This window comes from Triticum urartu, chromosome 6 (assembly GCF_003073215.2).
Source record: "Triticum urartu cultivar G1812 chromosome 6, Tu2.1, whole genome shotgun sequence".
NCBI lineage: Eukaryota > Viridiplantae > Streptophyta > Magnoliopsida > Poales > Poaceae > Triticum > Triticum urartu.
The window spans coordinates 72,409,587-72,473,761 of NC_053027.1; the positions used below are offsets into that span (position 1 = coordinate 72,409,587).

Here is a 64,175-nt window from a genome sequence, read left to right on the forward strand (position 1 = left end):
TATCACCACAATCGAGATCCAACAAACCATTTTCATTGGGTGTATGACCATAGAAGGTTTTATTCTTGTAAACAGAATAACAATTTATTCTCTTACTTAAATGAATAATCGTATTGCAATAAACATGATCAAATCATATTCATGCTCAACGCAAACACCAAATAACACTTATTTAGGTTCAACACTAATCCCGAAAGTATAGAGAGTGTGCGATGATGATCATATCAATCTTGGAACCACTTCCAACACACATCGTCACTTCACCCTTAACTAGTCTCTGTTCATTCTGCAACTCCCGTTTCGAGTTACTACTCTTAGCAACTGAACCAGTATCAAATACCGAGGGGTTGCTACGAACACTAGTAAAATACACATCAATAATCTGTATATCAAATATACCTTTGTTCACTTTGCCATCCTTCTTATCCGCCAAATACTTGGGGCAGTTCCGCTTCAAGTGACCAGTCCCTTTGCAGTAGAAGCACTTAGTCTTAGGTTTAGGACCAGACTTGGGCTTCTTCACTTGAGTAGCAACTTGCTTGACGTTCTTCTTGAAGTTCCCTTTCTTTCCCTTTGCCCTTTTCTTGAAACTAGTGGTCTTGTTAATCATCAACACTTGATGCTCTTTCTTGATTTCTACCTTCATCGATTTCATCATCATGAAAAGCTCGGGAATCGTTTTCATCATCCCTTGCATACTATAGTTCATCACGAAGTTCTACTAACTTGGTGATGGTGACTAGAGAATTCTGTCAATCACTATTTTATCTGGAAGATTAACTCCCACTTGATTCAAGCGATTGTAGTACCCAGACAATCTGAACACATGCTCACTGCTTGAGCTATTCTCCTCCATCTTTTAGCTATAGAACTTGTTGGAGACTTCATATCTCTCAACTCGGGTATTTACTTGAAATATTAACTTCAACTCCTGAAACATCCATATGATCCATGACGTTCAAAACGTCTTTGAAGTCCTGATTCTAAGCTGTTAAGCATGGTGCACTAAACTATCAAGTAGTCATCATATTGAGCTAGCCAAACGTTCATGACGTCTGCATCTGCTCCTGCAATAGGTCTGTCACCTAGCGGTGCATTAAGGACATAATTCTTCTGTGCAGCAATGAGGATAAACCTCAGATTACGGATCCAATCCGCATCATTGCTACTAACATCTTTCAACTTAGTTTTCTCTAGGAACACATATAAAACATAGGGAAGCAATAACGCAAGCTATTGATCTACAACATAGATATGCAAATACTATCAGGACTACGTTCATGATACATTAAAGTTCAATTAATCATATTACTTAAGAACTCCCACTTAGAAAGACATCCCTCTCATCTTCTAAGTGATCACGTGATCCAGATCAACTAAACCATAACCGATCATCACATGAAATGGAGTAGTTTTCAACGGTGAACATCACTATGTTGATCATATCTACTATATGATTCACGCTCGACCTTTCGGTCTCAGTGTTCCGAGGCCATATCTGCATATGCTAGGCTCGTCAAGTTTAACCTGAGTATTCTGCGTGTGCAAAGCTGGCTGGCACCCGTTGTAGATGGACGTAGAGCTTATCACATCCGATCATCACGTGGTGTCTAGGCACGACGAACTTTGGCAACGGTGCATACTCAGGGAGAACACTTTTATCTTGAAATTTAGTGAGAGATCATCTTATAATGCTACCGTCAATCAAAGCAAAATAAGATGCATAAAAGATAAACATCATATGCAATCATAATATGTGACATGATGTGGCCATGAATGGCCATCATCATCTTGCGCCTTTGATCTCCATCTCCAAAGCTATGTCATGATCTCTATCGTCACGGCATGACACCATGATCTCCATCATCTTGATCTCTATCAATGTGTCGTCACATGGTCGTCTCGCCAACTATTGCTCTTGCAACTATTGCTATCGCATAGCGATAAAGTAAAGCATATTTGGCGCTTGCATCTTATGCAATAAAGAGACAACCATAAGGCTTCTGCCAGTTGCCGATAACTTCAACAAAACATGATCATCTCATACAACAACTTATATCTCATCACGTCTTGACCATATCACATCACAACATGCCCTGCAAAAACAAGTTAGACGTCCTCTACTTTGTTGTTGCAAGTTTTACGTGGCTGCTATAGCAAGAACCGTTCTTACCTACGATAGTTTGTCAAGTTGGTGTTGTTTTAACCTTCGCAAGGACCGGGCGTAGCCACACTCGGTTCAACTAAAGTTGGAGAAACTGACACCCGCCAGCCACCTGTGTGCAAAGCACGTCGGTAGAACCAGGTAGAACCAGTCTCGCGTAAGCGTACGCGTAATGTCGGTCCGGGCCGCTTCATCCAACAATACCGCCGAACCAAAGTATGACATGCTGGTAAGCAGTATGACTTATATCGCCCACAACTCACTTGTGTTCTACTCGTGCATATGACATCTACGCATAAAACCAGGCTCTGATGCCACTGTTGTGGAACGTAGTAATTTCAAAAAATTTCCTACGCACACGCAAGATCATGGTGATGCATAGCAACGAGAGGGGAGAGTGTTGTCTACGTACCCTTGTAGACCGAAAGCGAAAGCGTTAGCACAACGCGGTTGATGTAGTCGCACGTCTTCACGATCCGACCGATCCAAGTACCGAACGCACGGCACCTCCGAGTTCAGCACACGTTCAGCTCGATGACGTCCCGTGAACTCCGATCCAGCAGAGCTTCACGGGAGAGTTCCGTTAGCACGACGGCGTGGTGACGGTGATGATGTTGCTACCAACGCAGGGCTTCGCCTAAGCACCGCTACGATATGACCGAGGTGAAATATGGTGGAGGGGGGCACCGCACACGGCTGGGAAAGATCAACTGATCAACTTGTGTGTCTAGAGGTGCCCCCTGCCCCCGTATATAAAGGAGTGGAGGAGGGGGAGGGCCGGCCCTCTCTATGGCGTGCCCTAGGGGAGTCCTACTCCCAACGGGAGTAGGATTCCCCCTTTCCTAGTAGAATTAGGAGCCCTTCCAAGTAGTAGGAGTAGGAGGGAAGGAAAGGGAAGGGAAAAGGAGAAGGAAGGAAGGGGGCGCCCTCCTCCCTAGTCCAATTCGTACCAGCCCATGGGGAGGGGTGCGGCCACCCTTTGAGGCCTTTCTCTCCTTTCCCGTATGGCCCATTAAGGCCCAATACGAATTCCCGTAACTCCCCGGTACTCCCGAAAATACCCGAATCACTCAGAACCTTTCCGATGTCCGAATATAGTCGTCCAATATATCGATCTTTATGTCTCGACCATTTCGAGACTCCTCGTCATGTCCCCGATCTCATCCGGGACTCCGAACTCCTTCGGTACATCAAAACACATAAACTCATAATACAATCGTCACTGAAACTTTAAGCGTGCGGACCCTACGGGTTCGAGAACTATGTAGAAATGACCGAGACATGTCTCCGGTCAATAACCAATAGCGGAACCTGGATGCTCATATTGGCTCCCACATAGTCTACGAAGATCTTTATCGGTCAAACCGCATAACAACATACGTTGTTCCCTTTGTCATCGGTATGTTACTTGCCCGAGATTCGATCATCGGTATCTCAATACCTAGTTCAATCTCGTTACCGGCAAGTCTCTTTACTCGTTCCATAATACATCATCCCGCAACTAACTCATTAGTTGCAATGCTTGCAAGGCTTAAGTGATGTGCATTACCGAGAGGGTCCAGAGATACCTCTCCGACAATCGGAGTGACAAATCCTAATCTCGAAATACGCCAACCCAACAAGTACCTTCGGAGACACCTGTAGAGCACCTTTATAATCAGCAAGTTACGTTGTGACGTTTGGTAGCACACAAAGTGTTCCTCTAGTAAACGGGAGTTGCATAATCTCATAGTCATAGGAACATGTATAAGTCATGAAGAAAGCAATAGCAACAAACTAAACGATCAAGTGCTATGCTAACAGAATGGGTCAAGTCAATCACATCATTCTCCTAATGATGTGATCCCGTTAATCAAATGACAACTCATGTCTATGGTTAGGAAACATAACCATCTTTGATCAACGAGCTAGTCAAGTAGAGGCATACTAGTGACATCTGTTTGTCTATGTATTCACACATGTATTATGTTTCCGGTTAATACAATTCTAGCATGAATAATAAACATTTATCATGATATAAGGAAATAAATAATAACTTTATTATTGCCTCTAGGGCATATTTCCCTCAACTTTAGTACCGGTTCGTGGCACGAACCGGTGCTAAAGGTTCGCCACAAACCGGTACTAATGATGTCCGCCCGCCTAGCCATTGGAACCGGCACTAATGGACACATTAGTGCCGGCTCAAATTCAAACCGGCACTAATGTGCTTCACATTTGACCCTTTTTCTACTAGTGATTGTGTGTCCGGCTTTCAGCAACATTGGTTGGCTTGGCAAAAAAAAGTGTTGCAACATCGTGCTTCTGACTTGTCATGTCAATTATCTGTCTTGTAGAAGCACCAGTCGGTCTTGCAATGCCGCGCGGTTTTGTAGCACGAAGGTTAGTTTTTTGTCATAGGAAAAAACCAACTACAATGGGGGCTGCAACGTCAAGCACAACGGTTGCAACACCGCCGCCCTTTGATCGTATCGCGGTTTTATAACACAACTATCCGACTTTGCAACAAAATACATTAGCACCCAAATTTGTAGTGTTGAGTATCTGGCATGTAGCATCACAGTCGTCGCTCACGGCATGGCTCACAACACCAGTGACGGTGCCGTAGCACCCGCTCGTGGCACCGGCCATGACCCCCACCAGATGGCTCGCAACACCACTAACGCTGTCGTAGCAACCGCAAGTGCAGTCGTGCACCGGCCATGGCCCTGCCGCATGCATCGCAAAGCTTGCTTCTAGCATGTCTCGCCACACAGTGGCACTGTCATACCATGGTGACACAACATGGCAACATCGATTCTCAACACCGGCGATGCTCCAACGACACAGTGTCGCTTCCTGCCCGAAGCATGGCTCCTCGCAACGTCGATTTGCAGCACTAGTGACACTCCCACAACATGGCGGCATGCCTCGGAACGTCGACTCGCAGCACCAGCGGTGCGCCTCATAATGTCGACTGGCAGCACCGTAGCACGAGGAAGCGCCTCACAATGTCGAGTCACGACACCGAAGACGCTCCCATGACACTGTCGCACTCCTGCAACATGATGATGTGCCTCACAACATAGACTTGCAGCACCAATGACGCTCCCACAGCACGGCAACACGCCTCACAACATCAATTCATAGCACCGACGACACTCTCGTAGCACGGTGGTGTGCCACCGCAACATCGACCGACAACACCAACGACGCTTCCACTTCATGACGAGGCATCGACTTCCCTCGTATCACCGGCTTGTCGTACGCCTTGCATCACAATGGTGGACCCTATAACACGGTGTCCCTCACAGCACCACTAGCAATATAGCGGTGTCACGGCAACAATGATGTAATGAAAATTAGTTATAAAAGTAGGGAAATACCATGCAGCAACAACGGTGCCAATTTTCACGCAATGATAATGAGTGAGAAGCTCCTAGCCTAGACATATTCTCGCAAAAAATAGAAGCAGTTTCTAGCTAGATATATTTTCAACAACAACGTCCTATCACGTGAAGTCAAGGCCAGCATATTTTAATCACAATACTGACGCAATTGCTCATACATACGCGCATACACTCATCTCTATGAACGCACACACTATTTCTATGAGTACATTCGAGAGCCTGGGCCGGCATATCATTTTAAGATTTACGAAGTCAATGTAGGCCTCGTCGTCGACGGAAACGTCTCCTCCCACTGAAAACGCATCGGCGAAAATTCTGAAATAAATCCAGAAATAATGCGAGCACCAGGATTTGAACCCTGATGGACTGGGATACCACTGTCCCTCTAACCATCCAACCATAGGTTGCAAGCTCAAGTTTGTGCAAAGTATAGACAAGGTGATCATCTACTACCCCTATAAAAGCACGAGAGGGCGGACAACCAAAACATCTACACCATTCAGAGCATCGAATCCTACGCTCCAAGTTGCTCCAATGTTTAGCAGCAAACCATGTTTTAGCCGCGCTTAATTAATTACCCACGCTGCCACTCGACCCACGCCGTCACAAAAAATAGAAACAACGACCCACGCGCACACGCTCGCACGTTCCTCACCCCACCCTTCTCGCTCCCGATCCCATCTCCCCACCGGCCTCAACTTGGCTATGGCGACGGGGAGACGAGGATCAACAACTCCTCTCCATTGCCTTCTCCACCGCCGCCCGCCACACGCCTCCCCGCGTCCCTCCTTCATCCCCGTCCCCGATTGGGCCGCCGCCACCACCGCACCATCAGGGGACGCCAGGGGAGTGCAACCACCGCGCCGCCAGGGTACGCCGCGTGTACCGGCCGGCAATGCGTGAGCCGCCGCGGGTACCGCGCCGATCGCTGCTTCTGACGATGCGGGAGCCGCCCCATCCGGTGAGGACGAGGGGCGCCGTCACCGTTGATCCTCACTTCCTCAGGGCGCATGCTGCATCTGAAGCCTCCCTAATGCGCTCCTCCACTCCGTTTCTAACACGTAGTTCGTACCTGGCTCGCCGCTGCCATGCGCCGCTGAGCTCTGGAGCAGCCGCTGTCGAAGCCCATCGCCAGCCGTCCTTGGGTGGGCCGGCACCGAAACTCGGCTCCCAGTGGCATCCCCGCTCGAGGTCCTTAATCGATGTGGTTGCTGGTGATTCCAGGCTGCCGTGTGTGTGTGTGTGTGTGTGTGTGTGTGTGTGTGTGTGTGTGTGTGTGTGTGTGTGTGTGTGTGTATTTGGTGATCTTGTTACACTTTGGGAGGTAAACAAATTAGCTTTAGATGAAATTGGGTGCCGCTGAGTAGCAAAAAACTGCTATTTAGGAAATATTTGGGGCGCTTCTAATTGGTTACAACAGCAAGGTCCAGATCGAGTGTGATGCTAAGCTTACCCTTGTGCGATCTATCAATATTTTTCTATAGATAGATGATTCCTATATTTGTAATCTCAATAGACTTTGCCAAATGTTAGTATGGTTCATTTATGTTAGTTCATCCCGTAATTGCTAAGGTGAAGGGATTACGATTTACAAAATGACATTTTTGCCAAGCATCTAGGAGAGAATCAGCTTGTATGAACTTTTTTGCATGCACTTCTGGAGAAAATATTAGTTAGCAAGTGCGGGTAGATATGATGTCATAGGCCTCTCCTGCTAAGCAAAGTCTTCTGAATAGAGAAAATGATAGTGCGATTAGTAATGAATGGTATAATGTTCCTAAATTGGCATGATAGTGTGTTTAAATTTTCTTTACTTGATCATGTTACCTATGGGCGGTTTCCATATTTTGAAATAGGTTCCTGATTTCCTCACTTCTCCTGAGATGAAGTCTATTGATGATGTGCCAATGTGAAGGTACCACTGTGCTTTTCAATGCAATGTGGAGATAAAACTTCTAGCCAATGTGAATTCAATATTATATTTATTTTCTTAAAACTACAGTGGTATCCATGTTAGTACAGAACTACAGACCATTTTATCTTTCCCTTTTGTACCGTTATTTCTTTTATACTTTACGGCTACTTCAATATTCAAGATTTGCTTCCGGTCTTCTTTGGATTTAGGTGGATATTTATTCACATGCCTAAATATCTTCCATTTGGTTATGTATTTTTTTATCGCACAGAACAAAATGGTAACTATTCTTTTACCCAAGAAGAAATTGGATTTACCCAAGTTTTTGCAAGCTTGATGCGCACTTATACAAAAGTTGAATTAAAATGTTGAGTAGTGTTTGCCACCCCCTACTGTAGGTGGTCAACTTATATGGAAGCTCATCTATTTAGCATGTTTTTGTTTTAACTGTATACAAACTGCATGTTTACAAAGACTGTGGAACAATTCTGGTAAGTTCCTCGCGAGTCATTTAAAATCTTATGGTCTTGCATTATATAGATCAGTGAACCAAAATATACCATTGTTCCATTAATGAACCAAAGAAATACAGGTAGTGTGTCTGCCTGTACGGGCACCTAAACCATATTGATCACTATATCTCAGTACCTCTATGGTTTGTCTGTTCAGTTAGATGGACTTGCTATCAGATGAGAATACAATTACCATGTGTATTTTGTTATTCGGGAAGTATGTTTGAGATTTCATTTTTATCCCAGCATTGGATTGAAGTTGCGGATCAGGAAGCATTTTTTATCCCAGCAGTGGATCGAGTACTTCTAAACACAGTTAAAGAGTAAGGTATGTATATATTTGCCAGTTTAATTCCGTATTCCACATTGTATGATCTCAAGTTTCGGACATTCTTATATGATTCACTATTCTATGTTGTAGTGTTGGCACGAAGAATCATTATAGGAATATAATGAATATCGTGTCTTACTATCAAGATGAATAACAATCAACTCAGATAGTGTTTGATTATGTTTCTCCTAAAGCTACCTGCTCAACATCTGAACGACTCTAACTGCTGAGTACAAGTCCAGCTATAAGGATCAAAAACACCGTATGGAATTCCGAAAGGTCTTTTCCTAGACCGCGAGACCCTGTTTGGAACATGATAATTTTGTGAATCAACAACTACATTGTTTCCTATGAATTTCAGCAACTACATTGTTTCCAGTGAAATTCAGCAACGACTACATTTTTTCCTATCATCCAGGCATACAGAGGCTTTGATTTTTTCAAGTATAGTTCAGATTTTCAGGGAGCACTTCAACCCAGACATAAACAAAGCAAAGAACTTGATTACAAGGTACAATCGTAACTACCAATGCCGAGCTATTTTTGAATTTGACTAACACAAAGGGTGCAATATGTAGTTTTAGGGTGCTCCTATGCTTGGATAATGCAAGATGATATCCCCCTCCCCCCCCTGTTAATTTGTATTTCTGTTGCTGCATGATGATATTATCTAAGTGATGAAAAGTGATTTCTGTATGTGAATGAGGGAAGGGAGGTTTCGCATCACAAAGCAAAAAAAATTACCCTATCACGATCCAGTGTTTGCATTTTACTTGCACATGCTCTAGGAATATACACAGTATGCATCACAGGCTTAATTATAGTGCTCATGTTCTCAATGGTATCCCCTATAAGCGTATGATATTAAATAGGTTTCTATTGATTCATCAACAGAGAAATTTATGTCAATTGATTTAATGTTGATATAAGCTTTATGCAAGTTTGTTTTTTCGAGAGTACACAATCGGTACTATTGCTTCTTTATGCAAGTATGCGATTTCTGAAGTAGTGGGTCCTACCAGGTTTCAAACTCGCAGAGCATATTGAAGGTGGTATAAATCATTGCAGAGTGAATTACATGTAGCTATATGTGGATTTGAATTGAGCGAAGCTTTGCATATTCAAAATTCTAAGTCAAATGAGACTTGCATCGCACGTGCAAACTTATTAGTGCGTCATTAAAGAACAGAGATCCGACGGTGCCGCGAGCGGTTTGCGCGTGCTTAAATTCAGTTTGAAACGTTTTTCCAAATTAGTAGTAAAAGGTATGGCAGTCCGGTTCGGTCCCGCGCCAGTTCGGCGCCCAGGCCGTAGCACCAATATATGGAGACCATGAGCTACGTACGAGCGATAAGTTGAATCGACTCTCGGCATCACGGTATCGATCGCGTGCTAGCTGCTCATCTGTTTTGCACGTACGCCAACCCGGCGACGGCGTACGAACTTGACTCCTCACGATGGCAACGACGGCGCGCTTGATCCTGCTCGCCGTCGCCGTGTCGTTGATGCTGCAGCTCGCCTCCGTGTCGGCGGCGCCACCGTCGGGATCCCGCGGCGGCGTTACGCTGCGCGTGGATGGTAGACAGGTGCGCATATATATAAGTATATGGCTAGCTAGTTGCTTGTCGTTGGTGCAAGTCCATGGATCGAATTCGTCGTCGGTTCCGACAGCTAGCTGTGTTGTCTGCATAGTTCGTTTCTTTTCAAACTACCTGGATGTTGACTATATAGACGGCTTTTTTGGGCCATAAAATCACATGCAATCAAGCGTTTTAAGCTGCATGTACATATATACGTATGACTCCGTACTTAATAGTAACTTGGATACTTACGTGTGCAATGCATGCAGGTGGTGGTGGACAACGGGTTGGTGCAGGTGTCGCTGTCGAGGCCCGGGGGCCACATCACCGGCGTCCGCTACGGCGGGGAAGGGACCAACCTGCTGCACTCCAGCAGGAGCAGAAACACTGGCGGGTTAGTACATGCTTCACGCTTGCTTGCGTGTTAATTAATTTGTTTTGGTAATTAGAAACAAGACCTGTATATATGATTTGTAATAAACTTGCAGGTACTGGGATATGGTGTGGGACATCCCCGGCTCCGATCAACGAGACTTGCTCAATTCGTACGTGATCGCGAATTAACTTAATCGCATTGTCTTAGAAATATATGAAGTGCAAATACTAAGCTAGAATCGCTGTATTGTGTACGTACGTAGGCTGGATGGCTCGGAGTTCAGGGTGGTAACGCAGAGCGACGACCAGGTGGAGCTGTCGTTCCGGAGCACGTACAGCCCGGAACGTCGGAACGCCGTCCGGCTCAACGTCGACAAGAGGCTGGTGATGCTCAAGGGCAGCTCCGGGTTCTACAGCTACGCCATCCTGGAGCACGGCGCGGACACGCCGGCCATCGACATCACCCAGGCCCGGCTCGCCTTCAAGCTCAACACGGACAGGTTCAACTACATGGCCATCTCGGACGACGTACAGCGGTACATGCCGCGGGCGGCCGACCGAGACTCGTCCCGCAGCTCCCCGCTGGCGTACAAGGAGGCCGTGCTGCTGGTCGACCCGGCGGAGCCGCAGTTCAAGGGGGAGGTGGACGACAAGTACCTGTACACGCTGGACACCAAGGACAACCGGGTGCACGGGTGGGTCAGCACTAGCAATGGCCAGCCGAGCCACGTCGGCTTCTGGCTCGTCACCCCGAGCAGCGAGTTCAAGAGTGGCGGGCCGCTCAAGCGAGACCTCACCTCGCATGTCGGCCCGACGTGCATCAGCATGTTCCATGGGAGGCACTACGTCGGGAACGACATTGTGGCGCGCATCGGGGACGGCGAGCAGTGGAAGAAGGTCATGGGCCCCGTGTTCGTCTACCTCAACTCAAACTCGGAGAAGGGAGACCCGCGGGCGCTCTGGGAGGACGCCAAGGCGACGGCCCAGGCCGAGGCGGCCAAGTGGCCCTACAGCTTCCCGGAGTCGCCGGACTTCCACAAGGCCGGCGAGAGAGGCTCCGTCACCGGCCGATTGCTCGTAAGGGACAAGTACGTGAGCAGGGAGAATATGCCTGCTCGGGCAGCTTACGTCGGCCTGGCCGCGCCCGGGCAGCCTGGCTCGTGGGCGACGGAGAGCAAGGGCTACCAGTTCTGGACAACGGCGTCGAACACTTCCGGCGAGTTCACCATTGGCAACGTCCGGGCAGGGGAGTACAATCTCTACGCGTGGGTTCCCGGGGTTCTCGGCGATTACATGAACACCACCCGCGTCACCGTAACACCCGGTTAGTACTACTAGCTAGTGTTTCAGAGTCTGCTTCGATTCAACACCAACTCTGTACTGTTTTGTTGACGATCTGGTTTGAAACAGGTGGTGCAATCAACCTCGGCGATCTTGTGTACGAGGCCCCGAGATCAGGGCCGACGCTGTGGGAGATCGGCGTCCCTGACCGGAGCGCGAAGGAGATGTTCGTCCCCGACCCCGACGCGAAGTACCTCAACAAGCTCTTCCAGAACAAAGACAGGTACAGGCAGTACGGGCTGTGGGAGAGGTACGCCCAACTGTACCCGACGGACGATCTCGTCTACACCGTCGGCGAAAGCCATCACTCCAAGGACTGGTACTTCGCACATGTCACAAGGTAAGACACACATATGGATCCATTTCCGCTTTAGTCCAAGCCAAAACGGCATAGGTACTGATCGGCGTTAATCTGTCGTGCAGAAAGGCCGGCGACGACATCGTGCCGACGACGCGGCAGATCCGGTTCCGCATGGGCCGCGTCGTGCCCGGCGGCACCTACACCTTGCGCGTGGCCCTTGCGGCCGCTCACGCGGCGAGGCTGCAGGTCCAGGTGAACGGGGGGACGAGGCGTGGTGGCGGCATCTTCGGCACGCCGGCGTTCGGCGACGGCAACGCGATCGCGAGGCACGGCGACCACAGCACGCAGTGGAGCTTCGAGTTCCCGATCAGCGGGAGACTGCTCCGGGAAGGCGACAACATCATCCACATCACGCAGACGAGGGCGAACAGCATATTCTTAGGGGTCATGTACGACTACATTCGGTTTGAAGGACCTCCCGGTTCTTCCTAGAACATAGTTTTTCTTTTTCTTTTTGAGTGATCTACTAGAACAGAGTTGCTTGTTGCTTGTTGAGATGTTCTGGAAGACTAAGTTGAACATGAATATTTGTATATAGATAATTTCCTTTTTCAAATTGTTAATGGGTGCCATTGTGCCACGATCCCATGGCCCCACAATCGACCAGCCTATCTTCCACACCCCTAAGGAAAAAAAAACGCTGCGGGAGGAACCCATTGGGCCGGCTCAGTCACGCCTAGGACACGAAACTCCTTGAGGCGAGACGGAAGATAGCGGCGCAGTATGCTGCTATATATAGCACTGGCATTGGTGTCTATGTTTTGTCAAGCCAAAATCGATCGAAAGGCTCGGAGCTATGACCAAGTGGACATGGTGTCACTGTATCATGCCTCGTCTAGGAAGACGTTGCCGTACCGTGGGAGTCCAGCCTTATGGTAAGTCGCCGCTCGTCGACTTTCTATGAGTTGTCCCAGTTCAATTCAGACGCCGAGTCCCTTGTGGTGACGACGATGTCGACGAATCATGAAACGAAGTCAATGAGCTTTGGTCTGATCGACTGCTAACACACTATGCATCGCATGGGACAGTGAAAGCACTGGAATCAAATGGACTTGCGTGCGGCGGGCGAGAGATAGCGTGGGAGACCGACTTGCGTGCAGGAGGATGAAAGGGAGTGGTGGGGGCAGTGTATCGACGGAGTTTCCTCCTTTCTTTCTCTTGACTAGGCTAATATACGCGGCAGACAAGTGGACCGACGAGGAGTCCTGCTTTTCTTCTCTCCCCAATCGCGAACTACTGCAGAAACAGTACATCAGCTGACGTGGCACGCGCGAGGAAGCCTCCTTGATGTGTATCTTATTGTTTTGGATAGCACTCGCGTCGTCCCCTTAAAAAAACATTAGCGTCAGCGTCATTTTTGGTCAAGCCAAAATCGATCGAAAGGCTTGGAGCTATGACAAAGCGGTGTGTCGTGCCTTGCGTAGGAAGACGTACCGTGGGAGTCCAGCCTTATGGTCAAGTCGCCGCTCGTTGACTTTCTACTGGTTGGCCCAGTTCAGTTCAGACGCCAGGTCCCTTGTGGCGACGGTGATGTTGACGATCCACGAAACGAAGTTGGTGAGCTTTGGCCTGATCGACTGCTAACACACGCATCGCATGGGGCAGTGAAAGCACTGCAACCAAATGCACACCTATTTCTTGGCCTCGATCAGAGTTTCCGCTCCAACTAACGGGGTCACCAGCCACCTCGCCCAACACGCGCCAGCCTACATGCAGAGTAGGGCATACTCACGCTCACGACGTTGTTCTGCCCCGCGGGCGTCGACGTACGTGGCATTTTCGCAACCATGCACTAGCCTCCACTGCATTATTGTCTCCGCGTCTTTCCAAAGGCGACCACTTCGTCAACAGTGGGCAGCGGTCGAACCAAGACGACGACTGACTCGGCGACCCCGACCCAGGGCCGGCCCATAGCTATACTGGGCCCAGGGGCAAGTCAAGAATAAGAGGCCCTTCTTCACACACGAAGGCTCAAACAAATTGTAGTACTTCATGTACATAACATAGATTAATGATCTTTGGACTCTAAAACTAGCAGTACAACTATTGACCGACTAAGAGCACTGTATGATAATAGTAATGAAACAATTAATATAGCACCCACAAAAGATCAATTTCCTAACTGTTACAATGGGGGCATCATTTTTCCCCAGAAAAAAATAACCTTGTCAAAACTGGTTGTTACTTTTTTTTAAAGTATTGTGTTACCATGAGATATATAAAGCTGGAGACCTTTTACAGTACATCAGGTGAATATAAGCCATCCATTTTTTGTGCTTGGACGGCCCAGATGAGGCGATACTACAGCCGAATTTTGGTAGTATATATTTTGTGGCCGGGGCATTTTTGACATATCACCGTTCATCAAAACCGCAGGGTTGGACAGAGCAGAAATTTCACCGATTCATTCCACATCCCTTCCCCGCACCGCAACGCATCCTCTCCACCGCTGGCCATTTCTCGACGCTGCACGCTCGCCATCGACAACGGCTATCGCGGACGACGATAGAAGGAGATGACGAAGTCGAGCCATCATTGTTCGCTGTCACTGCCATACGCGCTGCGTGAGGTTTTGCCTTCCGCCGTCGGCCGGATCAACCTGTACTGCACCGTCGCCCTCTCCTGTCCTAGCCGGCTGTTGTCCTTGGCGAATGGCCCTGCCGTTTGGTGCTCCGTTCGAACTTTCGGGATGTTGAGCGGGTCGCCGAGGGAGATGAAAGGCAAGCCGTCGCTCCGGCCGCATGGCCCTCTGTGCTTGCAGCTGCTTGTTGCCGGATGTGCCATGTATGTGGAGGTCGTCAATTGAGGGATCATCACGCTAGCCTACAACATCACGAAGAGGAGCAGCAGGACCAGTCTGCCCTTCACCTACTAAGACGGCATTTACCTCCTCTAGACGTACATGTACTTCACCAAGTCTGAGACCAAGTCCGTGAACGCCCTGCAGATGAAGCTCAACGCCGAGTCGCCGACGGCGCGTGGCGGCTGCATTGTTGAAGATCTAGGGATGTTGACCCAAGGCTGTGGGACGGAGCGGCCGGCCGTGTGCGACCAAGGAGACAGCCAGCCAGGCGACTGGGGTGGCTGCGTACAGTGAGGAATAATAGACAAACTAGAATGAGATTGGATCAAATTGTGACTAATTATATTATTTTCTTATAAGGTGTGATTAATTACATTATTAATCATTACAGTTAACATTAAGAAAGGATAAATCCCTAACTATAAAAGATAAATCTATCCTAATAGTCAATTACCAAAATGTCCTACGGTAAAAAAATCTGGGATTAATACTGACCATTAGATCAGTCATATACTACACGTTATTTTTGGTAGTATGATGCACCGTAAAAACTCTAACCTGACATTTGTTTCTGGATTCTCTCCATTCTGCCATGTTCTTCAATAAGAACGAATAACTCATTTCTTCCAAACTATCCTACATAAGGCATAGTAAAGCAAGCTGAGTATTTCATGTTTATACCAATACCATGACGATCAGAACTTAACATGATACTAGCAGAAAAATACTTTCTTGAAGACACGTAACTAAACAAGCTGCATTAAAATATTTAATACAGATAACAAAAGCACGTGGAAACGGATTGATGTGGATGTACTACGTAGCTAGCTTGATCGGCAGGCCACATCAGTCAACACGAACAAGAAGATGATACCAAGAAGTGAATAAAATTGCTCCCTTATCCTAAGGTCCAGAGCAAGAGCAAAAGAAGATCCATGCGGATGTGGTCGGCGTGCTATGTGGAATCTTTGAATTGAGGAACGAGATTACAGGAAATAAGAACACGTACCATCTCGGTCTCTTCAACATCTAGTTGATGGGGAGTGAGCAGAACGTTGAGAAGGAAGGAGAATCGGCCGGGGAATGGATTCACGCCTTATGTATCCATTAATAGCTAGATGAGACCTTGGAATCGAAGAGGAGTTTGAGGGGTGGCGCTGTGTTAGGAATTCGCGATTTGAGGAAGCAGAGGAGTCCAGGAGTAAATAGAGGAGAACGATGGTCCTGGGTGCAATGCAAACGGCAGACTCTGATTAGCCATCGATCCCTTCGTGCGGCTGGAGAGTTGGGCCTTTTTCCCTGCTGTTTATCAATTACTGAAGGAACATTACCTGGGCTGGGGCCCCTGCCTGCTCGGGGCTCAGGGCGGGTGCCTCGTTTACCCGGGCTATGGGCCGGGCCTGCCCCGACCGTGGACGGGCTGGTGAACTGGACTATATCCAACAGAACCATGCAGATGCAGGGCCGATGTGCAGTGCGCACACCACTACTGTCTGCCCAGCGCCCACCAACCACCCAGCATGCATCCTCCTGCAAAGGTGCTGCTCGCCACCTCACCGCATGCGCTAGCGGAGCAGCCACCGGCGGTAGCCGCCTGCACGCCCCAGGAGCGGGCCGCGCTACTGGCCTTCAAGCAAGGCATTAGCATCAGCAGCGACGCTGCTGGCCTCCTCGCCTCATGGTGCGAAGACGATTGCTGCCGGTGGAGGGGCATCCGGTGCAGCAACCGGACCGGCCATGTCGTCGCGCTCAACCTTCGAGGCCAGGGACTGGCCGGCGAGATAAGCCCTTCCTTGCTCTCCCTGCCGCACCTGGAGCATCTTGATCTCAGCTCCAAGCGTCTCGTGGGCCCGGCTGGTAGTATTCCCGAATTTCTGGGTTCCATGGGAAACCTGAGATACCTCAACCTATCTGGAGCGCCGTATTTTGGGGAAGCGTCGTTTTCTGGCCAAGTGCCCCCCCCTTGGCAACCTCTCCAAGCTGCAACATCTTGACCTCTCAAGCAATAAAAAAGTGTCCTCCAACGATCTTTCATGGTTAACACGTCTGCCATTCCTAAGGTTTCTCAGCCCGAATTTCGTAGACCTGAGTATGGCGGCTGATTGGGATCATGCGGTGAACACCCTTCGTTTGAGGTCCCTTCATCTTGAAGGTTGTTCACTAACAAGTGCCAACCAATCGCTCCCACACTCAAACCTTATTACAACTCTTGAGGTGCTCGACCTTGCTGTCAACAAGTTTGACCAACCAGTTGCATCTTGTTGGTTCTGGAACCTAACAAGACTCAAGCGGCTCTACCTTGAAGGTAACAACGGCGCCCTGTATGGTCCGCTTCCTGATGCATTGGAGGGTATGGTACGCTTGCAAGAATTATCCTTCTCAGAGAGTGGCAGCCACATGATGAGCATGGGATCGACAGACTTGAAGAACCTATGCAACTTGAGGTTCCTATACCTTGACAGTTATTTCTCAAGCGGATTCGAAGCGGAGAGGCTCCGACAATGTTCCTCAGACAAATTGCAGGAATTGCACCTGTTGGGAAACCAATTGACAGGAACTCTAGCGGATTGGATGGGACACCGGACCAGCTTAGTCATTCTTGATCTCGATGCAAAAAACATTACTGGACCTATACCGGAATTTATAGGGAGGTTTACATATCTGAGGGTTCTAGACCTTTGGAACAACCTCCTAACTGGACATGTGCCACCTGAAATCGGTACTCTCACTAATTTAGCTAGCTTGGATCTTGGTCTGAATCACTTGGATGGTCTGATTACAGAAGGACACTTTCATGGTCTAAAAAGCTTAGAGAAAATAGATTTATCTGACAATCAATTGGAGATTATGGTGGGTTCGGAATGGGAGCTTATTTTGCATCTTGCCAGATGGGTCCTCTGTTTCCTGCATGGCTTAAGTGGCAAGTGGATCTTACTTACCTTGACATCTCAAGCACAGGAATAACCGATAGGTTTCCAGATTGGTTCTCTAGTTCCTTCTCAAAGATCACATACATGGATATCCCCAATAACCAAATAACTGGTGCCTTGCCAAAAAATATGGGTAACATGTCATTAGGAATACTATATTGTCCTTCGAACAATATATCTGGTAGAATACCTCGACTGCCCAGAAACCTAGACACATTGGACATATCAAGAAATTCTTTGTCACGGCCCCTGCCATCAGATTTTGGGGCTCCAGAACTAAGTACGATAAGTCTATTCTCCAATTACATCATAGGTCAAATTCCATTGTTTGTATGTGAATTGTACATGTATTCCTTGGGTTTTTCCAACAATCTTCTTCAAGGAGAACTTCCTCAATGTTTTAGTACAAGAGACAAGGCATTTCTATTGTTAAGTAACAATAGGCTCTCTGGCAAGTTTCCGCCGTTTCTAAAAAACTGCACAATGCTATCTTTTTTTAGATCTGGCAAGGAACAGATTCTCTAGAACATTGCCAATGTGGATTGGGAACTTGGGGGAACTGCAGTTTCTATGGCTGAGCAACAACATGTTCCATGGGCATATTCTGAATAATATCACAAATCTCAGGAAAATTTATCATTTGAATCTGGCGGCCAATGGGATATCAGGTTCCATACCTCATCATCTATCAAATCTAACAATGATGACAACACCATATGTACACGTTCCTGGCACCGTCGTTGCAGATTTCCAAATTATGGTTGGCAGTGGCGTAGCTGGAGGGTGGACAGGGTGGTCCATGGACCACCCTGTACACCGGCCCGGTACTTCAGTATACCCATAAGAAAAATTAATCAGGCCACAATGCACATCTAAGGCCTAAGCCCAAAAACTATGGATCTGATAACTAGCTCACTCGTTACTTCCTACGTTCTAGGTGTATGCTTTACCCAAGAAATGTTCCCTCGTATGCTTAAAGCAGTTTTTTTGTACGCTAAAGGATGGACTTGATGACTCGAAGTCTCCAACCGACCACACGGCGACGACAAACCCTAGCTTTCAGCGTGATAGAAGCCGATGCCGCATTGCGCCATGTAGGCATAGGGCGGAGGAGTGCCAGCGAGGCAGATGGTAGTAATGCATGCACAGGGTAGAGCTAAACACCAAGGCAGGAACTCCACCGACTTCACACCACTACAATTTAAAATATGATTTCCATTTTCAGTTCAAAGTATGATTTTGCCTTCAAGGTTTAACTATGAGCGGTTTTTATTGTAGAATTGCTACAAAAATTAAACTTCCACATGCATTCTATTGATAAAATCTATACTAGCATGCAATGGTGGAGCAAGACGACAAGTTAGTTTGGATCCTTCCTATGCTCGCTATATGCCAATATTGGTGCGTTAAATAATTGGCAGAGGATTCTGCCGCCGGTCATTGGCTTAGAAACCAACAGGGAAAATTATTGCGGCTAGGTCTAACCAAAAAATTAAACAAGGTCCAAATAGAGGCCAACATTGAAGTCAACGTCATTTTTTTTGGATTGCTCGGAGTGTCAAACCAGACAGATCCTATATCTCTTCCTGCGGAGGGCACAAACCATGATTGGTTGGGGGCAAAGGATATACAATTTCCTATCCAAGTCCTTCCATTATTTTTTCTAAAATAAGTTTAAAGCTGGGGAGGGGGCATTGGCCCCCTCATCATCTTAACACACATAGCTCTGCCTAAATATATTGGTACATCATATTTTTTATATAAATATTGTATATATCAATTGGACCACCCTGGCCAAAAATCCTGGCTACACCACTGATGGTTGGTGATATGCCAGTAGTCTTCAAGAGGCAAGAACTTCAATACAGAGGTGTTGGTGTTTTGGAGATATTGAGCATTGACTTCTCTTGCAACTATTTAACTGGTAAAATTCCAGAGGAAATAACGTCTCTTGGTGGATTGATAAAACTGAACTTGTCATGGAATCAATTGAATGGAGGGTTCCCTAAGAAGATTGGGAACATGCAGACGTTGGAGTCACTTGACTTCTCGGACAATGATATTTCAGGAGAAATTCCGTCAAGCTTGCCGAATCTAACATACTTGACCATTCTGGACCTGTCATATAATCATCTAGCAGGAATAATACCATCAGGAGTTCAACTTGACACTCTTTATACAGAGAATCCATTCATATACAATGGCAACCCTGGACTTTGTGGTCCTATCCTTCATAGAAGTTGCTCAGTCAACAAAAATGCAGCACAGCGTGACCATCAACAAAGAAGTAAAAAAATTCAGAGTCGACGTTGTCGGAGTAATGGGCCATGAGTAGGCCAACCCGAGTCCCATGACCCTTCAAGACATCGGGGCAAGCTGCGCCCCTCAAGACCCCAGGGCGAAGAGCCGCCTCCTGAGGAGTCGACGGCAGGGCGGTCGACTGCCCGCTCACGGCCGAGTTTCAGGGACAACTTCCAGAGAAGCCGGCTTTAGGGAGTCGGCCGGCGACTCCAGCAAACCCATGACCTCATCAAAGGGGACGGGGCAGAGGCGTGGCTACAGTGAAGCCCACTCCCGCCCCTTACCAAGGGCAGGCATGGCCACAGCACGCCGTACCCGGAAAGATCTCCGTGCGGCGTGGCACTGTTGCTCGGCCGGCCCTGACATCAGCACCACAGTACCAAGTCCTGCGCCCACGACGGCTTGTCTGTACGGCCTGAAGGCAGCGGGGCCCACCAGTCAGCGAGACCTTGGGAGACGGCGGGGGAACCGCTAGTCGGACCCGTCGAGAGTCGGCCCAGGGGAGTCGGCCGAGCCCTCCCCCGGGGCCCACGCGCCATTAATCAAGATGAGATGGGGAGTGGCCACAGTGATCGCCCGCCAGGCGGCGGGGCTGTTGCCACGACCCCATGACCAAGCCTGCGTCATCAGAAGCACGGCTACAGTAATTAGCGGCCGGCAAGACCCGCCCGCGGCGGACGCGGCCTGTTGGCTCCATACCAGACAAGTCGGCGGGGCCCACCAGTCGGCGGGCCCCAGCAGTCGGCGGAGAAGTCGAAGGTCGGAGGCACTGACGGCTGGGCCCGCGCCCAGTCGAATTACCATTGTACCCCTGGGGGGTAGGCCTATATAAACCCCTCAGGGCACCCATGCAAGGGGTTGGATCCCAGTAGTTCTAGACCATACCAGATAGAAGGAGAGAGCTAGCCTTGCCCTCTTCTACCACCAGAAATAGCTCATGGAGCCACCGTGTAAACACTTGGCCATAATGATCATGCGGAGACCCCGCAGAGCAGCAGTAGGGGTATTATCTCCCCGGAGAGCCCCGAAGCTGGCTAAGATTCGCCGGCGTGCATGTCTTCGCCTCATCCCGTTTCCAGGCACCGGCGACGTTCTACTCGCCCCCACCATGATAAGCCATCCGTTGGCATATGTCGCACCAAACTCCCGACAGTTGGCGCCCACCGTGGGGCCTGGTGCACCGCCGTCCGGAGATCTGTTCTGGACGGGAACCCTTTTCCTCCCTGGCGAGAGCAGCCAGCCAGGCACGCCAGGCGAAGTTTGCATCGACGCGCTACGCGGCGTTGAGATCGCCTGCGCAGCCAGCTCCTTGGCCAAACTTGTCGGCGAGGTCCGCCTCTCCGACGAACCTGCGTCCGACGCAGGCGCGGGCGGCCTCGAAAACCTTCTCGCAGGCCTCCTCGATCAACTCCACGTTTCCGGCGAGCCTGCCGTAGACTTGGAGTCCATAGGCTCCACCGACCCGATGCTGGTCGACTCCGACACCGCGTCGATCGACGCGTTCCCCACCAACGTGGTGGTCTACGATGAACCTCTCCCCCACGCAGAGAGCGACGGAAGCACCGTCACTGAGGTGCTAGTCATCAGTCATGACAAGTTCCCTAGCGGAGGAGCGCCCGACTCACTCGCGCAGCGCTGCAAGACCTGACTGCGCCCATTCCGGAAGATGCTGACGTGGAGACGTTAGAAGCGTGCCGCCTTCAGCTCGTTGAAGGCGCGAAGAAGCTGGCCAGCATGAGACGCTTGTCAGAAGCTTACCTGCGGAAGATGGATCGCGCCGTCGGCGGCTCGCCGGCCCCGGCAGGGCCCAGCCGCCTTGGCGCGGTCCAGCAGCGTGGCGTAGCCATCGCCAGCCTGTTTGGGGCTAGCCGCCCCGTGTACGCTACACCGGCGGAGAACATCCGAGCCGCCCAGGCAGCGGCGGATGAGCTGGACAATTTCGAGGGCGAAGAACGCCGCCTCATGATGGAGCGAGTCCAGCGGCTCCTCGACGCGGTTGCCGCACAGAATGAGGCCGGCTGCCGCACGGAGGCGCCGCAGCGGCCAAACGACGACCCGCACCGAGATCAAGGCACGACGTCTCGAACGCCGACTGGCGGCGCCCGAGGAAGAAAGGACAAGGAGCCGGCCGTCAGCGACAGTCGGACTCGCATTACCATAGAGCGCGACCGAGATGGCCGCCCGAGAGCAGTGGAACGATGGGACGACTGTCCGCCTCCCCCTCCCCGCAAGAAGAGGCGAGTCTCCCCGCCGCCTGTTGACCATCCGACTCTCGGTGACCGCCTTGGCCGCCGAGAGGGAGTTGGAGAGAATGACGCCCGCCACCGGATCGACCGACTTCACCGGTCCCTGGCGCTGGAAGAAGAAGACGAGCTGGGTCCGCCTTGTTTCGGGCCCCGCATCCGGGACGAGCCTTTTCCCAGAGGGTTCACGCTCCCAAGAGGCACGCCCAAGTATACCGGCTCCGTGAAGCCGGAAGACGGGCTAGTCGACTATTCCACGGCTGTCAGCATAGCAAACGGCAACAAGCTTGTCGCCGTAAAATACGTTCCGCTCATGCTCCAGGGCACGGCCCGGACATGGCTGAACAGCCTAAAGCCCTGCAGCATCAACAGCTGGGTCGATTTCACTGAAGCGTTCGTCCGCAACTTCACCAGCACGTACAAGCGTCCTCCCAAGCCTCGTCAGCTCTCCTTGTGCGTGCAAGGTCCTGACGAGTCGACTCGTGACTACCTCACGCGTTGGTCTGAGCTCCGGAACTCTTGCGAGGGCATGCACAAGGTGCAGGCCATCGAGTACTTCACAGCCGGGTGCCGAGAAGGCACCCTCCTCAAGCACTGTAACGCCCTCGATGCGGCTATATCTCCCACGTGTCGAAGCACGACTTAGAGGCATAACCGCATTGAAAGCAATATCGCAAGTGAGGTAATCTTCACACAACCCATGTAATATAATAGGGAAAGAGATACATAGTTGGCTTACAATCGCCACTTCACACAATTACATGAATAAAACATTACATCATCTAGATACAATCAAGGTCCGACTACAGAACCAAAATAAAAGAAGAACCCCAAATGCGACAAGGTCCCCGATCGACCCCAACTGGGCTCCACTACTGAACAACTAGAACGAAACAACACAAAGGACAAGATCTTCATCGAGCTCCTCCTGAGCTTGGTTGCGTCATCTGCACGGTCTCATCGGCACCTGCAAACTAGTTTTGGAAGTATCTGTGAGTCACGGGGACTCAGCAATCTCGCACCCTCGCGATCAAGACTATTTAAGCTTATAGGTAGGGTAAAAGGTATGAGGTGGAGCTGCAGCAAGCGACTAGCATATATGGTGGCTAACATACGCAAATGAGAGCGAGAAGAGAAGGCAAAAGCACGGTCGATAAACTATGATCAAGAAGTGATCCTAGAACAACCTACGTCAAGCATAACTCCAACAACCGTGTTCACTTCCCGGACTCCGCCGGAAAGAGACCATCACGGTTACACACGTGGTTGATGCATTTTTAATTAAGGTCGACTTCAGGTTTTCTACAACTGGACGTTAACAAATTCCCATCTGCTCATAACCGCGGGCACGGCTTTCGAAAGTTCAAATCCCTGTAGGGGTGTCCCAACTTAGCCCATGACAAGCTCTCACGGTCAACGAAGGAATAGACCTCCTCCCGAGACATTCCGATCAGACTCGGTATCCCGGTTCTACAAGACATCCTCGACAATGGTAAAACAAGTCCAGCAAAGCCGCCCGATGCGCCGACATCCTGATGGGAGCTGCACATATCTCGTTCTCAGGGCAACACCGGATGAGACATCCTACGAGTAAAACCAGCCCTCAAGTTTCCCCGAGGTGGCCCCGCAGTCTACTCAGTTCGGACCAACACTTAGACAAGCACTGGCCCGGGGGGGTTAAAAAAAGATGACCCTTGGGCTGGCCTAACCCAAGGGAAAAAGAGGCTAGGAGGCGAATGGTAAAACCAAGGTTGGGCCTTGCTGAAGGAGTTTTATTCAAAGCGAACTGTCAAGGGGTTCCCATTATAACCCAACCGCGTAAGGAACGCAAAATCCGGGAACATAACACCGATATGACGGAAACTAGGGCGGCAAGAGTGGAACAAAACACCAGGCATAAGGCCGAGCCTTCCACCCTTTACCAAGTATATAGATGCATTAATTAAATAAGATATATAGTGATATCCCAACAAGTAAACATGTTCCAACAAGGAACAATCATCTCCATGTTCCAACAAGGAACAAACTTCAATCTTCACCTGCAACTAACAACGCTATAAGAGGGGCTGAGCAAAGCGGTAACATAGCCAAACAACGGTTTCCTAGGACAAGGTGGGTTAAAGGCTTGGTTCAACAATATGGGAGGCATGATAAGCAAGTGGTAGGTATCGCAGCATAGGCATAGCAAAAGAGCGAGCAACTAACAAAGCAAAGATAGTAGTGATTTCGAGGGTATGATCATCTTGCCTGAAATCCCGCAAGGAAGAAGAACGATTCCATGAAGAAGACAAACGGACATAGACAAACGGGTCCTCATAAACACGACGTTACCGGAACCAACCCGAAGAAGCAACACCGGAAAAGAAGCACACAACAAAGTAAACAACCAACACATAAACATGGCATGATGCACAACCAAGTATGATGCATGTCTGGGTTAAAGAGGCATGGTAAGGCAAAGAGCACAAGCAACCCTACAAATTAAGTGGAGCTCAAAATGCAACAAGTTGTATATTGACGAAACACCGCATTAATTATTTAGTTCTCTCCCGGTTAGGTACTCAACAAATTTAAATGTTGGTTAGCATGGCAAGAGGTGAAGCATAACAAAACTATACTATCTAAACAATTTAAATGGGGTCGGACATAAAAAATAACGAATCCGGTAAATCCCCATATGCATTTATCAATTTGGTGCAACAACAATTTAACATTTTAATTGTTTTTATCATGATGCGGATGACATAAACAAGTTTATGCAATTTCAAGAAAATGTTGACATGAAAAGATATGAGGCATTTGTCATCGTGGCGGAAAGAAAGGGTGCCACAGCGACGATAACGGAAACGGTGCCACGGCAACGTTCCGTTTCCGGAAACTCGATTGAGACATCGGTGCAAAGAAAAAGACGGGAGCGTGTCATGCGAAGAACGGTGGGGTGCTCCCAGTTACCGGGTTCCCACGTGTCGACGGCATGGCAACGAGGAGGAACAACTAAGGTTCACGAGCGAAAACAACAACCAACCATGCATCTCATACAACACAAGCATTCGGTCCACGGGTGTCGTCTCGGGGTTATACCTTTGGAGCATGCAAACGGGACGGATCAAGTTCGTAGAGGGAAGTAGGCGTTCTCGCGACGGCGGTAGTGGAAGTAGTCGTTCACGCTCGTTCGGAGAGGTACTTGCACCTTCGGACTTGACGAATCCGAGGGCTTCGGGGTCGATAGTAGTGATACACGTTTCGTAGACGTTCGAGCCATATCGGTAGCGGTACTTAACGAATCCCGAAACGGAGTTGGCGTCTTCACGCGTAGGGATACTTGGCGTTTCCGGTTCGGTGGTCGTTCGGGCGCCGTATGCCGTGGTACTTGGCGTGCAACCAAAGATGGACTCTGGGTGTCTGTGTTGACCTGGCCACGACAAAGGCAGCAAGGCCAACGGGGCAGCCAGCTCGTCGGGGTCCGATGCAGGGACGGGCAGAACAGGCGGCGATGGTGTTGCCGAGGACGGCGGCTCCGGCGATGGACTTGGCGGCGGGGATGACCGGACGAGATCCCGCTGGATCCAAGGCCAGGGCGGCGGTATGGGGAGGCAGACGAGCTCCAGGACGGCAGCGAGGTCGGGCGTCCAAGGCGGCGGGTTGCTCCGACGGCGTTGAACGGTGATGACAAGAAAGGGTTTCGGGAGGAGCTCCTCTCCCTGGGTCGATGAGGAGAGCGAGGAGGCTCAGGCACAAGGCCTCCTGTTCGGCTGCTTCAGCCACGAGGATGAGGAGGCGGGCACGCGTGATGGAGCTCGGGCGCGCGAGAGGCCCGGCGAGGATGCGGCTTGAGCTGCAGCCATCCATGGCGCGGCGGCAGAGGAGGTCCTGTGCTCTGGCGAGGTGGGACTCCGGCGTGGGGTGGAGGAGGATTGGGGTCGAGCCGCGGCTTCCCCTGACGGCGCGGTCGGGAGGAGGACGAGGGGGATCGAGAGAGATGACGGCGCTGAGGGGAAGCACGAGGGAGAGATCGAGAGGAGGAGGTCGGCTCCCTGGCGGCTAGGGTTAGAGGTAAGGTGCGGCTGGGCCTAGGTGGCCGCGGGAATGGCTGGGCCCGGTTGAGCTAATGGGCCGGCGTGGGAGCAAATGGGCCTTGGAGGCTGCTCATGAAGGAGGCCCAAGTGGCCTGCTGCGCTGGGCTACTCTATCCCCCTCTTAATTTTCCTTTAACAGGAAAACATTAAAGAGAAGTAAAGAAAGAGAGGGTTAGGAAAAGAATTTGGGCACGCGGATAATTTTCCTGGACTCGCAAAATATGCTTGTTCCGAGAAAATAGAAAAGGCCATGATAGGAAGATTTAAATTCAAATCCATTTGAATTTAATTCAAAAGGTTGAACTAGGACAGGTTTTTAGGAGTATCCAAAAATGTTCGGATTTTTGGTGGAGCTCCGGAAAAGCGATGAAAAAAAAATAATGGGCAAAGTTTGGAGGTGCAACTTGAAGCATAAGAGGCGTGGAATTAAGTTGCAAGTGTGTTATGGTGATCCCCAAGAATGGAAATATTTACTATAGCTCTCTAAATATCGAGAGGATATGTTTTAAAGAGAATCACCATGTGAATTCCCTCGATTTAAATGGATCAAAGATCCATACCATTTGTTTAGTTGAGTTTTCAAAACGGGTTGCATGATGACATGATGCAAAGATGAAATGCAGCGGACCAAACAAAACACGACGAAAACCGGAAACCCTGGAAGGCAACTGAAGCTCCGGTCTTGGGGCGTTACAACACTCCACCACTACGAGAGGATCTCGTCCCGAGATCTAGAATGGCACCGGAGGGAAGACGGAAAAGGAAGAGAAACGGTAAAACTAAGTTGCTTCTTACGACAAACGAGTGAAACCAAAGAACCTTGCGAGGTTGAAAAAATTCGAGAAAAGAACACAACGAAGGTGAACGAAGTTGAAAACACTCCGTTAGAAAAGAGGGACAAAGAACATTGCGAAAACCTTGAGGTTGAAGGGAAGATATACATAGAAAACACTCCGGTTAAGGAAGGGGATCAAGGAAGACCAAATTCGGGCAGCACTCCGGTAGAAAAGAGAGGAATTGAATACGAACTTGATAAGGTGATATAACTTGAAAAGAAGGCACGGCACTCTGGTTAAATGAATAAGCAAGAAAGGAACAAGGTCCTGACAAAAACAAAAGGAAAGGTTGAAGATAGCAACATCACAATGACTCCGGAACAAAAGAATAGAAGATGGATAATTGAAATAGGAGAATTGAGGAGAAAATGCCAACTTCTGCCACAAAAGAGCTTGAGAAGGCATCCTTTGGAAACGGGTCGAACGGAGTTGTTGGAAAACCAACAACGAAAGGATAAGCTTGATATGGACTTATAGAAGACATCTCAAAATTATGAGGTGACAACTTGCCACTCACGGAATAAATTTGATTGGTAAGAACAAGGAGACGAGAAACTTAATTCACCGGAAGGATAGATGAAGAACTAGGGTCATTTAAAAGCACCATAAATAGTGACAATCCTTAGGGAAGGCTTTAGGTGAAACATAACCCAAGATAATTCCAACGAAGAGGTTGATGAATTTAAAATACCTCATTCTTGATAACTTGTGAAACACGAAGCACGAAGGGAAATTATCAAGAATGACATAATACCACCTCCAATGATACGGTAGAAAGAAAATGCACTTCGGAATGCGAGATGAAGAATGCTTGAGCTCCTTAAAAGGAATCTCGATGAAAACTTCAAGAAGGAATAAAATCCTTGATGAACCATCACGAGGAACTCCGGTAATAAAAGAATGATCAAACGAAATGGAGGATGAAAAGAATAAGGTTGAAGCCTTGCAATGATTTAAATGGATCTCGCGATGAAATAATTGAGAGAACTTGGAACTCCGAGAAAGAAAGAAGAGTAATCGAAACCCAGAATAAGTATGATGAACCACTCCGAAAAAATAGGAATTGAACAAACTCGATGAAACAAGAATAATAATTATATTATGCTCGTCCTTCATCAATTAAATTGATGACAATCAACGGATTTGGCATACTACTTATTCTCGTTGAAAGGATTCAGATAGATATAGCGCAAACTTGAGAAGGTCTTGAACGAACCACCGGAAGGATTGAAAACAACGAATAATTGATAAGGAAGAGAAATCTGGAGGAACCACCGTAAGAAATGAAAAATGAACGAAGAAAAGATAAAGGAACACCGGGAAAAATTTGCAGATGAACGAAGATGCTTGAGAGAAACTAGATACATGAGAATGAAGAGATTACGAGCTGATTAGAGAATCCTTGATTTAGACACCGGTATGATTTAGAGTATGAGAGCTGAAAGCTGGAATGAATAAATCTTAGATGATGGGCTCCGGATAATCAAACTGAACAGACTCTTGAATTGCTCCAGATAGGTGGAAAGAATTCTCACAACCGAAAACAATTATGAGAGGATGGCAACAAGCTAGAATCACGAATCTTGAAGAGAATGGAGCAAGATATGGAGGAGAACTCTTCTTCGGTCTTCAAAATCTGAGAATTACGACGAGAAACACCACCATGAATTATTGAGACACTCCAGAATAAAGAAGAATAGAAAAGTTGAACCAATGATGAAAACAATTTGGAAGATCTTGGAGAAAAACATATGACAGATGATGAATCATTCTTACGTCAAACTTTAAAAGAATTTGAGGATAGCTCCGGGAAAATAAGAAGAGTCAGGTAAGATCCTGGAAAAAGACCTGTGGGTTAGGGCCCACTCAAAAGATACACCGTTGAACGATTACTTGAAAAGAGAGATTGCACCGGTTGAATTAGAAGGCTTAAATGATATAACATCCTCAAAAGAGTTTGAACGAAAGCAGAGTGGTAACATGAATCTTCGAAATATCTTGAGCACTCCAGAACAATTGAATAGCGAGAAGTGAATGATTAAGAATTGCACCGGCATGAGAAAGCATTGAAACGAGGAAAGGATATGATCAACAAAGCTTGACTTGAAACCACCGGAGATGAAAAGAATGAAGAATGCCGAACGAGTAGAGCATCTTCATGAGAAACACCGGGTAAAAACATTGAAGGAAAAGAATGGAGAGGCTTCACATCAATAAGATGGATACTCGATTAAGAAATCTGAGTCCTTGAAGAAAAAACAAGGGAGGGAGGGCAGGAAAAAACAAAGGCAACTTGGAGATGGATGAAACAAACAACATTGAGAAGAACTGATACTTGATCTTGTAGATGTTGAAATGATCGGATCCACTTGAGGAGAGACACACCGGTTGAAAAGAAATTGAAATGAGAAACTCGATGATCGAGAAGGATTAGTATTCACATAGGAATATGAGAACACCATTTGGGGAAGGTATGGAATCAACATTTTACTTCGAAGCAACTCGAATACCACAACTCAAAACAAAAACAAAGGGATTGGCTTGCAGAATAAGCCGGAACAAACATATGATAGAGATTTCGTCCGAAATTTTCGTGGTGGGGCCTACACGGGCTCGATCGTACATCACCATCATGTACAAGGCAGTGCACATGACATACGAAGCGTCCCCGAGTCGGCATAGCCAAGGACTCTTTAAGACACAACGAGACCACTGTAAAACCGACCGTGAATAGGCGGACCACTAGACGTCGAACCCCAATTTCATATCATACATCTGTCGGGAAGATATCCTACGAGCTACTTGAATTCCCACCTATGAAACTCCCGAACCTTTCCGGTTATGCAATCAGGTGTTGGGGATACATGGGAAGCATAATATCTCACCCGAACTAACAAATCCTACATCCAGCTGTATCCATCCTTCAACACATAACCAAGAAACCTTCGGAAATCATCTACCTCAACCTTCGAAAAGCATCCGTTATACAAGTTATGGCGATACTCCCGAACTCCCGCCCCAGTACTGGGTGGCGTCGAGGTTATCTCACCAACGAACAGCATAAAAGAGATTTTCGATGTTGGCGTACTAAACTCAGGTATTCCAGAACTGCAACGATAAAATTATGATGACAACACCTCAGAGCTCAACTCCCCGGGACACTTCCACTAAACCCCTGACAGGAGGCACCAAGACAATGTTCTCATCATAAAACCATCGGAACAATTCCAAGATACCCGCGTGATCCTAAATTTTTTTTAGTGAAATTTGAGAAGAGAAGAGTCAAAACTCTACGTCAGGATGCCTTACCAGAGCGATGAGGAGACTGGGAAGTAAAAGAATTCCTAAACTCTCCGATATATAATTCCTAAAGACTCAAAACATTTTTCTAGACACAACTCGGCCGCTAAAAACGATCAAGCAATGGGGCTCCTAAGGTCGGGGAAGGCTCTGATACCAACTTGTAACGCCCTCGATGCGGCTATATCTCCCACGTGTCGAAGCACGACTTAGAGGCATAACCGCATTGAAAGCAATGTCGCAAGTGAGGTAATCTTCACACAACCCATGTAATATAATAAGGGAAAGAGATACATAGTTGGCTTACAATCGCCACTTCACACAATTACATGAATAAAACATTACATCATCCAGATACAATCAAGGTCCGACTACGGAACCAAAATAAAAGAAGAACCCCAAATGCGACAAGGTCCCCGATCGACCCCAACTGGGCTCCACTACTGAACAACTAGAACGAAACAACACAAAGGACAAGATCTTCATCGAGCTCCTCCTGAGCTTGGTTGCATCATCTGCACGGTCTCATCGGCACCTGCAAACTGGTTTTGGAAGTATCTGTGAATCACGGGGACTCAGCAATCTCGCACCCTCGCGATCAAGACTATTTAAGCTTATAGGTAGGGTAAAAGGTATGAGGTGGAGCTGCAGCAAGCGACTAGCATATATGGTGGCTAACATACGCAAATGAGAGCGAGAAGAGAAGGAAAAAGTACGGTCGATAAACTATGATCAAGAAGTGATCCTAGAACAACCTACGTCAAGCATAACTCCAACAACCGTGTTCACTTCCCGGACTCCGCCGGAAAGAGACCATCACGGTTACACACGCGGTTGATGCATTTTTAATTAAGGTCGACTTCAGGTTTTCTACAACTGGACGTTAACAAATTCCGATCTGCCCATAACCGCGGGCACGGCTTTCGAAAGTTCAAATCCCTGTAGGGGTGTCCCAACTTAGCCCATGACAAGCTCTCACGGTCAACGAAGGAGTAGACCTCCTCCCGAGACATTCCGATCAGACTCGGTATCCCGGTTCTACAAGACATCCTCGACAATGGTAAAACAAGTCCAGCAAAGCCGCCCGATGCGCCGACATCCTGATGGGAGCTGCACATATCTCGTTCTCAGGGCAACACCGGATGAGACATCCTACGAGTAAAACCAGCCCTCAAGTTTCCCCGAGGTGGCCCCGCAGTCTACTCAGTTCGGACCAACACTTAGACAAGCACTGGCCCGGGGGGGTTAAAAAAGATGACCCTTGGGCTGGCCTAACCCAAGGGAAAAAGAGGCTAGGAGGCGAATGGTAAAACCAAGGTTGGGCCTTGCTGAAGGAGTTTTATTCAAAGCGAACTGTCAAGGGGTTCCCATTATAACCCAACCGCGTAAGGAACGCAAAATCCGGGAACATAACACCGATATGACGGAAACTAGGGCGGCAAGAGTGGAACAAAACACCAGGCATAAGGCCGAGCCTTCAACCCTTTACCAAGTATATAGATCACTACTAGAAAAAGGGCTATAGATGGGATTGACACTAATGGCGCACCAGACAAGCGGTGCGCCATTAGTATATACTAATGGCGCACCACCTTCTGATACGCCATTAGAGTTGAAACTACTAATGGCGCACCTGGCCCAGGGTGCGCCATTAGTATCAAATTTTTTTTAACTAGTACGCCTGTCCAAACATACTAATGGCGCATCCAGAAACAATGCACCATTGCTAGTTGTAACTAGTAATGGCGCACCTGCCGGAAAGTGCGCCACTAATGTTGTTTTTTTATTATATTTTTTATTCCCTTTTTTGCAAAACTACTAATGGCGCACTTTTATTATATTTTTTATTCCCTTTTTTGCAAAACTACTAATGGCGCACCACCAGAAGGTGCGCCATTAGTAACCTGGATTACTAATGGCACATTTAGAGTTGGTGCGCCATTAGTAAGTGGGCAGCAACAAGATATTTTGGACAGCCTCTCCTACCCACACTCACTTTCTCCCCACTTCATTCTCTCCACCTCCTCCTTGTCTCGGGTGCCTCCTCTTTTTCACCTCATTTCCACCATAGATTCATTCAATTTAAGTGGTTAAATTACCTTGTTTTGATAGGTAAGTAAGGGGGGAAGCTATATTTATGTTGTTCTCCCTACAACAATGTGCACATGCACTTTTTATGGCCTAGCTAGATCTATGTATGTTCGTGGTGTTGCATATGTTTGTGGTGTTGCATATGTGTTTGTGTTTGGAGGTGTACCGGTATTTGAAATGCGATAGTTGCCAATATTTTGCCGGAATGTTGATTCATTTCCGTTTCGGCGAGAATTTTGGCATTAAGCATTCTTTTTGGTCCTATTTTTAGGGAAAGTCATGCCAAATTTTTTCTTGGTTCTAAAATATCGTTTTGCTCTACCCCGCAGGCGACCATGGTCCGCATGATGACCGAAGGCATCGTGAATAGGTTTTTGAGGTCCGCGAAGGCCGAGATGCTTCAAAAGAACGAGACGGAGATAAGATGTCCGTGTTGAAGATGCAAGCTGAAGAGCCTTATTACGGACCCGGAATCCGGGCAGGTGCGGGACCACCTGCTCTTGCGTGGTTTCATGGATGGCTATCGGTGGCAAGGTGATGAAGATGACTACGAAGTCGTCCATGGGGGCCGGGCAAGAAATGAGGAAGGGCAGCAAGACAACCACCGCGGCTCGGGCGGGCGAGAAGACGAAGAATCCCCAGGAGATGATCACGACGGTGATGCTGTACACAGTCATCATGTAGAAGATGCAGGACATGATGATGAGGAAGATGCCGGAGCAGACGACGGGCATGATCATGAAGATGATGATGTCGGCGGAGCAGACGACGCTGGACCATCGATGGGCTGGGTGCAGGACCCTCATATTCAAGAGCTGCTTCTCAAGCAGACGGATAACGCAAGAGCTGCCGCCCGAGAGAAAGCCAAGATGGATCAACTTGAGTGAGACGCGGTTACTCCATTGTATGAAGGATGCAGGCCCGAGGATACCCGCCTGAAAGTAACGCTCATGGCTCTGGAGATGAAGGTAAAACACAAAATGACCGACACATGCTTCGACGAGAACATGTCATTTTGGCACGAACGTCTTCCCAAGGGGAACAAGTGCCCGACCAGTTTGGAGGAGGCGAAGAAAATCGTGTGTCCTCTGGATTTACTGCACGTGAAATACCATGTGTGCATGAATAATTGCATCATTTATCGGGACGAGCATGCGAAGTCTACCATATGTCCGGTGTGCGGCGTCACTCGATACAAGAAGAGGAAGAAAGCTCCTCAAAAAGTGGTGTGGTACTTTACGATCACTCCTCGTCTGCAGCGGTATTTCGCGGACCCTAAGGTAGCAAAGCTCCTGCATTGGCACGCGGATAGGGAGGAGAAGAAGCGAGAAGATGACGCAAATGATCCGGAGATAGATAAAAAAGACAAGATGCTGAGTCACCCTAAGGATGCGAGCCAGTGGCAAGCGTTGAACTTCGAAGACCCAGAATTTGGGAACGATCCAAGGAACATCGTGCTGGGCGTGAGCACCGATGGAGTCAATCCGTTTGGCAGCCAGAGAAGCACACATAGCACCTGGCCTGTGTTTGTGTGGATGTACAACCTTCCCCCCTGGTTGTGCATGAAGAGGAAGTACATTCACATGAGTATGCTAATTGAAGGACCGAAACAACCAGGGAACGACATCAATCTGTATCTAGGGCTGCTAAAAGAGGAGCTTGACACGCTGTGGAAAACGCCAACCAATACATGGGACGCCGCAGAGAAAGAATATTTCCCTATGAGAGCCGCGCTGCTCACGACGGTGCACGACTATCTCGGTTACGGATATGTCGCGGGGCAGGTGGTCCACGGATTTTCTGGATGCGTCAGGTGCATGGATGACACAACGTATCGCCAGCTAGATAGAGATCCCGGGTCTTCGAAAACCGTGTTCATGGGACATCGAAGGTGGCTTCGCGACGATGACCCGTGGAGAAAACGCAAGGATCTGTTCGATGGTGAAACCGAACCCCGAGGACGCCCGCGTACGAGGAGCGGCGAGGAAATAGACGAGCTGTTGAAAAATTGGAAAGACTGCCCACTGCCGGGAAAGAAGCAAAAGGCGCCAGAGCCGGGAAAGAAACGAAAGGCGCCAGAGCCGCTGCTGAAGGTATGGAAAACGAGGTCTGTTTTCTGGGACTTGCCGTACTGGAAGATCCACCGTGTGCCTCACAGCCTTGATGTCATGCATATCACGAAGAACGTGTGCGAGAGTCTGCTTGGTACCCTGCTCAACATGCCAGAGAGGACCAAAGATGGGCCGAAAGCAAGGGCAGACTTGAAATCAATGGGCATCAGGCAGGAGCTTCACGCTATATATGATGATCATGATGATGATGATGATGAGGCGAAGCAGGACACGGAAAGTCGTCGCAAAGGCAAGAAGGCCAAGAAGACCGGAAATGACAACCCTCCCGCGTGCTTCACTCTAAGTCAGGAGGAGATCGAGCAGTTTTTCACCTGCCTCGTAGGAGTAAAACTTCCTTATGGTTACGCGGGGAAGATAAGCAGATACCTAGACCCAGCGAAGCTGAAGTTCAGTGGGATGAAGTCTCACGACTGTCACGTGCTGATGACGCAGATACTTCCAGTTGCAATCTGTGGGATCATGGACGCGCACGTCCGTGAAACCCTATTTGGCCTATGCAACTTTTTCGACGTCATCTCTCGGAAGTCTGTTGGCGTGAGGCAACTCAGAAGGCTACAGGAAGAGATCGTGGTGATACTATGCGAGCTTGAGATGTACTTCCCGCCCGCATTCTTCAACGTTATGGTGCATCTGCTGGTCCATATCGTGGACGATATCATCCAACTCAGGCCGACGTTCCTGCACAGCATGATGCCGTTCGAAAGGATGAATGGTGTCATCAAAGGATACGTTCGCAACATGTCACGTCCAGAGGGAAGCATAGCCAGAGGCTTTCTGACCGAAGAGTGCATCTCCTACTGCACGAATTATCTAGGCATCGAGAACCCCGTTGGTCTGCCCGTCAACAGGCACCTCGGCAGGCTCGCTGGATGGGGTCACCGTGAGGGTCGTCGCGAAATGCATGTCGACTTCGAGGGTCGACTCGCCGACTTTGAAAGAGCAAACCTAGTCGCGCTAAAATACATAAACGTGGTCGATCCTTGGGTGGTACAGCACAAAACCTTTATTAAGAAGACGTACAATGACCGAGGCCAACAGAGGACGGACGGAGATATACTCAAAGAGCACAACTCATGTTTCACGCGTTGGTTCAAGCAGAAGCTTCTATCGTACCCTTTACATGAGGATTCTTCCGCGGAAGAACAACTCATATTCGCCTTGTCACAGGGCGCTGAGCACAACCTGATGACCTATGAGGCGTACGATATCAACGGCTACACATTCTACACTGAGGCCAAGGACATGAAGAGCGATGGTTATCAGAACTCCGGGGTAACGATGGAATCCTACACCGGTAACGACAAGGACAGATACTACGGAAGGATCGAGGAGATCTGGGAGCTGAGCTACGCTGGAGAGAAGGTCCCGATGTTCTGTGTCAGATGGGCCAAGAGCGTCCTAAAAGAAGACCGGTATTTCACCACCATGGTTATACCCGAAGCCAAATCCAAGACCGCGGGCGCAAACGTCACCGCGAAAAATGAGCCATGGGTACTGGCTTCCCAAGTGGACCAATGCTTCTTCATTACTGACCCGTCAAAGCCCAGTCGTGTTGTCGTGAGGAGAGGCAAAAGGAAGATCATCGGAATGGATGGAGTAGCCAATGAGCAAGACTTCGACAAGTACGGCGACCCGAGGATCGAACATGACGACGATGATGAAGTAGCAGCATACACCACAAGAAGAAGCAGGACCACCCTACCTAAAGGATGTCCGTTCCATAGAAGAACTCCATTTGCGAAAAAGAAGGGCAAGAAGATTGTGAACAGATAGCTAGCTAAGATCGATTGTATTTAAATCGTAGCCTTCATTTCTCGATTGTATTTCATGGGCACTTTTTGAACTATCATGAATATTTTTAAATTTCATGGACACTCGATCTCGATCCCCCTCCATCTCGATCGCTATCCCACCTCGCCAGATCCGGTCCCCCTCGCCGCCGAGCACCCCCTGGTCCACCGGCCGCCGCCGCTGACCCCCCGCACCCTCGATTCCCCTACTCAACCACCGCCGCTGACCCCCCGCACCCCTCTCCTACTCAACCGCCGCCGCCGACCCCCCGCACCCCGCGCACCCTCCCCCGCTCCACCGGCATTACTGTTTGATGATATTTTTTTTAAAAATATTACTGTCTTATAAAAAAATATTACTATTATGATTTAAACAAGTTTGAACATATTTAAACACAAATAAGTATCAAACAGCATTTTAAATGCATAAAAAAAATTTTGTGGAGCCTGGGAATCGAACACAGGACCTCCTGGTGTGAGAACTGGCTGCTGACCAATCGAGCTAGTAGAGGGAACTTGGAGTGGATCAGGTCAGGTGGAAGATAACCTGTTGGCTCGAGCAGAAATCAAAAAAAAAATACTAATGGCGCACCACGGTGAGGTGCGCCATTAGTATGGATGTACTTATGGCGCACCGAGGGGTGGTGCGCCATTAGTATTGTGCCCGATCCCCCCTTCCCTCTCCCCCTTCGCCCGATCCCCCCTTCCCTCTCCCCCTTGCCAGTTCCCTCTCCCTCGTCCCTCCCTCCACCGCGCCGCCGCCGCCGCTGCCCTCTCCCTCTAGCCTCTCTCCCTCCCTCGCCAGATCCACCTCTCGCCCAAACCTAACCCGACGCCGTTCGCCCGCGCCCGCTCCACCGCCGCCGCCCTGCCTTGCCCTCTCCGCCCTCTCCTCGCCCTCGCCCTCTCCCTCCCTCGCCCTCTCCTCGCCTTCCCTCTCCCTCGCCCTCTCCCCGCCTTCCCTCGCCCTCGCCCTCTCCCTCCCTCGCCCTCTCCTCTCCCCAGAGCCCAGAAAGCCTCGCCGCTGTCGCACCGTCCCGGACAACCACCTCTGCACATCGATCGCCGGCCGCGGGGAGACACCAGCACTTCTTCTCACTCGGGACGCCGCTGCACATCAAGGTAATCCTTGATTTGCTCTTCTCTTCCCTTCCCTTCCATTCCCTTCCCTTTGATTTTCTCATGCGCTTTGGCTTCCTTTGCTCACGCAGGTGCACGCGTCAGACGCCACCAACCTTTGATTTGCTGGCCGTGGAACAAGCAGCTCTGCCTGCACATCTGGTTTGGTCTCTTAGACTAGGTATAATCCCATCCCCCTCTCCTCTGCCCTGCTCTTTCTCTGCCTGTGCTGTTTAGGGATGGAATGCATGCCCAACTGTGCGATTGCTTAATTTGTCTAGCCATTATTCTAGCTGATTAGGTTGGTTCTTTAGCTGTCCCCATGTAATTACTCAGCCCGATCAAATTGCCTGGAACTCGTTGGCGAAAACCATTAGTAATTAGATAAGTGAACTTTTGCATCTTATTTTTCACACAAAAACCCTCTTTTGGCACTTGAAAAATGAAAATTTATTTTTTTATTACAAAAAGTTAGAACCTCCCATGTGCAATCTTGTTTGGCATGCTAAGCACCATGTTTGTGCCAACTATCGTCACATTATATAAAATTGACATGGATATAGCCATGAACTTGGTCATTTGGCTTGAAAGCCATGAACCTTCATATTTTTTAGGAGAGATGCCTCCCAAACAGACACATCTCCGTCCCATTCACATATCTTGTTCTAGAAAAACTGTTTTGAGAACAATGAAACTAGATGGAAAACTATTTGAGAACCTCAGACAACATTTCAAATACTCCATCCAATTCAAAATAGTGCACAGTAGTTTTGCCCCAAGCCAAACTTTGTAAATATCACCAAGTTTATAGAGAAACATAGCATTGACATTTTCCCTATAATCAACCTGGTCCAAATTTACAAGGTTTGGTTTTTGAACAGAAACTAACATGCAATGTATTCTGAAATGTTAGGAATATAGTATAATGCAAAAGCACTGCCAACCAGCAATCAAACTAAACTGCGACGACCATTGGTGATTTTATCTGCTTGGTGTCCTCGTTGGCGCTAGGACCCTAGCATAGCAGCGTGCATACGTGTCTGTGCTGTGCACGGAACTGACCGATGTCAGGGCGGGTTTCACTACGTTTCAATGGTTCTGGTAGGCCGAGCCACCTGTAATTTTTGTGCATTCCATCCCTAAACACCACCACGCAATCAACTGTTGGAGTATGTCTGTTTCCCAGTGCTGTTTGGAGCAGCAGCAGGATCCTTCTTGTACTCCTAACATAGCAGGTTGCTTTTACTTCATGTTTGACAGTTTGACTACTTCTTGTTGAAGGTTGCTGGTACTTCATGTTTGAGCAGTGAACATGACAGGTTAATTTCAGATATGACACTGTTTGAACATTAATTTGAGTAGATGAACATTTTGTGGTTCTGCTAGGACTTGCTCCAGATTTTTTAACCCTAGGATTTCTTTTCTTTTAGTTCTTTTCTTACAGAAAATTTACTGAAAATTCAGAAACTTGGAGTAACCTGTGGACTGTACTTTTGTGATCTCCTACTCCTGAATTTTCATGTCGCTTGTGCTATTGCCAAGCATGACATGGCCATTTTTTATTCTGTTTTTGATGGAGCTTGGTGTGTGTTGTTTCGTACTACTAAGCAACCTATTTTGAAGTGAGTAATCAGCATGAGCAAAAATAGACGTTAGATCTTAGCGCTAATGAGAGATGAAAATGTCACATATATATGGTCTACTGCTTGCATACAGAGAACAACCTATGAAGCTGTATTTCTGAAATGTGGTGATGATCTTATCTGCAAGAATGAAAATGATGAGCTATGTTTCTAAAATGTGGTGATGATCTTATCTTAGCTGTATTTCTGAACTGGTAGCTAAGTGTATTACTTGTGATGATGCTGCTGCTGCTGCTGTACTACTTGTGATGATGTTGCTGCTGTACTACTTGTGATGCTGCTGCTAGTTGTGATTTTGTCAAGTGATGCTGCTGCTACTTGTGATCTTCTAAAATGACCCCTTTCTCCTGAAACGTTGATTAATTTCCATTTCGGTTGAGAAATGGGGCACTCCTAGGTCAAGAAAATTAGCAAAGGTCATGCCCAATTTTCTTGACCTAGAAGGTGCCCGATTCTCAACCGAAATAAAAATTAATTTGCTTTAGTGGTTGGATTAGTTTAGTATTTTTTTCACACACTCAGACACCCTTGCTTGCCATGTGTGTGAGAGAGATAGTGAGAGGAGACAAGAAGAAGGGGGTTAGGAAGATGTTGCCTGCTCATCAAAGCTAACCATCTCCCCCTTTTCACCCCTTTTCCTTTGTCTTTTGTGGGTTGCAAGGAAGCTACTGTCTTAGCTAGCTTAGCTTGTGCACAAATCCCAGTGTTACAATCTAGAAAATTAGCCTGCAAAGATGAGGTCCCATGCTGGCTGTACCACTGCATCATGCAACAGTGCCTTTAAGATCCAAGGCAATATCACAAACATCATAGGCAATTTGACCAAACTCACAACCTTGTATCTTTGCAGCAACCAACTTTCTAGACACACCCCTCAAGAACTAGGTTACCCTGAGAACGTGGACTTGGACCTTAGCAACAACACACTAACAGGTTCTATCCCAAAACACCTAGGCAATATCACAAACATCTCTCAATTGTTCCTTGACAATAACCAACTTTTTGGTGACATTCCTTGAGAATTAGGTTATTTGGTCAACTTAGAGATCTTGTTCCTTGACAATAACCAACTTTTTAACCAAACTTTGTTCCTATTTAGAGAGAAACATGGCCAACAATGATGAGGCCGGGGGTTCGTGCGTCAAGCCATTCTGGGAGCTGTCCTAGGAGATGGAGGAACAACCTCACTTGTATGAGGACGCCGCCTTCCCCACCGATCCTGAGACCACTGATGGTACTGCCGAGGATGACCCCACTGATGCCACCACTGATGGTGCCGCCGAGGATGCCACCACTGATGATGGCGGCGCACGCACAGATGGCAGCCAACCGAAGAGGCAACGGAAGGACCGGCGCCCGACCGTGCTCCGCGCCCTCAAGGAGGAAGTTACTGAAGTGGACTCGACGGGAATCCAACGGCTCCCGAATGAATAGTCAAGGGGTACTCGCTTCAGCTCGGGTGCATTCTCCGGAGCACCGTCTCGATCAACACCGAGAACCTGAGGCATCCTGACCGAGGGAATTTGCGCAACCTCCTCTTCACGAAGCTGCACGAACGATACAAGTTCCCCGCTGAATTTGAAAACACAAGCCTCAAAGGGAATAAAGTGAACAATGCTGCCCTCACGAAGATGAGCAAGGCCCTGTCTACTTGGAAAAGCAATGTGAAGAGAATGATCGAGAAAGGTGAGAGTTATGAGAAGATCAAGGAGAAAAATCCTTCGATCACCGAAGATGACTACAATGACTTCAAGATCAATTGCTCGAGCACTGCAAACTCCGAATCAAGTAAGTGGGGGAAAGAAATGCGGGAGCTGAACTTAGGGGAACACACACTCGGTCCCGGCGGTTACAGAGTGGCGGAGCCTATATGGGACAAGGACGAGGCGGACCGTGCCGAGCAAGGCCTACCGCCCCTCTTCGATAAATACGGTGACAAGCAGACCAGGAACTTCGTCAGGGCCCGGTACAAGAAGGACCCAAAAACAAAGGAGCTTACCACGGATCCGAAGACCAGGGCGCTTGAGCTTGTTCTGGTAAGGAATACACCCCCGTGTAATTAGCTCCATATGGTTGCATTCTAATTAATGAAGCCAAATTTCTAAATGGTTCACATTCCTTCCGCAGGCGACTGAAAGCAGTAGCGCGGGGTCGACTAAGAGCAACCCTTGGGACACCACTCTAAGTAGGGCGTTGAATGTAATGAAGAACAAGGATAAGCTCAGTAAGCCGACGTCAGCTGGTCGTGTGGCCGGCAAAGGCTTGTCGACAAAATGGTCGTCATACTATAACACTGGTGGGCGAAAGGAGAAAAAGACCAGCTCGGAAAGCCAGGCGCGCGAGGTTCAAGAACTCAGGGCACAGGTGGCGCGGATTCCGGAGATTGTCCAAGAGCAAGTGCAACAACAACTCGGAGTGATGATCACCGCCATTGTGCCTACCTTGATCCAGGGGATTAGTGCGTGGATTGCGGGCGGCCAACAGGGGCCGCCCCCGATTCCTAGCTTCATGGCCAGCAACTCGCAGAACGCGATGGCGGGGCCATTGGTGTCTCCGACGGAGGCGGCATTGGTGTCTCCGACGCCGGCACGGAAGCTTAATGCACCCGGGTGTACGTCGGCCGGCACCTCTGCAGCAAGCGGCCCCTCCGTCAACTTCACGCCCGCCGTTGGCGGTGCCTCGACATTAGCCGAGCTCGACGCCATCATCAGGTAACTAATTAAGCCTCTCTCGGTCGAGGACTTCATCTCCTTGCCTTTGACTGGGCATCCCTGACGCCCTACATGTTTTCGCAGGGCGTCGCCGACGTTCCGTGCACTCTCCTGCACTTCGTGAACAACGAGTTGGTCGATGTCGCCAAGGGCAAAATCGTTCAACCGGGCAACCCCTTGTTCCACGGTACCCAGATGCCACCCAACTTGTTTAGGGTTCAACTGGTTCGGGTGCTGCCAGGCTGCGACGAGTTGTTACCTCCGATTCGACCCGTCGGGGCCGACAATGATGACGTGATGACCCTCAGCGCCTGCCTGAGCTGGCCCCTGCTTTGGCCGAAGAGCCAGATTCGTTTGGGGGCGGGGGACACCACCCCAAAGACAACACCGCCAGTCGTGCCGGCGCCAAGTTGGCCCCATGGCAAGACCGCCGCAACGGTGCCGGACATCCCTATGCCACTGGATCCAAACATGCATATGGCACAGGATCAGAACGACGACGACGATGATACATTTGCCAACGTCGATCAGTACTTTGCCGTTCATGGGTACGGTGGCGACTTCATGGGGCCTCCTTCTCAAGAACCCAACCCAACAAAAGACGTGCGCGATCTAGCTGGTACCGCGGAGAAGCCAAGTTGCAACAGGCGTCGTCTGCAGTTCAGCTCTCAGGAGACGCCTCCAGCTGCCGACTTCACCGAGCCTCAGATAGGCGAGGTGCGAAATATGATCAGCCCCAACACACTCAAGAAGGCGGTCTGTGAGCAGAACTCGGTCCCATTACAGGAGAAGAAGAAGGCACGCAAAAGAAAGACTAACAAGGGTGCGGGCCAGCCGGCACCGAGTACGATCCGTGCTCAGGACGGGCCACCTTCACCTGAGGATATCTCGAGGAGGGTGCATGTGGTGGGTAGGCCGATGCTACCGAGAAATATGCTCGATGCTGCAATCGGTGCTATGCGGAGTCTGCATGACAGTGTTCTTTCTTTGGATAAGCGGCGTCTCGCAGAGAAGGATGTGGCATACCCGGTTTTCGCGGCCAAGGTGCCAGAGGGCAAGGGCTTTGTGGATAACTCCATCGGGGGTACGATCGTCCTGCGGTTTGATGACATCCACGCTATGTTGAACCTTCATCTGCTGCACTACACCTTCGTTCGGCTATTTTCGCCGAGTATGGAGATGCGGATCATTCGCGACAAGACCCCAGACATCGTGATAGTCGACCCCTTCTACATGCGTGCCAAGATCTTGGGCAGCGGTGGGGACAGGCAAGTCGCGACTTCTTACCTCGAAGGCGTCATTCTGGCAAACCAAGATAAGGATAACTTCCTCGTGCCTTACTTTCCCGAGTAAGTCCTCCCCTCAACTGCCCCGTAACATATGAATTCTTAGATTTCGATCGTTTTTCTTTTAACATTCCGTGTTTTCTGTAGTGACACACATTGCACGCTCATCCTCCTAAGCCCCAAATATTCCATGGCCACGTATTTCGACCCGGACCGTCAGTCGAACTTAGACTACACAAATGTCAAGAAGGTTCTTGATGATGTTCTCCCCGGCTACGTCAAATCTGGAGGCACCTTCACCAGGCCTATTCGTAAGTACGACAAGCACGTGTTCTCCCACAATACGATGTTCTGCTGCGTCAAGCAGCCGCCTGGCAGTCAGAAGGGTGCCTACTACGCCATCCATCACATGCGGGCGATCGTACGGGACCATCATCAACTTCTGCTACCGAGTAGACTCAATGATTGGGCCGCGAGTGTGTCGGCAATCCAGGACGCGGACATCAGACAAGAATTCTTTCGCATCTAGTCGGAGTTTGCGGAAATCATCCATCAAGATGTCCTTCGTACCTCGGGGCAGTTCTACCTCAGAAATCAACCGTCCAACAGTGACATCGACACAATCCTACAAATGCAGGCTGACAACGCCCGTTGTTTCATGACTCCCACGATAGACGGCGGCTTCATCCACGCTCCGGTCCCTTGAGTCGAGTCGAAAGCAGTGATGCTGTGTCTAGTTCTGAAACATCGATTGGGTTCATGTTGTAATTAAACTTTAATGAACTTGTAGTATGTCTCTTTGGTTTCGAGAGTCGTTCAACTTAGATGTAATCGATGCTATTAATGTCTTGCTTTTCTCTTCCGATCGTTCTGTTGCATACTTATATATTGCTTATGTATTGTCTGTGAATTGGTACTAACATTTCGTTTGGCTACTGCATAGCGATGCCATGGTATGTCGTGTACAAGGGTAAGGTTCCCGGAGTCTACGACGACTGGGAGGAGTGTCGGAGACAGGTTCACCGATTCAGCGGTAACAGTTACAAAGGGTACACTAGGGAGGCCGAATCTAGATACGCCCGCTATCTAGCGGGAGAGGGGAGGGAGCGTTGGAGGAACCGGATGAAGACGAGTTTCATCGCGTGATGCTCATCGTGATGACCGCAGCTCTCTTCTATGTGATGGTAGTTTAGATGATGATATCGACTTGTAATGTGAAGACAAACTCGCGGTCTCGAGACTTGTAATATAATGTTCTATCTTTGTTCGGTCTTTTCAATTCGGAGACTAATATGATGAATTGTATTCGGAGACTAAAATGATGAATTGTATTCAGAGACTAATCTTCTATTGTATTCGATGAATCTGTTGTTGATGTGTGCTGTCTATATTTTGTCCAATTATACATTTTGTAACCTGTGCAAAAAACAGAAAATAAAAAAATAAAAAAACCTAATATTCATACTAATGGCGCATCACATCATAGTGCGCCATTAGTATGCCAAAGGATACTAATGGCGCATCATTAAACAGTGCACCATTAGTATGCCGAAGTTACTAATGGCGCATCCTGTTGTCGTGCGCCATTAGTATGCCAAAGCACCTGGGTATACATGGCCCCCTGGGAGGCATACTAATGGCGCACTATTGTATATACTAATGGCGCATCTGAGGTGCGCCATTAGTATACCAGATACTAATGGCGCACCAGTAGTGCGCCATTAGTAAAATATACTAATGGCGTGCTACTAATGGCGCACCACTAATGCGCCATTAATGGCCAAATTAGGTGCGCCATTAGTAGGCCTTTTCCTAGTAGTGGATGCATTAATTAAATAAGAGATATTGTGATATCCCAACAAGTAAACATGTTCCAACAAGGAACAACATCTCCATGTTCCAACAAGGAACAAACTTCAATCTTCACCTGCAACTAACAACGCTATAAGAGGGGCTGAGCAAAGCGGTAACATAGCCAAACAACGGTTTGCTAGGACAAGGTGGGTTAGAGGCTTGGTTCAACAATATGGGAGACATGATAAGCAAGTGGTAGGTATCGCAACATAGGCATAGCAAAAGAGAGAGCAACTAACAAAGCAAAGATAGTAGTGATTTCGAGGGTATGATCATCTTGTCTGAAATCCCGCAAGGAAGAAGAACGATTCCATGAAGAAGATAAATGGACGTAGACAAACGGGTCCTAACAAACACGACGTTACCGGAACCAACCCGAAGAAGCAACACCGGAAAAGAAGCACACAACAAAGTAAACAACCAACACAAAAACATGGCATGATGCACAACCAAGTATGATGCATGTCCGGGTTAAAGAGGCATGGTAAGGCAAAGAGCACAAGCAACCCTACAAATTAAGTGGAGCTCAAAATGCAACAAGTTGTATATTGACGAAACACCGCATTAATTATTTAGTTCTCTCCCGGTTAGGTACTCAACAAATTTAAATGTTGGTTAGCATGGCAAGAGGTGAAGCATAACAAAACTATACTATGTAAACAATTTAAATGGGGTTGGACATAACAAATAACGAATCCGGTAAATCCCCATATGCATTTATCAATTTGGTGCAACAGCAATTTAACATTTTAATTGTTTTTATCATGATGCGGATGACATAAACAAGTTTATGCAATTTCAAGAAAATGTTGACATGAAAAGATATGAGGCATTTGTCATCGTGGCGGAAAGAAAGGGTGCCACAGCGACGATAACGGAAACGGTGCCACGGCAACGTTCCGTTTCCGGAAACTCGATTGATACATCGGTGCAAAGAAAAAGACGGGAGCGTGTCATGCAAAGAACGGTGGGGTGCTCCCAGTTACCGGGTTCCCACATGTCGACGGCATGGCAACGAGGAGGAACAACTAAGGTTCAGAAGCGAAAACAATAACAAACCATGCATCTCATACAACACAAGCATTCGGTCCACGGGCGTCGTCTTGGGGTTATACCTTTGGAGCGTGCAAACGGGACGGATCAAGTTCGTAGAGGGAAGTAGGCGTTCTCGCGACGGCGGTAGTGGAAGTAGTCGTTTACGTTCGTTCGGAGAGGTACTTGCACCTTCTGACTTGATGAATCCGAGGGCTTCGGGGTCGATAGTAGTGATACACGTTTCGTAGACGTTCGAGCCATATCGGTAGCGGTACTTGACGAATCCCGAAACGGAGTTGGCGTCTTCACGCGTAGGGATACTTGGCGTTTCCGGTTCGGTGGTTGTTCGGGCGCCGTATGCCGTGGTACTTGGCGTGCAACCAAAGATGGACTCTGGGTGTCTGTGTTGACCTGGCCACGACAAAGGCAGCAAGGCCAACGGGGCAGCCAGCTCGTCGGGGTCCGATGCAGGGACGGGCAGAACAGGCGGCGATGGTGTTGCCGAGGACGGCGGCTCCGGCGATGGACTTGGGGCGGGGACGACCGGACGAGATCCCGCCGGATCCGAGGCCAGGGCGGCGGTATGGGGAGGCGGACGAGCTCCAGGACGGCAGCGAGGTCGGGCGTCCAAGGCGGCGGGTTGCTCCGACGGCTGCCGAACGGCGATGACGAGAAAGGGTTTCGGGAGGAGCTCCTCTCCCTGGGTCGATGAGGAGAGCGAGGAGGCTCAGGCACAAGGCCTCCTGTTCGGCTGCTTCGTAGGACGAGGAGGCGGGCACGCAGGATGGAGCTCGGGGCGCGAGAGGCCCGGCGAGGATGCGGCTTGAGCTGCAGCCATCCATGGCGCGGCGGCAGAGGAGGTCCTGTGCTCCGGCGAGGTGGGACTCCGGCGTGGGGTGGAGGAGGATTGGGGTCGAGCCGCGGCTTCCCCTGGGCGCGGTCGGGAGGAGGACGAGGGGGATCGAGAGAGATGACGGCGCTGAGGGGAAGCACGAGGGAGAGATCGAGAGGAGGAGGTCGGCTCCCTGGCGGCTAGGGTTAGAGGTAAGGTGCGGCTGGGCCTAGGTGGCCGCGGGGATGGCTGGGCCCGGTTGAGCTAATGGGCCGGCAGTGGGAGCAAATGGGCCTTGGAGGCTGCTCATGAAGGAGGCCCAAGTGGCCTGCTGCGCTGGGCTACTCTATCCCCCTCTTAATTTTCCTTTAACAGGAAAACATTAAAGAGAAGTAAAGAAAGAGAGGGTTAGGAAAAGAATTTGGGCACGCGGATAATTTTCCTGGACTCGCAAAATATGCTTGTTCCGAGAAAATAGAAAAGGCCATGATAGGAAGATTTAAATTCAAATCCATTTGAATTTAATTCAAAAGGTTGAACTAGGACAGGTTTTTAGGAGTATCCAAAAATGTTCGGATTTTTGGTGGAGCTCCGGAAAAGCGATGAAAAAAAATAATGGGCAAAGTTTGGAGGTGCAACTTGAAGCATAAGAGGCGTGGAATTAAGTTGCAAGTGTGTTATGGTGATCCCCAAGAATGGAAATATTTACTATAGCTCTCTAAATATCGAGAGGATATGTTTTAAAGAGAATCACCATGTGAATTCCCTCGATTTAAATGGATCAAAGATCCATACCATTTGTTTAGTTGAGTTTTTAAAACGGGTTGCATGATGACATGATGCAATGCACATGATGCAAAGATGAAATGCAGTAGACCAAACAAAACACGACGAAAACCGGAAACCCTGGAAGGCAACTGAAGCTCCGGTCTTGGGGCGTTACAAGCACAAGCTCCTCTGCGACGAGCCAGAAACCCTCGACGAGCTGCTGATCATAGCAGACAAGTACGCCATGGCCGACTCCTCCATGTAGGCGGAAATTCAAATCAGCACGACTGGCAAAGTAGCTCCTTAGGCTCCAAGAACTCCGGCGGCAGACGCCGGCCGGCGACAACAGCAGGGCGACAACAAGCGCAAGGCCCCGCAGCCGACTTCCGGCAGCCGGCAGGTCGCGACCGTTGAAGCCCAGCAGCCAGAAGAGCAGCCTCCGCCCAAGCGACAGAAAGGCGGCAAGCCAAACTAGTTGCCGGCCTTCTCCTATGAGCAGACCTTGGATGGACCTTGCAAGTTCCACAGCGGCGCGAAGCTGTCGAATCACACCACCCGGAAGTGCCACTAGCTCACCAGGATCGCCAAGGGAGACGACCTCCTGCCACCCCCGCCTGCTGGACAGCCGCCTCCGCCTCCGCCCCAGCAGCTGGCAGTCAGGCCAGTTGGCGCAGTACAAGATGAATACCCTGAAGAGCATGGAGCCTATGTGGTGTTCACCAGTGTGGATGATGATCGACGCAGCAGGCGGCTGCAGCGACAAGAGGTGAACGCAGTAGCCTCAGAGACGCCAGAGTTCATGCACTGGTCTGAGAAGCCCATCAGCTGGAGCAGGGCTGACCACCCAGAAGTGATGCCGAGTCCGGGCTCCTACGCCTTGGTCCTGGACGCCACCTTTGCCACGGACAAACGGGCCACGCATTTCTCGCGAGTTCTGATAGACGGGGGCAGCATCATCAATATCCTATACAAGGACACCATGGAGAAGTTAGGAATCAAGCAAAGACAGCTTTAGAACAGCCGGACTGTGTTCCACGGCATTGTTCCTGGGCTTTCCTGCTCACCAATCGGCAAGATCCTGATTGACGTCCTCTTTGGGGACAAAGATCACTTCCGAAGAGAGTCTGTTTGGTTTGAGGTGGTGGACCTTGAGAGTCCATACCATGCGCTACTTGGCCGACCCGCCTTGGCCAAGTTCATGGCGGTCCCCCACTACGCCTACCTCAAGATGAAGATGCCCAGTTCCAGGGGAATTTTGACTATGGCCGGCGACTACTGGAAGTCATCCGCTTGCGCGGCCGAGAGCAGTCGGCTGGCCGAGTCCCTGGTGATCGCAGCCGAGAAGCGACTCCTTGAACGAGTTGTGGCGATGGTCGGCAAGCAGCCGGAGATATCGCCCGACCCGAAGGAGTCGGAAGCCGAAGGTTCCTTCAAGCCGGCCAAAGAGACAAAGAAGATACCCTTGGATCCGGAGCACCCAGAGAGGTACGCCGTCGTAGGTGCAAACCTCGATAGCAAATAGGAAGGCGAGCTCGTCGATTTCCTCCATGAGAATCGGGACATCTTCGCATGGTCTCCCAAAGACATGCCAGGTGTACCGACGGATTTCGCCGAGCACAAGTTACATGTCCGATCTGATGCAAAGCCGGTCAGGCAGCCCCTGCGCCGCTTATCAGAAGAAAAGAGAAGAGTTGTCGGAGAAGAGATAGCCCGACTCCTAGCAGCCGGCTTCATTATGGAAGTTTTCTTCCCGGAGTGGCTGGCAAATCCGGTCCTGGTGCTAAAGAAGAACAAGCAATGGCGAATGTGTATTGACTACACGAGCCTCAACAAGGCCTGCCCCAAGGACCCATTTGCTCTACCAAGAATTGACCAGGTGATAGACTCCACAGCCGGATGCGAGTTGTTGAGTTTCTTGGATGCATACTCAGGATATCACCAGATCAAGCTGAACCCGGCCGACAGATTGAAGACCGCCTTCATCACGCTGTTTGGAGCATTCTGCTATCTCACCATGACGTTCGTCTTAAGGAATGCCGGCGCCACCTTTTAGCGTTGCATGCAGAAGTGCCTCCTCAAACAGCTCGGCAGGAACGCCCACGTCTACATAGATGACGTGGTGGTGAAGACGGAAAAGCGTGGAACACTGTTGGAAGACCTCAAGGAGACCTTTGAGAACCTACGCCGGTTCCAGATCAAGCTCAACCCCGAGAAGTGTGTCTTCGGAGTACCAGCCGTCCAGTTGCTAGGTTTCCTGGTCTCTGAATGTGGCATAGAATGCAACCCAGTAAAAATCAAGTCCATCGACAGAATGGAGGTACCCAGCCGACTGCTGGATGTGTAGAAGTTCACCGGCTGCTTAGCATCCATCAGCCGATTCATCAGTCGGCTGGGCGAGAAAGCTCTCCCCTTATACCAACTCATGAAGAAGACCACTTTTTTTGAGTGGAACCATAAGGCGGACGAAGCTTTTCACCAGTTGAAGAAGATGCTGACTACTCCACCCATCCTGGCGGCTCCGACTCCTAAGGAACCTATGCTCCTGTACATCCCTGCCACCAGCCGGGTAGTCAGCACAGTCATGGTAGTGGAGCGCAAGGAGGAAGGCAAGGCGCTGCCTGTCCTGAGACCAGTATATTACCTGAGTGAGGTACTGTCGACCTCCAAGCAGAACTACCTCCACTACCAGAAGATGTGCTATGGCGTACACTTTGCTGCCAAGAAATTGAAGCCTTATTTTCAAGAGCATCCAATCACGGTGGTCTGCACGGCTCCACTTGCCGAGATCATCGGTAGCCGAGATGCTTCTGGTCGAGTGGCCAAGTGGGCCATAGAGCTGGCTCCTTACACCATCTACTACCATCCCCGCACCGCTATCAAATCACAAGCACTGGCCGACTTCCTCGTCGACTGGGCCGAGACCCAGTACCTGCCTCGAGCGCCTGACTCCACCCATTGGCGGATGCACTTCGACGGCTCCAAGATGCGCACCGGCTTGGGAGCCGGCGTCGTCCTCACCTCTCCTAAAGGCGACAAGCTCAAATATGCACTACAAATCTATTTTGCCGCCTCCAACAATGTTGCCGAGTATGAGGCGCTCATTCACGGGCTCCGGCTTGCCAAAGAACTTGGCATCCGCCGGATCTTGTGTTATGGCGACTCGGACTTAGTGGTCCAGCAGTCATCTGGCTACTGGGACGCGAAAGACGCAAACATGGAGAGCTACCATTTCCTCGTGCAGCAACTCAGCGGGTATTTTGAAGGGTGAGAGTTCCTCCATGTGCCAAGAAACGACAACGACCAAGCAGACGCCTTGGCACGAATCGGCTCTACCCGCCAAGCAATACCATCTGGCGTCGCCCTTCAACGCCTCCTCAAGTCGTCTGTCAAGTCTTCACCAGAATCAGACTCCATTTTTGTGCCGGCTCCTCCCGAAGACGGTGGATCCGACTCCAGAGCTCCGGCAGACGGAACGGGGACTTTGGTGGATGACTCCAAAGCCGCCACAGTCGAGCCCGGCCCGGGGACTGCGGTGGCGGACGCGAAGATTCCAGAACTCGGCCCAAGGACCACGCCAATCGGCCTGGGGACTTCATCAACCCAGCAAGCGGCTGTTGACTCCAACCCGCCGCCTCCCAGCCCAGCTACCCTCGTCCAAGTCGCAGTTCTAGTAGTCGAAGAAATAGCAGCACCCTCATGGGCCAAGCCCATCCTCAAATTCCTGGTGAACAAAGAGCTACCAACTGATGAGACCTCAGCTCAACAAGTACAACGCCTGGCGGCGGCCTATACCATAATCAATAGAGAGCTGGTCAGGCGCAACGTCACTGGTGTCTACCAGCGCTGAGCTAGAGCAAGGCCAGGCGATTCTCAAAGACATCCATCAAGGCGAATGCGGCCACCATGCGGCTTCAAGAGCACTCGTCGCCAAAGCCTTTCGGCACGGTTTCTTCTGGGCGACTGCCTTGGAAGAGGCCAAGGAGTTGTTCCAAAAATGCAAAGGGTGCCAGAAGTTCAGCTCCAAGCCGCACCAGCCGGTTTCTGCGCTCAAGACCATCCCCATTGCCTGGCCTTTCGCAGTTTGGGGTCTAGACATGGTGGGACCATTCAAGACAGCACGAGGTGGTTTAACTCACCTACTTGTCGCAGTAGACAAGTTCACCAAGTGGGTGGAAGTGAAGCCAATTAAGAAACTGAACGGTCCGACTGCCGTGACCTTCATCACCGATATCACAATTCGGTACGGCATACCGCATAGCATCATCACCGACAACGACACAAATTTTGCCAAAGGCGCCTTGGCCCGTTTCTGGGCAACACAGGGCGTCCGACTGGACCTAGCGTCCGTCGCCCATCCGCAGTCAAACGGACAAGTGGAGCGAGCAAACAGCCTCATCCTGTCTGGCATCAAGCCTCGATTGATTGAGCCTCTGGAGCGCTCGGCTGGCTGCTGGCTCGATGAGCTGCCAGCCGTCCTCTGGAGTCCGCGCATGACTCCAAACAAGTCAACCGGCTTCACGCCCTTCTTCCTCGTCTACGGTGCCGAAGCCGTCATCCCAACGGACATAGAGTTTGACTCCCCACGAGTCACCATGTACACCGAGGAGGAAGCAGAAGAAGCACGACAAGACGACGTCGATCTGCTGGAAGAGGGCCGGCTGTTGGCACTCAGCCGGTCCAGCATCTACCAGCAGAGCCTGCGCCGATACCACAACAGGAAGCCCCGAGCACGCAAGAGGGACGACTCCGGCAAGGAGACAGAGCGGCCATGGAATGCAAATCTCCTCCGAAGATTTTACAGTTGATGCAGTATGTACCACACTACCTTTTGTATTAAAGTACCAAGACTTCGGGCCCCCCGAGACGAGCTCGGGGACTGCCCTCTTTCGTCTGTATGATAAAAATTATGCCTACAAGTATGTTACTCTTTGTCATGCCGCTTGGCACCGGGCTCGACAAGTCGGCCCGGGGACTTGCCGCCTTGCACTATGAAATGCTTCCTGCAGCCGGACAAGTAGTGTGTAACACCTAAACCGTCTTCTGACAGAAGCCGCAGCTCGCAGAGCGACTGTACGGTGGGCAGATGTAAGGTAGAATGGGTGTTCGCATGAAAAATGGCTAAGGACTCAAAGCGTAAAACATAGCTCAAGACGGTTTCCAGCCTTTCTCGCAAACCGACTCTCGGACAGTCGGATTGTCGTCTTCTATCCAACTTGCTCAAGCAATCTTGAAATTGGCTAAGTACTTGCTTTCCCAAAGTAGCCTAGCACTTGATCCAGCAACAGTCTGCAGAGCGGCTGTCCGATTGGCAAGGCAGGCAACTAAGAGAAAGCGGCAAAGGAAAAAAGCCAAAAGAACAATGGGCAAGAAAAGATATATATATATATATATATATTTACATAACATAGGCCTTTGGCCGAATTGTCGAGTAGAGGTTCAAAATACACCCCGCGGGTGGAATTGTGCGAATTAACAAGTTCTTTAAAGACTATTGAAGCAGATAAAATGAAAGATACAGCGGCAGCTTAGGAGGCAGCAGACGGATTCGGAGGGTCGGAGGAGGCGCCAACGTCAGGCGTCGGGGCAGCCGGCTGGCTAGTCTCGGCTTGATCACCTCCGGTGGCAGTCGACTCGTTCGCACGCGGCTCGTTGCTGGAGGCGCGTCGGGCTGAGGCTGGCCGTCTGCTCCATCTTCTGGTGCCTCCGCCTCGCCTCCATCCTTCGCTTCGTCCTCCTCCTCGACGCTGGAGCCAATCACCTCCGCCGAGTCTTCGCCGTAGTCTGGGTTCATCCCAAACCACTCCGGCGGTACCTCCTCACCGTCTTTAGACCGCTCGGGGACGAAGATACTGGTGTCGGTGTACTCGGCGATCGCCGCAGCACGTTTGACGAGGGCGTCTTCCGCAGCCGCCAGCTCCGGCTGGGCCTCCGACCGAAGCGTGGCCAACCGGTCTAGATCCAGCCCCGGGTACAACGCCTTAACGAACTCCAAGGCCCGGCGCGCTCCAGCCCGGGCCGAAGAGCCCTTCCAGGCCTCAAGACGACCAACCGTGACCTCCAGCCAGTTGGCCATCAGGCTGGGGGTGCACGGAGCCTGCACATCCGGCCAAAGGGCGGTAATCGCTTGGGCACCGACGCGCTGGAGCCGGCGCAGCATCCGGTGATCCGGCCGGAGGCGAGCCTCGATGCTTAGGATGTGCTCATCAAGAGTTTGGGGGGCATCGGCGCCGATCTCCGCGCCCTCCGCCCTCCGACCTTCACGGTCAGCCTCGGTGGCTTGGATGGTGGCCTACGACTGCCCAGGGAAGAAGTCTGCACAGACACGAAGAAACGAAGAAGCAAGTCAAAAACCAGGAGTCGGCACGATCTAAGTCGGCAGGTCGAAGAAAGAAAATAAAGAGGCTCACCATCAACGATGTCTTCAATCTCATGGAAGCCGGAGGACAACAGCGCCTCCTTGTCAGACCAGGAGGAGCGCTCGCTCGCGAACTCGGCCAAGAGGGCGGCTTCCGTCTCCTCCGCCTCCCTCTGCGACTTCACAAGCAGCTCCTTCTGCTCTGCCAACTGAGTGGCCAACACATCGCGCTCTGTGGCGAGCTTGCTGCACTCCTCCCCTTTGGCGCGCAGGGCGGAGTTGGCTTCGCTCAGCTGCTGTTGAAGAGCAGCGTTGGCTCCTGAAGGAAAGGAAGAAAGACAACAGTCGTCAATAAAGTAGGTCGCCGGGGAGATCCGGCCCGGCTGCTCAGCAGCCAGCCCAAATCTCGGGGACTACAACCCGCGGGTGCGCTAGCGCGCCCCCGCAGAAAAAAAGGGGGACTTACTCCTGCTCTCCGCCACCTTGGCGGTCTTCTTGCCCAGCTCTTCAACATTACGGTTGAAGGCAGTGACGCGGAGGTTGTGGTAATCCCGCGACAAGCATTTCAGACAAAGTTAGTATCCAGAAGTTCATCAATTGGAGTTTCGGGCCGCCTGCTCAGTAGCCGACACGAAACTCGGGGACTACACCCAGTGGGTGCGCTGGCGCGCCCCCACAGAGAGGAGCAAGAAAACAAAGACCAAAGAAAAAAAAACATACCCGAACGGCTACCCGCGACGCTAGGAACGCCTTGGTGCAACTCTGGAGAGCGTCACCCTCAGCATGAAGCTTTGCCTGGATGTCCAGGAGCTCCTGGTTCAGAGGCCCTGTGCCGCCTCCTCGCACCCACCCAACAGGTGCGGCGCTCGTCGCTTCGGCGTCTGGGGCCGCCGAGCTAGCGGTGCCGGCTTCCAGGGGGCGGGGTGCCGAAGTCGCCTTCTCCAGACGACGGCGCGCTGGCGAGCCGACTTGGAGGAGTAGCCTCGCCATGACCTCGTCTTCGGTTGGCGGCACCGGAGGGTCTGCTGGCTGCTCACCTTGCGCGCCTTCAGACGGCGGCGGAGGCGGCGGCGGGACGTGCGCGTCCGGAGTAGAGGGGTCGCTGCCTTCCCTCTCCTCGACGAGGTTCTCCCCACCGGCTTCTCCAGTTGGCCCCGTGAACTCCGGAGGCGGCGGCGCAGAGTTCAGCAGGGAGACAAGCAAGGCCGACTGGCGGCGTGCGGCTTCCTCAGCCTACTGCTTCACTGCGGCGGCCGTTTCGGCCTCCGCTAGTTTTTTCTTAGCGGAGGCCTCCGCCCTGTCGGCCTCTGCCTTCTCCAGGCGGAGGGCCTCTTCTTCGTTGCGCCTCTCCTGCGCTTTCCGCTCCGTCGCCTCCCGGAGGTCAGCAGCGGGGTCAATCCGCCGAGTGGTGGCGGACGTCTCCGCTGACCCCATGACAGAGGCGGCGGTGACCCGCTCAAGAGAGAGGGGAGCCCTGAAGAAAGAGGGGCAAGCATAGACTCAGACAAATCACGAAGAAAGAATAAACTTTATAGACAAAATACTTACGCGGAGACCAACGGCGGCTTCTTCACTTCCTTACGGAAGCGGATGGCCTTCGCGGCTGCCTCGTCCCGTCGGGTCGCCGCAGCCGAGCCCTTGGGCTTCTTCGGCCGACTGCCGAACAAGGTCGGCACGGTCCTGCACTTCTTCCCGCCGCCTGGAGCGCCCGGCGCGGCGGAAGAGCCCGCGCCAGGCTGGCTGGCTCCTGGCCGATGGCGAGGGGCGACTTCTCCCTCGGCGCTATCTTCAGGCCAGTCGGCGAAGGTAGCCGAAGGCCTGAAGTCGCCTGCTGTCCCTCCTCCTCCATCGGCGTCGTCTTCCAGAGCCGCCGCCCCCAGATCAGGGTTGTCGACGTCGCTCTCTGCCCGGTCGGTGACGAACTCACGGGCCGGCCCCGAGGTGCCGACTGGTGGGTGAAGAAGGGGATTCTAACCAAAGCTGACTGGTCAAAACAAAACTCGGCAAGAAGAAGACAATCTAAAGAAAGAAAAGAAAGGCGACTCACCACGGGCGGGGGGTTGGCGTGGGAGTACGGCTCCTTGCCGAATCGCCAGTCCTCCAGGAGCCTGCTGTCCGAGAGGTAGTTCACCATGAAGGCCACCTCTTCGTGAGGCATGTCGTTGGTGCACATCCGACTCGGGTCGCGGTGCCCGTTCATCTGGCATATCATGTGAGGGCGGCCTTGGAGTGGGAGAACTCGGCGCGAGACAAAGGCGGCCAGCAGGTCCCGACCAGTCAGACCCTCCGACTGTGTTAGCACTCGGAGTCGCGTGATGGCGCCGGTTCCCACAGGCGTCAGTGACCTGGCCCGGTACGACCAGTTGGGAAGTCTCCCAGCCGGCGGGCCGGCTTCGAAAGCCGGCAGATTGACCCAGTCGCCCCTCGTGGCGACGTTCCTGACGTAGAAGTAGGATCTCTGCCACATCTTCACCGACTTTATCAGCGAGATGGAGGGTAAGGGGTTGTCGGCTCCTGACCTTCGCACGGCGATGAAGGCGCCGCATTGAGCCGGCACGCCTACGGCCTGGGTGCCGAGCTTGGAGAAGAAGAACTCCTCCCAGAGCTCGAGGGTGGGGAGGACTCCGAGGAAGCCCTCGCACAAGGCCACGATGGCGGACAGCAGCACTACTGTGTTGGGGGTGAGGTGGTGCGGCTGGAGGCCGTAGAACTCCAAGAAAGACCGGAAAAAGCTGCTCGCCGGCAGCCCCAGCCCGCGCAGGCAGTGCGAGCGGAAGATGACCCGCTCGCCCTCCTGCGGGGCGGGGGAAATCTCCCCCTCTGGCGCAAGACGCACCTGCACGCGATCCTCGCCGGGAAGCCGACGGGTCCGGCAGAGGAACTCGATGTGGTCTTCATGAACCTCAGAACCGTCCCAGGTGCCGGAGCGCACTAGGGAAGGCGCAGCAGCAGAGGAAGAACTCATCGCGAGCTATCGCCGCGGCGTTCGCCAGAGCTTGGGCATGCGGCGGAGTGAAGAAGAGAAGAGGAAGGAGGAGTGCGAGGAGCGGCAAGGAGGAAGAGAGCGAGGAGTAGTGGGAAGGAGGGGCGCGCGTGCCCCCCCTCTTCCCCCTACTTATAGCCCTGTGGGCTGCGAAGCCGAGGGGCGGACGTGGGGATTTACTGCGCCCACAACCCCACGACCCCCATGATCCACGTAGTTACTGCGAACAGTAACTCCACGAGAATCCCAACCGTCCACCGGGGCCGCAGCGGATCCGCTCGGGCGCCGAGGCGCGGTAGTGGCGGGCCCCGCCTGTGGGCCTGTCCCGTCGCACGCGTGGGCTGGCAGGACGGCCTAGCCACGTGCCCTCACGTGACAGGCCAAGAACGGGCGGCGGCCAGGAGGCTTAGCTAGCACACCACTTAAAATCCCGCTGCGACGTTCGAAATACCGAGCAAGTCGAAATTGAGTGAAGTCCAAGTTGAGCAAGTCCGACTCCTTCTAGATGGCCCGGCAGAAGTCGATCAAGACCATGTGTTGAGCACCCGGAAAGAGAAACTGCTGAGGCTTCTCGGTCGATCGTCCATGGCGCCTCACCATCTTCGGGGACTACTGTCGGAGTAATGGGCCACGGGTAGGCCAAACCGAGTCCCATGACCCTTCAAGACATCGGGGCAGGCTGCGCCCCTCAAGACCCCAGGGCGAAGAGCCGTCTCCTGAGGAGTCGACGGCAGGGCGGCCGACTGCCCGCTCACGGCCGAGTTCCAGGGACGACTTCTAGAGAATCCGGCTTTGGGGAGTCGGCTGGCGACTCCAGCAAACCCATGACCTCATCAAAGGGGACGGGGCAGAGGCGTGGCTACAGTGAAGCCCACTCCCACCCCTTACCAAGGGCAGGCATGGCCATAGCACGCCGTACCCGGGAAGATCTCTGTGCGGCGTGGCACTGTTGCCCGGCCGGCCCTGACATCAGCACCACAGTACCAAGTCCTGCGCCCACGACGGCTTATCTGTACGGCCTGGAGGCAGCGGGGCCCACCAGTTAGCGAGACCTCGGGAGACGGCAAGAGAACCGCCAGTCGGACCCGTCGAGAGTTGGCCTAGGGGAGTCGGCCGAGCCCTCCCCCGGGGCCCACGCGCCATTAATCAAGATGAGATGGGGAGTGGCCACAGTGATCGCCCGCCAGGCGACGGGGCTGTTGCCACGACCCCATGACCAAGCCTGCATCATCAGAAGCACCGCTACAGTAATCAGCGGCTGGCAAGACCCGCCCGCGGCGGACGCGGCCTGTCGGCTCCGTACCAGACCAGTCGGCGGGGCCCACCAGTCGGCGGGCCCCAGCAGTCGGCGGAGAAGTCAGAGGTCGGAGGCACTGACGGCTGGGCCCGCGCCCAGTCGAATTACCATTGTACCCCTGGGGGGTAGGCCTATATAAACCCCCCAGGGCACCCATGCAAGGGGTTGGATCCCAGTAGTTCTAGACCATACCAGATAGAAGGAGAGAGCTAGCCTTGCCCTCTTCTACCACCAGAAACAGCTCAAGGAGCCACCGTGTAAACACTTGGCCATAGTGATCATGCGGAGACCTCGCAGAGCAGCAGTAGGGGTATTATCTCCCCGGAGAGCCCCGAAGCTGGGTAAGATTCGCCGGCGTGCATGTCTTCGCCTCATCCAGTTTCCAGGCACCGGCGACGTTCTACTCGCCCCCACCATGATAAGCCATCCGTTGGCATATGTCGCACCAAACCCCCGACAGATGTTGTTCTTTTACTTTGGACTTCGGTCAGGGTTTGTGGCTGGCCTCTAGGTTGTGTTTTGTGCTCTGCTCTTCAATAAAGCATGGAGGGTTGCTTATTTCCCCTTCTTTGACAAGGTGGATGACAAATCCTATGTGTTTATTGTTGTCACTTGCGGCAGGTTAGTCATGAAAAGATAGAGTGTCAGTCTATCATATGGGTAGTACAAATAAATGAAAATGAATAGCTTGTATTTAGAAACTTGTGCTAATGTATGCCTTTTTATTTTCGGTAAACTTGTAATAATGAATGTCGTTAGTGGTTTGTACTTGTGAGCTATGATGAACCCTGGTGATTTTGGAGCATAGAGGCAGCTAATACTAAAAAAAGGCATCAGACATGCCGGAAAAAATGCATAGTGAAGCTGCTTCTTACACACAACCAATACAAGTGACCCTAGACAAAGAGAGACTCATTTTAGAAACCCTAAAAGATTTTCTTCCCCGTTGCATTAGCTTAAACTTTGAAAATGCCATTCCAGTATTCGGGCCATTTAAAAAAATCAGGAGATATATGAATTACATATTTTTTCCTTTGAAAAAAATATTATTCTCCAAGATAAAGGCTACCACACGTAAATCAAGCCACTAAAAACATGTAATGCTTAGTGAAGGAGGACTGAAGAGCACAAAACATGGCACGGTGCTATCTAGCATATTGAGAACCGAGCCCCATGCCGCTCCCACGAGCGGCCCAGGCGCAACCCTAGCTCCCCGCCACCGCCGCCCCCACCTCGCCTCTTCCCTCCCTCGCCACAGCTAGGGGATGCCGACGGGCAAAGCCATGCGGAGGCGGCGGGACTCTTCCCTCCCCATGAGGCGTCCAGGCGGTGCGGGACGGTTGGCCTTGTGGAGGCGTGCAGCTCGGCGGGGAGCATCGGGCCGACGGTGGCTTGGGGTAGCACCGAGGGGTGCGCCGGTACTCTGCTGCACCGGGCTGGGCGAGGTGGCCACGGCACGCGGATCAGGCGCGGCTGTGGGTTAGAAGGGGTCGCTGTGTCGGGCGGCGGTGTAGCCATGCGGGGAGGTGCAGTGTGGGCGCACTGGGCGGGACATGGGCGCTGTGGGTCTCTGGGCTGAGTGGTGCTGCAGTCGAGTGTTGTTGCAGATTGCTTGGGGTGCTCGGAGGTGGCTCGTCACGAGGTGCTTGCTTCGGTCGCCAGCGGGTGCGTGGGCCAAGGGACAATGGTGGTCCATGGCCTCGGGTAGCGCTCCTCCGTGCCTTGATGACATGGTGCTCGGTACGGCGTGGTGGCTCATGCCATGTCCGGTGTTTCTGCTTCAGTCGAGCATCGATGAGTTTGCTGACCTGCATGCGGGGAGGGCCGGCTGTGGCCGTTGCGAGGTGCGGGTGGTCGTGTTGGTTGCGATGTGCTTGTTCGGTGGTGGTGGTAGGGGTGGTGCAGTGGGCCCTTGTGCTGGAGGTTAACCGTCGGTGGGCTTCCCGTGCGGTTGGCTGTGGCGGTCCCAACGCCTCTTCGTCGATGGGAAGCTTCGATGGTGGTGGCGGTTGGTGGGCTTGCCGACGTTGCTGCGAGATGATGTGCGACAAAGGTGGTGTGAGAGCTTGGGTGAAGACCCTGTCTCGGCCTTATGTCATCACCAACGATGACCGTGGATGTGGCCATAGTTGACCTCCCTAGGGGCATCAATGATCTGCTACCACACCCCTCCCACATGAATCTAGCCATTGCAGCCTCTCCAGGGGAAACTCAGCTTGATCTTGTGAACGGACAATGGCGACGCTTTAGTGGTGTGTCGTTTCCCTCTAGGAGTTTCGTTTCAGAGCTCGGCATCGGCAAGCAAGACCAGTGGTTTGCGGTGGTTGTGGCGGCCAGGCTTCTATGGCAACTATGATGGTGGGAGCGATGAAAGCAGCACAACAATGGTTGCGATAGTCGGCTCTTCTCCGGCGTGTCCGCGGTATTTCCTCAGTTTGTTTGTTGCTGTGAATTCAAAGCTGCGGTAGCGGGGCCCTATGGCATACGATGACTGGCTGTAGGTGGCCCATTTGGTGATCTTCTGTGGCGCCAACCATGCCTAGATTTGTCCTTCAGAGCTTTCCGTCAGAGTCGGAGATGCGCTGTCTGGCCGCAAGTGGCTAAGCTTTAGTGTAGATCTTCATGCAGCTTCACGTGTCCGCAATGGTTTGGGTTGAGTTGACGATCGCCGATGGCGAAGTCAGAGCCGTTTGCTTAAGAGTTTTTAGGGATGGCAAGGACACCTCTAGGGGAGGAGTGATGACGATGACGCCTGCGTGCTTTCTTGATGGGGCCCTCTTTGGAGTGGTGTGCGTGTGGTTTCTTATGTGTGCTGCTCAATGGCTTTGATGATTTTCGCCCGGTTATCCATAATTAACCGGGCAATCTGGTTTTCACTCGGTTTCCTGTAATTAAATGTGCAACTCTTTTCTTCTTAATGAATGCAGGAATCCTGCCATTTTGAAGAAACAAAAGAGCACAAAGCATATTTGAAGAACAGAAAAACATATCCAAGGGGGTGCTGAACGCATATCTAAAGAACAGTAAAACATATCTAAGGGGGTGCTGAACAACACAAAACATATCTGAAGAAATAATATACAGAAACAGACAAGGGAAGAACGACATCACAAGACAAAAAGACTAAAAAGGTAAATTAGCAAGGCAAGAAGAGAAATGACTGTTGGGTAACGTAGCATTTCAAAAAAATCCTACGATCACGCAAGATCTATCTAGGAGAAGCGTAGCAACGAGCGGGGAGAGTGTTTCCACGTACCCTCGTAGACTGAAAGCGGAAGAGTTTAGTAACGCGGTTGACGTAGTCCAACGTCTTCGCGATCCAATCATCAAGTACCAAATGCATGACACCTCCGCAATCTGCACACGTTCAGCTCGGTGATGTCCCTCGAACTCTTGATCCAGTTGAGGCCGAGGGAGATTTTTGTCAGCACGACGGCATGGCGACAGTGATGATGAAGTTACCGACGCAGGGCTTCGCCTAAGCACTACGACAATATGACCGAGGTGGAAAACTGTGGAGGGGGGCACCGCACACGGCTAAAGATCAACTTGTGTGTCTATGGGGCGCCCCCCTCCCCGTATATAAAGGAGGGAGGGTGGACGCCAGATGGCCCCTAGAGGCGCGCCCAAGGGGGGAATCCTACTCCAAGTAGGAAACGGTCCCCCCCTTTCCTAGTCCAAGTAGGAGAAGAAGGAAGGAGAGGGAGAGGGAGAGGGAGAGGGAAAGACCCCCTCCCCTAGTCCTATTCGGACTCCCCTTGGAAGGCGCCATCTCTTGGATGCGGCCCTCTCTCTCCCCTAAGTCCCACTAAGGCCCATAACTTCCCCCCCCCCCGGGGGGGGGGGGTGGTTCCGGTAACCCTCCGTCACTCCGGTTTTATCCGGAACACTTCCGGTGTCCGAATAACATGGTCCAATATATCAATATTTATGTCTAGACCATTTCGAGACTCCTAGTCATGTCTGTGATCACATCTGGGACTCCGAACAACATTCGGTCATCAAATCACATAAACTCATAATACAAATCATCATCAAACGTTAAGCGTGCGGACCCTACAGGTTAGAGAACTATGTAGACATGACCGAGACACATCTCTGGTCAATAACCAATAGCGGAACCTGGATGCTCATATTGGCTCCTACATATTCTACGAAGATCTTTATCGGTCAAACCGCACAACAACATACGTTGTTCCTTTTGTCATCGGTATGTTACTTGCCCGAGATTTGATCGTCGGTATCATCATACCTAGTTCAATCTCATTACCGGCAAGTATCTTTACTCGTTCCGTAATGCATCATCCCGCAACTAACTCATTAGTTACATTTCTTGCAAGGCTTATAGTGATGATCATTACCGAGAGGGCCCAGAGATACCTCTCCGATACACAGAGTGACAAATCCTAATCTTGATATATGCCAACTCAACAAACACCATTGGAGACACCTGTAGAGCATCTTTATAATCACCCAGTTACGTTGTGACGTTTGATATCACACAAGGTGTTCCTCTGGTATTCGGGAGTTGCGTAATCTCATAGTCAGAGGAACATGTATAAGTCATGATGAAAGCAATAGCAATAAAACTAAACGATCATTTATGCTAAGCTAACGGATGGGTCTTGTCCATCACATCATTCTCTAATGATGTGATCCCGTTCATCAAATGACAACACATGTCTATGGTGAGGAAAGTCAACCATCTTTAATTAACGAGCTAGTCAAGTAGAGGCATACTAGGGACACTCTGTTTGTCTATGTATTCACACATGTACTAAGTTTCCAGTTAATACAATTCTAGCATGAATAATAAACATTTATCATGATATAAGGAAATATAAATAACAACTTTATTATTGCCTCTAGGGCATATTTCCTTCAGTCTCCCACTTGCACTAGAGTCAATAACCTAGTTCACATCGTCATGTGATTTAACACCAATAGTTCATATCGCCATGTGACCAACACCCAAAGGGTTTACTAGAGTCAATAATCTAGTTCACATCACCATGTGATTAACACCCAAAGAGTACTAAGTTATGATCATGTTTTGCTTGTGAGAGAAGCTTAGTCAATGGGTCTGCCGCATTCAGATCCGTATGTATTTCGCAAATTTTTATGTCTACAATGCTCTACATTGAGCTACTCTAGCTAATTGCTCCCACTTTCAATATGTATCCAGATTGAGACTCAGAGTCAACCGGATCGCTGTAGAAGCTTGCATCGGCATAGCTCTTTACGACGAACTCTTTATCACCTCCATAACCGAGAAATATCTCCTTAGTCTTCTAAGGATAATTTTGACCGCTGTCAAGTGATCCACTCCTGCATCACTATTGTACCCTCTTGCCAAACTAACGGTGAGGTACACAATAGGTCTGGTACACAGCATAGCATACTTTATAGAACCTATGACTAAGGCATAGGGAATGACTTTCATTCTTTTTATTTTCTGCCGTGGTCGGGTTTCGAGTCTTACTCAACTTCACACCTTGCAACACATGCAAGAACTCCGTCTTTGACTGTTCTATTTTGAACTACTTCAAAATCTTGTCAAGGTATGTTCTCATTGAAAAATCTTATCAAACGTCTTGATCTATCTCTATAGATCTTGATGCTCAATATGTAAGCAGCTTCACCGAGGTCTTTCTTTGAAAAACTTCTTTAAAACACTCCTTTATGCTTTCCAGAAAATTCTACATCATTTCTGATCAACAATATGCCATTCACATATACTAATCAGAAAAGGCTGTAGTGCTCCCACTCACTTTTTTGTAAATACAGGCTTCCCCAAAAGTCTGTATAAAACCATATGCTTT

General features: G+C 50.5%; 1 protein-coding gene, 1 long non-coding RNA gene and 1 pseudogene across 2 annotated transcripts; all 3 read left to right on the top strand.

Annotated features, from left to right (window-relative positions):
* The first annotated feature begins 7,384 nt into the window (after positions 1-7,384).
* On the top strand, positions 7,385-8,840 carry LOC125512142. Its single transcript, XR_007285222.1, has 3 exons — positions 7,385-7,468; positions 8,227-8,308; positions 8,730-8,840. It is a non-coding gene; the product is annotated as an uncharacterized LOC125512142 (long non-coding RNA).
* Positions 8,841-10,154: 1,314 nt separating this feature from the next.
* On the top strand, positions 10,155-12,400 carry LOC125517514 (probable rhamnogalacturonate lyase B). The gene is made up of 5 exons (XM_048682720.1): positions 10,155-10,285; positions 10,380-10,436; positions 10,530-11,590; positions 11,677-11,947; positions 12,031-12,400. Exons 1-5 carry the CDS (start codon positions 10,155-10,157, stop codon positions 12,398-12,400), a joined length of 1,890 nt encoding a protein of 629 aa, XP_048538677.1.
* A 3,891-nt stretch (positions 12,401-16,291) lies between these two features.
* On the top strand, positions 16,292-58,993 carry LOC125516572 (annotated as a pseudogene).
* The last annotated feature ends 5,182 nt before the right edge of the window (positions 58,994-64,175 follow it).

Coding starts and splice junctions, on each gene's coding strand:
- LOC125517514 (XM_048682720.1), top strand. CDS start 10,155: ATGCAGGTGGTGGTGGACAACGGGTTGGTGCAGGTGTCGCTGTCGAGG. Junction 10,286..10,379: donor AGGAGCAGAAACACTGGCGG/GTTAGTACATGC, acceptor ATAAACTTGCAG/GTACTGGGATATGGTGTGGG. Junction 11,591..11,676: donor CCGCGTCACCGTAACACCCG/GTTAGTACTACT, acceptor GGTTTGAAACAG/GTGGTGCAATCAACCTCGGC.